At 38.0% G+C, this 72,089-nt stretch overlaps 2 pseudogenes; one reads left to right on the plus strand and one right to left on the minus strand.

Moving 5' to 3' along the window:
* The first annotated feature begins 24,550 nt into the window (after positions 1–24,550).
* On the plus strand, positions 24,551–25,072 carry LOC118856086 (annotated as a pseudogene).
* Positions 25,073–53,096: 28,024 nt separating this feature from the next.
* LOC118855834 lies at positions 53,097–53,784 on the minus strand (annotated as a pseudogene).
* Positions 53,785–72,089: the final 18,305 nt, after the last annotated feature.

Here is a 72,089-nt window from a genome sequence, read left to right on the forward strand (position 1 = left end):
TCCTGCTTCCCTGACTGAAACTACTGCTCCAACCTGATTGTTTTTTTCATTATGGTGGTGTGAAAATTACTTAGGGCAAGCAATCATTTTGAGATGGTTTCATTTTGTAAGAGAAATGATTGTGTTTGTGTGCTTCTACTGACACTAGACTGATTGAGAATATCCGACTTTGACCAGATGAAACTGTATTGGGCTGATTTCTCCACTTTTTGTTAGTTCTCTGTCTCATTGAACGCCGGATTTTGTACTCCACACACATTTTATTGCTCTCTCTGGTTAGGTTTTTAAAGCTGTGGTTTTAAAGAGTGGATATTACTCCCAGGAAATGTGCAGAGAGAGGAACCTCTTAAAAAGCACAAAAATATACAGCAGTGGCTATTGCTGTGGGGAAGTCAAGCATTTTAAGGATTGTCTGAGACCGCAGCAAAAAAGGATCAGTTGCACTCAATTTGCAAAGAAAACTGTAATCTGAAACAAACAAACAAAAACACTAGGAATTGCTAGAATGGACTGATTAATCCTAAGGGAAAAATACTTTCAGAGAGGCCTTGTAGTTGGTGGGTTAACTGAGTTCTCTACAGTGTGGCATAGTCTTCTTGAAACTGGAAGGTTATCAAGGGGACCAGTCAAGATTCAAATGCTAATCATTGCTATGAAGAAACAAAACAAAACATTCCTCATGTGCAAGATAATACAAAGACAAGATTGCAACACTGAAGATTGGGAAATATTTTTTTTTTTGCCTGATGAAACTCACTTTTTCATTCAGTTATACCAAAACCATTGTTAGAAGGCTCATGGAGTCTGTGAGATTTGGGCAACTTCATCTTCATCTTCATCCAGCCTTCCTTCCCCCAAAATGTTTGGGGATTTTTAATTTTTAATTTGCTTAGAAGTCATCTCTATTGAGAGAATGATGAACTTGCACAAATAGTTGAGACACTTAGAAGTAGAATTCTTCCAGAATTACAGCAATTCCCAAATGTATATGGATTGACCTTTTGCCATGCCACATAATCATGAGAAGTTAAGAAATTTAGCAGAAAGACAGAAATAACCATAGTCTTGGAGCTTGCCTGATTTAAACCTCATTATAAACCTATAGCCTATAATAAAGGCTCACCTTGGAAAAATGGATTCGATCAAAGATACACTTAATATCCAGTATCCAACGTGATGCAATTTTATGAGGAATTAAAGAACATGTGTCAAAGTTCTATAAATTCAATATCAAATCATATAAAACATCTGATTGCAGTAAAAGGACAAATTTCATGTTAAAAGTAAAAAAAATTAAAAGTAACTAAAAAGTTATAATATTTGTTATACATATATTATCTAAATCAATATATTATATGTTTTTTTACTTTGTCCTAAGTAATCCATGTACCACCATATCTCTAAAACTCTGTCTATAGCCCCAAAAGGGGGGAAACCCCTTAAAAATAAAAACTTTAAAATTTTTTAGAATAATTTTTTCTGTCACTTCAAAATATATGAGTTTTTAACACTAAAGATACCCACATCATCACTGTGGGTCATAAGCCAAGCTTACATTCTACTAGGGCGTACAGCAGATACACAGATAAAGAAATACAAAGTATATTATTAAACAGTTTTGTGAGTTTCTGTTCTCCCCTCCCTTTACCCCTAAGTCATCACATAGAGGGCAATCTTCTCAAAATAAGTTTTTCTGAGCCTAATTATTTTGGCCATAGGATGACACAGAAATCATTGCCAGGCCTATAAATGAAGCTTTTAGAGCTTGGTAGGATCTGACAAGACTTGGATTTTTCTAGGATAGCCCTTGAGAATCTAATGGCATCTTTGTGACATTCATGATGAACCAATGAAGAAAGATTTTAGAGGAGGAATATAATATTTAATTGAAGAATAAAGATTTTATGAGAGCCCAAAAACATATGAACAGAGAATTAAAGAAGTTGATAGTATAGGTTTGAATACCAGTTACGCCACTGAGTAGTTATATGACCTTGGGCAAGTCACTTAATCTCAGTACTCAATCAATAATTTCCTTATTTGTAAGAAGTAAGTTAGATGAGGTGGTCTCTAAAGTCACTTCCAATTCAGAGATCCTATGATTCTTTGATTTTAAAACTACAATATTGCTGAACCAAAAATGCTGGCAGTCATTTATTTCTTTAAAAGGAAAAGTATAAGCATGCTACCTAATCAAAATGCTCTGCAGGCTATTCCAATATCTGATTTATAAGCTTTTAGAAATTTGCTCAGAGCTTTGCTATTCAGGTGTTTTAAATTCATTAGTTGCTCTTGAGAGGGAAATAGTGCATTTCTAGCTTAATAGTCCACCTGGTACCTAAGTCTACACACTTATACAAGATTCAGTCAAGATGATGACATCAGCTCATGGGGTAGAAAGGAGGGTATAAGGGAATTTGAGATCAACATATGAGCCATCATCTGGGAAGTAAAAGAAGCGCAAACCAGAAAAACTATAATTTTCTCTTTCTCATGTTGCAACTATTCCTTTATTGTAAATTTGGCAAGGTTGGATTGACCTCAACTAAGCAGGAAAGGCTGCCTCTCTTATCTTTCTGCATTATTTCTGATAGAATTATCCATTTGAGCCAAGCAGGGACTAACATTCTTTTTTTTTTCTTTTTGAAGAAAAAAATGTTTTATATTCAAAAGCTAGTGTTTTACATAGCACTTTATGCCCTTACTTGATCTTTACAACTTTGTGAGGTAAGTGTGATTATTATCCCCTTTTTCACAGATTAGGAAATGGAGTGAGAGCTTGACTGACTAGAGCTGCTAAGTGCCTGAGGAAGGATGTGAATTCAAGTCTTCTTGACTCTATGACCAACATTCTATCTACTCACCTATCTGCCTATTTGAAAAACTCTATAATGAAAGAATACCAGATCAGAAGACAGAGTGTCTTAGTTCAAATCAAATTTCTTTGTATTGTTTCTATTCTGGCCAGAAACCCTCAGGGTCTTCTCCTCCCAGAATTTTTTTTTTTCTTGAGTAGGTAAAAGAGGCTGCCTTTTGCTTCATTTCTTACCTAGCCTTATCACTGAATGGGTGTTGCCTCAGACAAACTGTGACCTGGGAAAGACCTTAGCTTAAAAGGCCAAGGTCTCCTACTGCATCTGGGGCCATGTCCAGTCATCTTGATCTATGTGTTTCCACTGGACCCAGATGACTCTGGGGGAGAGAATGAGGCAGGTGACTTTGCAGCCCCACCTCAATTAAATCCAATTCATTTGCAAGTCAAAACATCACCCTCCTGATGTCATTGGTTCTTTTCCAAAATGGACAAAAAGTAATCTGTGAGTAGTAGTAGCTGCCCCATGAGGGACCCAACTGGCTGGTTCCACTACTACTTTGTTCCTTCCTTCTTTCCTTCCTTACTTCCTCCCTCCCTTTGTTCACCTGGGGAATCATGTACTTATATGTGGTTGCTCTGACCAAAGGAAAAGTGGATTTCTTGAAACAGAGCTCTGGAAAAACCAGTCTTTGGTAAGGCCCATTGGGATTCAAATGGAGCTACCTGAGCATGCTTTAAATCCAAATCACTCTGGCTCTCACTGATTAGCCAATAATAAATCCCAGCCTATGCCTCTGTTGGTCATTGTTTGGGTTTTGATGGCTCAGAGTGAGTGAAAATAACAATTGTTTCTATTCAGGCCAGAAAACATGAGGGTCTTCTCCCAGATTGATTTTTTTTTGAGTAGGTAAAAGAGACCTTCTTTTGCCTCATTTCTTACCTAATCTTAATTACTCAATGGACTTTGCTTCTGACAAACTGAGACCTGGGAAACACCTTCGCTTAAAAAGGCCAAAGTCTTCCACTGCATCTGGGGACATATCCAGTTATCCTGATCTATGTCTTGCTACTGGACTCAGTAGCTCTGGAGGAGAGAGTGAGGCTGAGACTTTGCATAGCCCTGCCTTGCTTAAAATCCAATTTGTTTGCAAGTCAAAACATCACCTGCCTGTTGTCCTTGGTCATCTTCCAGAACAAAGAAAAAGAACAACAATCTGTAACTATGAGACTGGGTGTGTCACTGTCCAGTTTCTTCCTTTATAAAATGAAAGTGGTTGGACTAGAAGGTGTCTTACCCAGGTCTAATTTTAAGATTTAAAGGGACATTTGAGGTCCTTTCTCTTCTAAAATCATGAGTCTATGCATACTAAGGTGATCTAGGGCATTCATGTACAGTCCAGCTAAAATTCTAAACTTGTAATATAAAAATATTCATGAACTGCACCTCAAAGAAAGTCCATAATTGATATTTAACCAAATAATGGAATTGTAGCTATTGTTACATCTGAAGTTGTCACTTGAGCAATTTGTCCATCTGGACAAAAACAATGACTTGCCAAAGAGTATGAATAGTACAGTCAAGTTGCTTAAACTTAAATTTTTAAGATTGATTTTTTTCCCCCTTAAGACCATGTGCCACCAAAGTCCAACTGTTGCTAGAAAATATGAAAAGAAATCATTATCTTAAAAAATATTTCCTTAAGAAAGAGAGAACCATAAATGGCCCCACTGGTATTTTTATAATAGAATCAGGATGGAATAGTGGCTAGCCTCCATGGCTTGAAGACAGGAAGACTTAGGCTCAAATACGTCCTATGATAATTACTGTGTGAACTAGGGCAAGTCATAACATCTCTGAGCATCAATTTTCTTATTTGTACAATGAAAATTATAATAGCCCCTACTTCTCATGGTTGTTGTAAGGATTACATAAGATAAATCAATCAATAAAAAAGTATTTATTAAGCATCTACCTATGTGACAGACTCTGAGGATTTATTAACTGCCAGCCTATGTGATAGGCTGTAAGGATAGAAAGAAAAAAACAAAAAGTCCCTGCCTTCAAGGACCTTAGTTTATCACATGTATATATGTCAAATGGATATGTGTATATATGCATATATGTGTCTATATAGTCATCTATACGTGCAAACATCCATACATATACATATGTAAATATACATGTGTATAAATGTATAAGCATATACAAAATAAATATATAATTTAAGGGAATAAGGTAGAAGGATCAGAAAAGATCTTATGTAGAAGGTGATGTTTAAGCTAAGTTTAAAAGGAAGACATTGGGAATAGCCTTTATAAAGGTAAAGAAATGGGAGATGGAGTGCCATGTGTGGGGAACAAGAAGGACAGCTTGGCTTGCTTGTAGAAAGTGTGAATGAGAAAAAGGCATGATGAGACTAGAAAGGTCTTTGGGGCTAGGTTTGAGACGACTTAAATCCCACAGAGAAAGTCATTCTTGACCCTCGAGATAATAAGCAAACATCAGGGTTTATTGAAGAGGAGTGTTACATGGTTAATCCATAAATAAAATCACCTTTTAGCGTGTGTGAAGGATTGATTGAAATGGGGAGAAACTTGTTGTAGGAAGACCAATTAGGAGAATTAGGGCAGTAGTCAGTATGAAATGATGAAGTCTTGACCTAGGGTGGTGTCTATGAGTGGAGTGAAGGGGACAAATAAAAGAGATATTATGGAATTAGAAATGCAAAGACTTGACAATTGACTCGATGTGTAGGATGAGGGAGAGTGAGGAATCAAGAATAGCTCTGAGATTGTGAACCTGAGCAATTGAAAAGATGGTGGTACCCTAGGCAAAAAGTTCAATTGAGTTCAGAAGAGGCATGGGTTTTAGGAGAAAGACAATGAGTTCTCTTTTTAGATATGTCAGTTTTGAATGCTGACAGGATGTTTTTTCTAAATGTCCGTTATGCAGTTTGCAATATGATACTAGGAATCAGATGAGAGACTAAGGCTGGATCTATAGATTTATGAAATATCTGAATAGGGTTGCTTTTTAAATCCACAAAAGCTGATGAAGTCACCAAGAGAAATTGTAGAGAAATAATAAAAGAGACCAATTTACTTATTCATTTACTTATTCTTTACTCATCTATCTTTTTATCTATATTAAGACTTATGATTTTATTTTTGTAGAGAGTTTCAGATGTGGAAGTTTCCTCCACTGATCCACATGCACAGCTACAGTTGTGTTTTGCTCTGGTCTGGGCAATTTTGAAAATTCAAAAAATTTGCCTGAGTGGGGGATTTAAAGGGCTTCAGACAAGTTCCTGCATTCTTCAATAGAAGAAGGTGGGCTAGAGCCTGGTGTTTGGTATGGTTAAACTCCAGTCGACAGAACCTTTGATTGGATGGTGAAAGAGGAGACAGAACAACCTCCCATTAGAGGAGTTGCTTGATTCTCCAGCTTCCCTAGGCAAACACTGTGGCTGGAAAGGGCCTAAGCTCCGGTGGTGCCACGGGCTGGGGAAAGAGGCTGGGCCAGAACTCAGTACTCCTGCTTTCTCAGCATACCTGTGGAGAAGGAAAAGGCTGGAGAACAGACAGAGTCTGTAAAAGGCTCTGTCCCTATTCATGATCTGCTTTAGGTGTGTTGGGAGGGAGCAAGATGTCAACTTTCTAGAGTAGAAGACCTCCCTGGGGATACCTGTGCATAGGAATACCTCGATTTTTAAAAACAATTATTTATTTATTTGTTATTTTTAGTTTTCAGCATTGATTTCCACAAGAGTTTGAATTACAAATTTTCTCCCCATTTCAACACTCCCCCCACTCCAAGATGGCATATATTTTGATTGCCCTGTTCCCCAGTCAGCCCTCCCTTCTGTCATGCCACTCCCCAACCCCCATCCCCTTTTCCCTTACTTTCTTATAGGGCAAGGTAGATTTCTATGCCCCATTGCCTGCATATCTTATTTCCTAGCTGCGTGCAAAAACTTTTTTTTAACATATGCTTTTAAAACTTTGAGTTCCAAACTCTCTCTGCTCTTCCCTCCCCAGCCACCCTCCCTAGGAAGGCAAGCAATTCAACATAGGCCATATGTATATCATTATGCAAAACGCTTCCACAATACTCATGTTGTGAAAGACTAACTATGTTTTGCTCCTTCCTATCCTATCCCCCTTTATTCAATTTTCTCCCTTGATCCTTCTTTCCTGTGGGATAAGATGCCCAATTGAGTGTGTATGTTATTCCCTCCTCAGGTCAAATCCAATGACAGCAAGATTCCCTCATTCCCCGTCACCTGCCTCCTCTTCCCTTCCAACGAACTGATTTTATTTGCCACTTTTATGTGAGATAATTTACCCCATTATATCTCTCCCTTTCTCCCTCTCTCAATATATTCCTCTCTCATCCCTTAATTTGATTTTTTTTAGATATCATCCCTTCACATTCAACTCACCCTGTGCCCTCTGTCTATATATGTGTGTGTGTGTGTGTGTGTGTGTGTGTGTGTGTGTGTGTGTATATATATATATATACACACACACACATATATATATATATACACATTCATGTATGTATGTATGTATGTATATTCCCTTCAGCTACCCTAATACTGAGGTCTCATGAATCATACACATCATCTTTCCATGTAGGAATGTAAACAAAATAGTTCAACTTTAGTAAATCCCTTATGATTTCTCTTTCTCCATTACCTTTTCATGCTTCTCTTGATTCCTTTGTTTGAAAGTCAAATTTTCTATTCAGCTCTGGTCTTTTCACTGAGAAAGCTTGAAAGTCCTCTATTTTATTGAAAATCCATATTTTGCCTTGGAGCATGATACTCAGTTTTGCTGGGTAGGTGATTCTTGGTTTTAACCCTAGTTTCTTTGACCTCCAGAATATCATATTCCAAGCCCTTCAATCCCTTAATGTAGAAGCTGCTAGATCTTGTGTTGTCCTATTTGTGCTTCCACAATACTCAAATTGTTTCTTTCTGGCTGCTTGCAGTATTTTCTCCTTGACCAGGGAGCTCTGGAATTTGGTGACAATATTCCTAGGAGTTTTCTTTTTGGGATCTTTTTCAGGGGGCAATCGGTGGATTCTTTCCATTTATATCTTACCCTCTGGCTCTAGAACATCAGGGCAGTCTTCCTTGCTAATTTCTTGAAAGATGATGTCTAGGTTCTTTTTTGATCATGGCTTTCATGTAGTCCAATGATTTTTAAATTATCTCTCCTGGACCTATTTTCCAGGTCAGTGGTTTTTCCAATGAGATATTTCACATTCCTTTGGTTCTGTTTTACAATGTCTTGATTTCTCATAAAGTCACTAGCTTCCACTTGCTCCAATCTAGTTTTTAAGGTAGTACTTTCTTCAGAGGTCTTTTGGACCTCCTTTTCCATTTGGCTAATTCTGCCTTTCAAGGCATTCTTCTCCTCACTGGCTTTTTGGAGCTCTTTTGCATTTGAGTTAGTCTATTTTTTGAGGTGTTATTTTCTGCAGTACTTTTTTGAGTCTCCTTTAGCAAGTCATTGACTTGTTTTTCATGGTTTTCTTGCATCATTCTCATTTCTCTTCCAAATTTTTCCTCTATTTCTTTAACTTGCTTTTCCAAATCCTTTTTGAGCTCTTCCATGGCCTGAGACAAGTTCATGTTTTTCTTGGAGGCTTTTGATGTAGGCTCTTTGACTTTGTTGACTTCTTCTGGCTGTATGTTTTGGTCTTCTTTGTCACCAAAGAAAAATTCCAAAGTCTGAGTCTGAATATGAGCCCTTTTTTGCTGCCTGGCCATGTTCCCAGCCAACTTACTTGACGCTTGAGTTTTTTGTCGGGGTATGACTGGTTGTAGAGTAGAGAGTACTTTGTCCCAAGCTTGAGGGTCTGCACTGTTGTTTTCAGAGCTATTTCTTCACAGCAAGCTCTGCTTCACCAGCGCTCCTCTTCCCCCAAGAACCGCCAACCCAGACTGAGACTCAGATCTAAGCAGGCTCTGCACTCCTGCTCTGATCTGCCACTTAATTCTTCCCACCTTTTGGGCCTGGGGCCAGAAGCAACTGCAGTTGTATCTCTGGAAGCAGCCTCAGAGCTGCACCCTCTCCATGGCCTCTGGGGAGGTGGCCAACCAAAAACTCCTTTCACTCTGTCCCTGCAGTGTTTCCCACTAACTTTCTCTGTTGTCTTCTGTGTTTGTGGGTTGATGAGTCTGGTAACTGTCACTGCTCATTGATTCAGGGTGCTATGGCCTGTGCTGCCGGCTCCTGGTCTGTTTGATCCAGGTACAGCCCACAATGGGCTCTGCTCCACTCTGCTCCCAGCATGGTGCAATAGATCTTACCCAGGGACCATCCAGTCTGTCCTGGGCTGGAGCCCTGCTTCCCCCTTCTATTTCGTGGGTTCTTCAGTTCTGGAATTTGTTCAGAGCCATTTTTGTACATGTTTGGAGGGTCCTGGGGAAGAGCTTCAGGCAAGTCCCGGCTTTCCAGCTGCCATGTTGGCTCTGCCCCCAAATACCTTGTTTATGATCCTGAAAATTTGCCTTATCTGAATTTTCAGACTTTCTTTCACCCCCAGGTTGAGCACTCAGATTTGGTAGAAAGCTTGATGGGTACTCTCTGAGGGAAGTAATTAATAAACTTTGTATTGCCTCTAGGATCAAATATGTACTTCTATATTTAGTGTTTAAAGTCCTTTACAACCTAGCCCCTACCTACCTTTTCAAAGTCATTATACATTACTGCTTCTCCTGCACTGTTAGTGAGAAACAGGCAAACTGCTCATCTCTATGTTCCTCATACAGGACACTCCATTTCTAGTCTCCATCCTCTCTGTGCCTGGAATGCACTTCCTCTTCACCTCTACCTCCTACAGTTCTTCTCTTCCTTCAGCCACTGCTTTCTTCATTTAGCCTTTCCAGCTCTCCCTCAGCTGCTAGTGCTCTTCCTCCCAAAGAAACTTGTAGTTAACTATCTTGTGTTTATTCATATGAATTCTTTATTTTTACAAAATGGGCATATAAAAGTGTCCTCTTCTACCTATTATCTTTCATTTACACTGAATATATCTCATGTAAACAATTATTTCTATTTTGTCTTCCTTGATTAGGGGAAAAGTTCTTTGAGGGCAGGGACCACACTTTTGCTTTTCTTTGTATTCCTAGCACTTAACACAGTATCTGGCACATAGTGAGCTCTTAATAAATGTTTGTTGACTAATTGCATTTCAGTTCTGGATAGAGAACAAGGTTTGAATCCAGGAAGATGTGGGTTCAGGTTCTGCCTCTGATGAATGTTATCTTTGTGACCCGGGACAGATTTCTAAACTTTTCAATGCTTTGGGCAACTTCCTACTATCAGTTGGAGAGACGCCTTTCATCTCCCTTCTTAAAGCATCCATCTGTTTGGTGTTGTGATTATCTTCCCATCTATCTCTTGCCAGCCCTCAGTAATCAGGCTCCTTGTATGCTAAATGTGAAGGAACAATTGACCTTAGTACCTACCTATCAATGATTAGTTATATAGAAAAGTACCTAATACCTTGGGGGAGGGGTGGTATCTTGAAATGTTTCCCACTACAGGGTGGCATTTATCCATCCCCCCAACTCCCAATTAAGATGCTTTTTATGCTCATTGCCCTGGGTATGATTTTCGGTGTGCAAAATGTCTTACTTAGGTCTGTCCCTACAATTTATAGTCTTAATCTGTTGCTAGGCCACTGATAGAGTATAACACTTTCCTGGGTCTTCCTAATTCTAAGCTCTCTACTCTCTATACCATGTGGCATCCCCATAAGCATATGTTTAAATGTTCTATTGTGCTGAATGCTTATACTTTAAAAATAATGATACCAGGGAGAGAATTGAAAAGTTTTATGGTTTGTCCTTGGAAGTTAACTCAAATAAAAAATCCTATGCTCTTTGTAGGGAGAGGCAGTGTGTCAAAATTGTTAAAGAGATGTCCTTAAAGCCTGGAAGACTTAGGTTTTCATCCAGCACTTGATTTATGCTGGTTGTATGAATTAAAAGCACATCTCAATACCCTTAATAATCACTTAAGATGATAAATTGTTTTCCAGTATTGACTGGTCTGTATGACTCTCAACAAGAGACCCTGTGAGATACAAACTAGCTATGTGACCCCAGGAAAGGAAATATACTTTAGACACCTTCTCAGGGCTTGTCTACCAGGTCATTGCAATTGGGTCAATGTGCTGACAAAAGAGCTTTGTGAATGACCTAAGAGTCTGCAATAATTGTTGCTGCTTCCAGGACAGATATGGATTACTGGTTGAAATGGAAGACCTTTGTTTTTCTGTATCACATAGATCACAGTGAACAAGGCTTAGGCAGAGTATTAATTGTTTGACCACGGGCAAGAAACTTGATCTCAGTTAGCCTTTTCTTCATGTATGAAAGTAGGTTACAAGTAATTGCTCTATTTACTTCAAAGAGTTTTTGTGGGGAAAGTGGTTTGTAAATCTTGAAGGGCTGTATAAACACAAGGAATAGCAGCATAAAATATACTGTCAGAAAAATGTACAGTCAGAAAAAGAAGTGGGCCAGTCACATAGCAAGACTGATGGATAGCCAATGAATGGACATCTTACCTGCTCCACTAGTACATAGGAAATATCCTTAAAGATAGAGGAAGATCACCCACTTATTGGGTGGACCCCTATAATGTATTCACAGGAGAACAAGAATCACATAGAAGAAGAAGATGTGGATGAGTTGCAATCTGTATCATTGAAGGGAGGTATCCATATGGTTGAGATCACAGATCCATTGAACCATGGTCATATTATTTTAAAGTTTGATATTTACATTTTTAAAAAGCAGCCTTATGGAAAAAATATCTTAGCCTGAGTGACTAAAGATTAGAATGTCAGGTACCATACCAAGCCGATGGAGAGAAGATATTTGAGTCTGGACCAATGTAGAACATACCATTATTCCATGCTTTAGGAAGCAAAGAAGAAAAGGGGCCCTGGAGCTCAAGAGGAGGAAATAATAAATTAAAGAACAGACCACAGGAAAGACATGATTAAATATATAAGCATGGAGACTGGATTGGAATTTCACTGGTACCAGGAATTTCTTGATGAGGAAGCTCATTTTTTCTGCAACTTTACAGACTATATTCTCTTCATTACTTGCTGATTATGTTCTAATTCATTCCTCTTGATTCATAAAAATTATTTTTAGCATGCTAACCTTGGCTATGTGGTCATTTGTTTAGTGCTAGAGGTGGGAAGGAGGTAAAGTTGGTCTGGCATGAACATAATAGATTCAATCAAGGTATAGGCTGTATGTATGAAGTAGCCAAAAGATCATTGAGCTGCCTTGCTGTAGTATCAGGGCCCATCATGTTTTAAGCCAGCCCAAGGTAACAATTGGGATAAGTAAGGGCCTGAGAGGGTCATATTTGAACCTGCATTCACTTCTCCAATTCAACACGAGCCCATCATTATAAACTCATTAAGGAGAATGGAAGAGAAGAATTCAGCAGAGAGATTGCATTCAATTGTCTGGCCTCATCCTGAGTTCTTCTACCCCTTGTAATTGACCTCTATCTGCTTAAGATTCAATGTGTGTAGAATATATGTAAGTGTATTTACATTGACTGTTATGGTAATAATGGATGTTGAGAGACCTATTTAAAGCTCACAAAATGCTTTCCATACATTATCTCATTTGAGTCTCATAAAAGCATTATGAGGTTGATACTAGAGATTTTATTAATCCCATTTTATAGATTGAACCAACGTCCAATGGAGAGTGGAGTCAGGACTTTTTAATTAGATGCCCAACATAAAATAGCAGAGAACAACTGAGTGCCATAACAAGAGGACATTAGTAATTCTGTGAATGTCAGAAATGTGAATTGCCCAACTACTTGTGAATCCTGGGCATTTATGTACCATGTAGGTATCCTTCATTTGTGTACCTTGGCTACACGAGATAATGCCGTGTGTTCCCCGTCCACAAATACCTGCAATTCCCTCCCTGGTGGTGTATTATCTTGTGGGGGGAGTGTACCCTATTTGTAAATAGGGGGATCTTTTCTCATAACTTCATTTGCTATGCTGTTTGATTAAATATTCTCCTTTTCATTGATATATGCTTTGGCAAGCTAGTAAAAGTAAGCACATCAATAGAGGTTTGTAAGCTATGGCCTTAAGTAGCTACTAATGTTGAAAATAAATAGCTTTCCAAGGACCCTTACATAAGCGGAACCCTGAGTGCTACATAGCATTAATGTAGAAAGTAGTACTACAGTAGAACACTGTGTTTGACTTTTTAAAAATTATAAATTTAAAATCAGTGACAATCCTACTTTTCTCCTTCCCACTCCAATTGAGCAAGCAAACAAGAAAAACAAAACCAAAAATCCTATTACAAATACGCAGTCAAGCAAAACAAATCCCCACATTGTCTGTTTATGCATTTATATGTGCATGTACTTATATTTGTATGTATTTATAAAATGTAATATACATGCATATGTGCATGCCCATACATATACATATATATGTCTCGCTCTGTACTTTGAGTCCATAACTTTTTATCAGAAGATGAGGAGAAAATTTCATCATAACTCCTCTGAAATTGTGGTTGTTCGCAGGATTGATCAGAGTTTCTGAGTCTTTTAAAGTTATTTGTCTTCACAATATTGTTCTTTTTGTATAAATTGTCTCATAGTTCTGCTCACATAACTCTGCCTCAGTTAGGAAAATCCAAGTCCTCCCAGGTTTATCTGAAAGTATCCCTTTCATCATTTCTTACAGTTTAATATTATTAAATCACATTCATAAACTATAACTCATTTAGTCATTCTCCGATTGATGGATATGCCCTCAGTTTCCAATTCTTTACCATTACAAAAGGAGCTTCTATAAATATTTTTGTACATCCTTAGAGTTTTTTTTTTTATTTAGGACTAATTACTCCCTTAATCTACCTCACTCTTATCTTCCCCTACTCCTGCCTTTTCCTTTTTGTTTCCCCATTGAATGAAATGTATTTCTATTCCCAGCTGTGTGTGTATGTATTCTCCTTTCCTTTGACTAGTTCGATGAGGGTGATATTGAAGAGGTCCCCTCCCCCCACTTCCTCCTAGTTTGTATAGGCTTTTACTTGCACATTCCAATTGTGTGAAATGATTTTCCCCATCCCTATTTTCCCCAAACCTCCAACCACCTATGGTATTCCTCTTCCCTTTCCATCCCATCCTTCTTTTATTGCCATCAAAATATAACAGAACCAGTCTTAATCCCTCTGTCTAATTAGACCTAATTAAACTCCCTCTATAACCCCTGATTGTGATACATTTTGAGGGCACTCATGTATCATGTTCCAATATTAGAATGTAAAAAGTTTATCCTTGTTTGGTCCCTTATGAATGTTCACTCACATTTATGGTGTTATGTTTCTTTTGACTCTTATATTCACATTTCACACTTTCCTTTCTTCCAGAATGCTCGGAAGTCTTCTACTTAATTAAAGGTCCATTTCCCTCATAAGACTATAGTCAGTGTTTCTGTCTTAGTTATTTTTGGTTGGAAGCCTATATTATTTATCTTTTGGAATATTGGGACTAAATTTTGAAATTTCTTTCAGGAGGTAACAAGTGTGTTCTAAGACATCTGAAAATTTTCTTGATAATTTCCTGGAATATGTCTAGGTTTTTATTTTTGGTCATTATTCTCAGGTAGTCCAGTTGTTCGTAAATTATTTTTCCTCATTCTGCTTTCTAGGTCAGTTATTTTTGCTATGAAATACCTCACATTTCTTTTTTAAATCTTTTGACTTTGTTTTAATATTTCCTGTCTTCTAAGGAAGTCATTAGGTTCTATTTGATCAATTATAATTTTGGGGGACTGGGTATGGTTTTGTGCTAAGCTGTTAATTCTCTTTCTAATTCTTTCTTCCATAGCTCTAGCACTCTCAATTAATTTATTTTGAAAAATTAACCTTTTAAAAACTCTTGATTCATCTCTTCTAGGAATTCCAATTGAACTACTACCTAAGACATATTTTTCTTTGAGCTTTTGCTTGTATGTGTTTTAGAGTTGTTCCTTCATTTGGGCTTATGGTTTCAGCATCATTATAAATATAAGTTCTTTGGAGGGGATTCTTTTTTTTTTTGTTCAGTCGTCCAGCCTACTCCTTGACCTTAGACTTTATATTGGCGTAGGCTCTGCACATTTCTGGAGGGAATGTCTTCACTGAATCTGTCTTGTGTAGGGGCCCATTGTTGCTTTCTTAGGGTATTGAATGTTGTATTATTCTACAACTTGGGCTGAGGTAGATTTGCCAATTAGCACTCAGTCTGGCATCTTTTCTGTATCCGAGGGGAAGAGCTGTGGGGTAGAGCTCAGCTCCTCAGCTCCCCCAACTCTGTCATCTTGTCTCTACTGCTCAAATCCCCTAGCCACCAACGCTTAAACTTTGACTATTTACTAGGTAAGTAAATTAGATGGTGAATTAAGCTAATAGTAGATATTCAGGATTAGAAATAGCCATATGGTCTCTAAATCTAAGTCTATAGAGTTTATCCATAATATACTTATCACTATTAGGTCATACAGAAAGGGTACAAAAACACATTTTCTGATCATGGAACATGATCACCTAATTTCTCTGCTGTTTGTTCTGGTCTCTCAGAGGCAAAGCATTACATGTGGAAAATAAAAATACTAAAGTATTTTTAGTCTGCAGGAATACCAGCATTGTTTTAAAAAACACACACATACACAGTAGCTTCAAACATTATCAGTGGTTAGGACAAAAGCAGGACAAAAAAGTCTTAACATTTTCAGATGCACTAAGATTGAGTAGACAGACCTTAAGCACCTTTTGAATATACCCTCAAATGACAAAGTTTGATAAGGATGCAGAAAGGGTTGGTGGAGCTTCTTTGGCCTCCTAGGGACTGTCTCATTTAAGTGGTTTCTATTTACTTGACCCTCATCCTTCCTGGGGAAAGAAGATCAGTCTGGTCAGATAGAATTCAGTGAATACATGAGATGTTCTGTCTATATCTTGGTATTATATGATTTACATTGTAAGTAGCAGGTAGTTGATTATTTTCATAAGAAATTATTTTCATATTTTCTTTAGGTTATAATACCTCTTTCACCTAAGTCTCAAATCTGTGATCTTGTAAAGTTTTATGAATTCCAAATATGACATTTTTGTCTTCCTTTCATCAAAGGAAGGATGTCTCTTTATTCTGTATGGACATGGGCTTTCAGGGTTTCTTTATGTGGACCAGGAAAATAGATTGCTTAATAAGAAATGATGTCATACTCTGAAACATAGAACTTTGGACTTCGACCTATAGGCTGAACTGTCCTTATTGGTGACCCATTAAATCTTGCTAGCCTCAGGCTATGGTTTATGTCTCAGCCTAAAAACCAGAGCCCATGTGGACATCTTGACATCTACCTTGCCACTGCTTGCCTTCCTTCTTGTCAGATATTTAGTAGCCATCCTTCTCTATTATTATTAACTCAGTTTTAGAAATTTGCCATAATGGTGAGTACAAATTCATCTAACCCACCACATCTAGTTTGCCCTAGTCTATACTTAATATTCCATTCAGGCACTTGGGCCTATTGGGATATCTTGCCATCTGTCTTGATGCCACTTCCTTTCCTCCTGGACTTTTCCCTTCCTCCTCCAGGAAGATTAGTCAAATCAATATTCTCATTGCTGCTGGAACTCCAGGTAACACTGTGCTGTGTCACTATCTCTTTGAATGCCCAAAGCAAATTTCAGTTTCTTAGCCTTTAATACCCTGTTAGACATATTGACCTCCTGGGTTGGAAGGTAAGTTCCTTGAGGACATGAACTGTCTCACTTTTGTTTTCATATCCCCAGTTCCTATCACAGTACCTGGCACATAACAGCCTTTAATAGTTTTTTTTAATTCAACTAAAATTTACTAATTCAAATGTAATCTCACTGTTTTCAAACAAACAAATGTCATTGATTTCTCAGATATATACAAAACTTGGGAAATAGAGACTGATCGTTTTATTAGGAATGATTTGGGGTAACTCTTTCCAACTATGCAAATAATTAAATGAGGATACCATCCTCAGATATCTGAAAATCCTGATAATAGGGAACAATACCATCCAGAGTCAATGTTTCTATCAAGTAGCCTCTGATTACTAAAACCACTAGGAGTGGTTTTAGAAGAAAATCTCTAAGGAAGACAAGAATCACTTGAAAAATGGAATGAGGAGAAAAGGAAAAACAAATGTCTGCCTGTAGTGGACATCTTGAAATTGTAATAATTAGATGTGACTTAAGACCTGAGCAAAAACTGAGACATCATGAACTAAGGGACAAATTACCATTTGTTCTTTAGAGGGAGTAAATCCTATTTGTAAGAATGCTAAGAAAGTGCTTTTTTTTTATAAGATTTCTGCTTGTAAGAGACACTGAAAATCATTATGGTGCTATATTAGCTTAGAGAGGCATAGCTATTAAGTTTCTTAACTGTGCTGCCGAGAAAAGTCTTTATACCTAAAGAACATTTGTAAATACCTCTAGATATAATGTTATTTCTCCCTAGGTCCCCTTTTAACAACCTGTACCTTAAATCCAGGCTTTCAAGCTAATAGGTATATTGTCTCTATTGTGGCTCAATAGATTCCTACCCATTTGTGTATTTCTCTGTAGAGTGGAGCCATGTTGGTCATGGTACATTGAATGGGGTGACAGAATTGTAGTTAGAGGCCCTGGGTTCAAATGCTAGCTTTGACACCTAGTACCTCTAAGTTGCTTAACTTCACTGAGCCTTTGTTCCCTCATCCATAAAATGAAAGGTTGAACTAGATAATTGCCTAGGACCCTTCCAGAATACAAACTATAATCTATTTAACTTTTCCTTTCTTACCACCCTGTTTATAAAGGATTATAGCCTTAATAACCCATTTATCCTGCCTTATCTTTCCAAGCATGGCTACGATGACCCTTTGTTTTCTTTTATAGCTTCAGAGAACTTTCCCCCTCACTAATGATCTTTCTAATTCTTTCATTTCATGAATCCACTATAATGCTATTTGAACTGTGAAATAACTCAATATGAAGGAAAATTGAAGAAATATATTTTCTTCAAGATAATGCTGAAAAGAAGCATAACTGTAGTATCATGAGCAGCAATATTATTATAATCTTATAATATTATAGGAGTGACAATGAGCAACATTTCAACTGATCATAGTGTAGGCCAAGGATTACATTGAAAAGACTAGAATTTCCTATCTATAGGTATAGCTTTCCAGCAATACAGATAATAAGCCTTTTACATTTGATGAACTATTGTGATGGGAAAAAGACACTCCTTTCTTTAATCTGTACTTCCTTTAATTTCTCCTTCTTCCTCTGCCCATTCCTTTCTGTTTCCCTGTTAAGTGAAATGTATTTTTGTACCGTGCTATATGTAGGTATGGATTCTTCCTTCTTTTGATCAGTTCACATGAGAATGAGGTTCAAGTGTCAGGTGCTCCTCCCAACCCTTCTCCTTGTTTGTATAGACTTCTAGTGTGCATCCTAATTATAAGAAAATTTACCCTAACCTTATCTTCTCTCCCTCCCATATATTCATCTTCCATTCCTTTAAAAAAATTTTTTTTGTTACATTTTAAGTTCTGGACTGTCTCCCTCCCTCCCTCCCCACTCCCCCACCAGAGAAGGCCACCATTTGACATAGATTTATAAATATAAACAAAAATATACTATTCTTTCTTTGGAGGTGAAGAGCATCATCCTTCATAGGTACCATGTAATTGATTTAAGCATAATACTCAGAATAAGGTCAAGACTTAACAGAACCATTTACAGGCCTTCTGTGTAATTACACTCCCTTTTATGACACCTGATTGTGACAGAGATGGCAGGGGGAGGGAGAAGGACAAAGAAGAAAAGGAGCAAGGAGGAAGAGAAGGAGGAGGAAATAGCAGCATTTCTGAACCAGAACTGCATCTGGGGCTATGACTGGTTGTCTTGACCTATGTCTTGTCACTGGATTCTAATGACCCAGAGGAGAGAGTGAGGTTGATGACTTTGCATAACTCTGTCTCACTTGTAAATCAAGACATCAACCTCCTGATGTTATTGGTCCTCTTAAAAAATGAAGAACAAAAACAATCTGTGAAAGATGGTGGCTGGAAAGCAGGGACTTGCCTAAAGCTCTCCCCCAGGACCCTCCAAACACCTATAAAAATGGCTCTGAACAAATCCTAGAACTGCAGAACCCACGAAATAGCAGAGCGAAGTAGGGCTCCAGCCCAGAACAGCCTGGATAGTTGCTAGGTAAGGTCTATCGCACCATGCTGGGAGGGGAGCAGAGCAGAGCAGAGCCAAGTGTGGGCTGCACCCGGACCAACCAGACTGGGAGCCAGGGAGCCAGGCAGAACAGGCCATAGCACCCAGAATCAATGAGCTGTGGCAGTTACCAGACTTCTCAACCCACAAACACCAAAGACAACAGAGAAGGTTAGTGGGAAAAACTGTGGGGATAGAGTGAAAGGAGTTCACAGTTGGCTACTGCCTCAGGGGGTGGTGGAGGTGGTGCAGCTCTGAGGCTGCTTCCAGAACTACAACTGCAGTTGCTTCAGGCCCCAGGCCCACCTGGTGGGACGTATTAGGTGGCAGATCAGAGCAAGAGTGCAGAGCCTGCTTAGATCTGAGTTATGGTTTTGGTTGGAGGTTCTTGGGGGAGGAGGAGCACTGGTGTGGCAGAGCTTGCTGTGTAGAAATAGCTCTGAAAACAACAGTGCAGACCCTCAAGCTTGGGACAAAGTACTCTCTACTCTACAACCAGTCATACCCCGACAAAAAGCTCAAGGGGCAAGTAGTTGGCTGGGAACATGGCCAGGCAGCGAAAATGCCCTCAGATTCAGACTCAGACTTTGGAATCTTTCTTTGGTGACAAAGAAGACCAAAAGCTACAGCCAGAAGAAGTCAACAAAGTCAAAGAGCCTACATCAAAAGCTTCCAACAAAGACATGAACTTGTCTCAGGCCATGGAAGAGCTCAAAAAGGATTTGGAAAAGCAAGTTAGAGAAGTAGAGGAAAAATTTGGAAGAGAAATGAGAGTGATGCAAGAAAACCATGAAAAACAAGTCAATGACTTGCTAAAGGAGACCCAAGACAATACTGAAGAAAATAACACTTTAAAAAATAGACTAACTCAAATGGTAAAAGAGCTCCAAAAAGCCAATGAGGAGAAGAACACTTTAAAAGGCAGAATTAGCCAAATGGAAAAGGAGATCCAAAAGACCACTGAAGAAAATACCAACTTAAAAATTAGATTGGAGCAAGTGGAAGCTAGTGACGTTATGAGAAATCAAGATATTATAAAACAGAGCCAAAGGAATGAAAAAAATGGAAGACAATGTGAAATATCTCATTGGAAAAACCATTGACCTGGAAAATAGATCCAGGAAAGATAATTTAAAAATTAGTGGACTACCAAAAACAATCTGTGGGTAGTAGTAGCTGCCCCTGGGGACCCAACTGGCCAGTTCTACTTGAGAATAACTCCAGGAGACATCAAGAAACAATAAAAGAAAGTGAAAAGAATCAAAAAAGTAGAACAAAATGTGAAATATCTCAACGGAAAAACCACTGAACTAACTGGCAAGCAGAGTGAGTAGAGGTAATTTAAGAATTACTGGACTGCCTAAAAGTCACAACCAAAGAAAGAGCCTAGACATCATATTTCAAGAAATTATCCAAGAAAACTGCCTTAATATCCTAAAACTGGTAGGTAAAATACCAAGAATCCACTAATCACTTCTTGAAAGAGATCCCAAAATGAAAACTCCCAGGAATACTGTAGCCAAATTCCAGAGCTTCCAGGTCAAAGAGAAATCATTTCAAGCATCCAAAAAGAAAACACTCAAATATTTTGGAGCTACAGTCAGGATCCCCCAAATTTAGCAGCTACCATGTTAAAGAAGCAGAAGGGTTTTAATATGGTATTCCAGATGGCAAAGGAGTTATTATTACAACCAAGAATAACCTATCCAGCAAAAGTAGTGTAATCCTTCAGAGGGAAAAAGGATCTTTAATGAAATAGAGGACTTTCAAGCATTCCTGATAAAAAGACCAGAGCTGAATAGAAAATTTAGCTTTCAAATACAAGACTTGAGAGAAACATAAAAAAGTATAAATGAAAGAGAAATCATAAGGGACTAAATAAGTTTAAACTGTTTACATTCCTGTATGGGAAGATGATATATGTAACTCCTGAAATCTTCATCATTATTAGAACAGTTAGAGGGACTCTACATAGAGGACACAGGAGTAAGTCAATCATGTTGTGATGTTATAAAAAAATAAAGGATGGGTGAGAAAGAGAAAAGAGGTGTTTAAGGATGAGCTTTTACAATGGGGCGAATGATGGCAGGGTATAGGGATGAGCAATGCTTGAACCTCACTCTCATTTAAATTGGTTTAAAGAGGGAAAAATACATATACACGCTCAATTGGGTATTTATCTTACCCAACAGAGAAGCAGAAGGGGAAAGGGATAATAAGTGAAAGGGTTGGTGATAAAGGGAAGTCAGAGGTAAGAATCAAAACAGACTTTAGAGAAGAGAAGGGATAAAAAGAGAGAGAGAAGAACAAACAGAAAAAAATAGGATGGAGAGAAAAGCATATTAATAATCATAACTACAAATGTGAATGGTATGAATTCACCCATAAAATGGAAGTGTGTAGTAGAATGGATTAGAAACCAAAATCCAATAATATCTTGATTACAAGGAACACAGTTGAAACAGAGTTCTGCACAGAGGTAAAATAAGGGGATGGAGCAGAATCTATTTTGCTTCAGCTAAAATAAAAGAGGCAGGGATAGGAATCATGATATATGACATGACTACAAAATAAATAAGAAGTTAATAATGAGATGGACAGAATCTTAGAAATGTTAGATATGATGGACCTCTGGAGAATATTGAATGGAAATAGAAAGAAATATACCTTTTTCTCGACTGTATATGGCACCTTCCTAAAAACTGACCATGTATTAGGGCACAAAATCTCACAACCAAATGCAGAAAATCAAAAACAAAATCTCACAACCAAATGCAGAAAAACAAACCCTTTTCAGACCACAATGCAATAAAAATCACATTCTATAATGTTTCAGAGAACGAATAAAAGAGCCTATCAGTAATTTCCTGAACAAGAATGACAATAATGGACAACATATCAAAATTTGTGGGATGAAGCTAAAGCATTAGTTGGGGGAAAATTTATATTTCTAAACATGTGTCAATAAAAGAAAGAGAGAGCAGATAAATAAATTGGGCCAACAACAACAACCTCAAGAAACTGGAAAAAGAATACATTTTAAATCCCCAATTAAACACCAAAATGGAAATCTTGGAAAGCAATGGAAAGATGAATAAAATCTGAAAACAAAACAACAATAAAAACAAAAATAAGAACAATTGAATTAATAAATAAAGCTAGGAGCTGTTTTATGGGAAAAACAGTAACACTTTGGTTTATTTGATTTAAAAAAGAAAGAAGAAAATCAAATAACCCAAAATGAAAAGGGTGAAGGTGCCACCAATGAAGATGAAATTAAAGTGATTATTAAAAACTTTTCTGGCAAATTATATGCCAGTAAAATTGACAACCTAACTGAAATGGTTGAATATTTACAAAAAATATATAAATTTCTCAGATTAATTGAAGAGGAAATAGAATACTTGAATAACCCTATCTTCAATAAAATAAGTTCAACAAGTCTTAAATGAGCTCCTTAAAAAACCGATCCCCTGGACCAGATTAATTTGTAACTGAATTCTAACAAACATTTAGGGAGCATTTAATCCCAATATTATAGGAACTATTTGAAAAAAATAGACAAAGAAGGAGTCCTACCAAATTCCTTTTATGACACAAATATGGTTTTGCTATCTAAGTCAGGGAGAGTAAAAGCAAACTGTGGACTAATTTCCCATGAATATCAATGCAGAAATTTAAATAAAATACTAGCAAGCTTACTACAGCAACATATCACAAAGAACATACACTATGTCTGGTTGGTTTTTATAGAAGGAATGCAATACTCGTTTAATAGAAAAATTATGAATATAATTGACCATATCAATAGCAAAAACAACAAAAATCATTATTATATCAACAGATGAAGAAAAAGCTTGGAAAGCATAGGAATCAATAGAGCCTTTAAAAAAGTAGCATCTATTTAAAACCAAGAGCAAGAATTATCTGTAATGGGGATAAACTTGAAACCTTCCCAGTAAGATCAGAGGTGAAGCAATGATGTACATTGTCACCACTATTATTCAATACCGTACTAAAAATGCTCACTATAGCAATAAGAAGAAGAAACTGAAAGAATTAAAATAGGCAATTAGGAAATGAAACTATCACTCTTTGCAGATGATAGGATGGTATATTTTGAGAACCCTACAGAATTAACTGAAAAACAAGTTGAAATGATTTGGAGGTTGTAAAATAAACCCACACAAATCAGCGGCATTTCTATATACTATGAAAAAAACCCAGCAGGAAGAGTTAGAAAGAGAAATTCCATATAAAATAACTACAGACAACATAAAACATTTGGGAGTTTACTTGCTAAGACAAACCCAGGGAGAATATGAACATAGTTACAAAACGCTTTTCACACAAAGAAATAAATATCTAAACAATTGGAAAAATATTAATTGCTCATGGGAAGGCCAAGCCAATGTAATAAAAATGACAATTCTGCCTAAATGAATGTACTTATTCAGTGCCATACCAATCAACCTAACCAACAAAGAGCTAGAAAAAGTAAAACAAAGTTCTTCTGGAACAATAAAAGTTCAGGAATATCAAGAGAATTAATGAAAAAAAAAAAGCAAAGCAAGACAGCCTATTGATATAGACTTCAAACCATATTACAAAATGTTAATCATGAAGAGAATCTGGGATAGGCTAATGAATAGAGTGGTGGGCAAGTGGAATGGTATACAATACACAATAGTAAATGACCATAGTAATCTAGTATTTGATAAATGCAAAGATCCAAGCTTTTGGGATAAGAACTCACTATTTGACAAAAATTGCTGGGAAAACTGGAAAGTAGTTTGGCAAAAACTAGGCATAGACCAACATCCCATATAATATATTTAGGTAAGGTCAAAATAGATAAATGATTTAGACATAAATGGTGAACATGGGGAACATGGAAAAAAATATACCTGTCAGAACAATGGATAAAGAGTTTATGACCAAACAAGAGATAGAGAGGATCATAGGGAGTTAAAGAAATAATTTTGATTACATGAAATTAAAAAGATTTTGCAGAATCAAAACTAGTGCAGTGAAAATCAGACGGAAAACGGGAAACTGGGAAAACTTTTAAAGCATTTTTTTTTCTAATGGACTCATTTCTTAGATATATTGGAAACTGAACCAAATTTATGAAAATAAGAACCATTTCCCAATTGATACATGGTCAAAGGATATGAATAGGCAGTATTCCGAAGAAGAAATCAAAATTATATATAAAAATGCTCCAAATCACAAATAATTAGAGAAATGTACATTCAAAAGTATAAGGTAGGAACTCTGCTCCCGCTCGGCTGCGGTCGGCCGGGCTGGCTCCCGCTCGGCTATGTTCGGCCGCGCTCGGCTGAGATAGCCCATCGGTGGGGCAGCCTCGCTCTCACGCTCGCTCTCTGGGCCTCAGCTCGGGCTTGGCGCGATGGCGTCTCGCGCGGGGCCCTGGGCGGCTGGCACCGACTGTCGGCACCGGGAGAGAGGAGTGTTACCTTCAAGACTGAGATTAAGAAACTAATCTACATTCATAGGTCTTTGGCTCCTGTTAGCAGCCCAGATGTGTGTGGGGCATCTGAAGCTCCTGTCCTATGATCAGGTCGCCATACCCTACCAGTGGGAATATCCCTACCTGCTGAGCATTGTGCCCTCTGGCTTTGGCCTGCTCTCATTGCCCCGAAACAACGTAAGCTTCTTGGTGCTCTCCATGATCAGCATGGGGCTGTTCTCCATTGCCACTCTCATCTATGGCAACATGGAGATGTTTCCTGCTGCACAGCAGCTGTACCTCCACGGCAAGGCATATTGTGTCATCTTTGGTATCTCTGCCGTCTCCATCATGTACCTGGTGCTGGTAGTGGCCGTCCAGGTTCATGCCTGGCAGCTCTACTATGGTAAGAAACTACTGGACTCTTGGTTCACCAGTACACGGGAGAAGAAGTGTAAATGAAGCTTGATACGTGGACTGTGGGCTGTAATTAGGGGTGGGCATGGGGTTGAGGGAGGGGGGAGGGGAGGCTGGGCCTCAAATTGAAAAGAGTTGGAGGGCAGAGGGACTAGTCCTGAAATATTCTTTAAACCTCTGGCCTAATAAGGTTGGCAGCAGGTGCACATGAAGCTGTGATTCTGGACTCCTCTTCCTACCTCCCTCACCTGCGCATTTGAAAGGCTGTGTTGATAGGGGGCCCTTGGAGTTGGATGAGGCTCCCTTTGGCCAGGATTGGATGGTCTTTTTCTGTGGCTTGAGCTAGTGAGGTTTTGGGCCTTCAGGATTCCCCATAGGGATGGATTATCCTCTTCATCTCCTATTTATCATCTTTTACTTCTTCCTTCCATCCCTTCCACTCCTTTACTGCAGCCATGAAGACAAGCAGAGACCAAGCAGAAGCTAGTAATAAATCAGGTTCCATCCTTTCTAGGAAGGATTGTGGTTTCTGATGCCAAGAATCATGACTCAAAAAGGAACTCAATAAAATTCAACTGTGCCCTGAAAAAAAAAGTATAAGGTATCACCTTATACTTATCAGATTGACTAAGATGAGAGAAATAGGAAATGACAAATGCTAGAGGGGATGTGGAAAAAAGGTATACTAATGCACTATTGGTAGAATTGTGAACTAGTCCAGCCATTCTGAAGGATAATTTGTAACTATGCCCAAAGGGCTATCAAAATATGCATACACTTTGACCCAGAAATATCACTAGTAGGTCTTCAGCCCAAAGAGATCAAAGGAAAAGGAAAAGGGCCTATTTGTACAAAAAATATTTATAGCAGCTCTTTTTGTGGTTTTTGTTTGGAATTTGAAGAATGCTTATCAATGGGAGAATGGCTGAACAAGATGTGGACTATGGTTGTCATGGAATACTATTTAGCTATAAGAAATAATGAGAGAGACGGTTTTAGAAAAACCTGGGAAGACATATATAAACTCATGGAAGTGAGCAGAACTACGAGAATATTGTTCACACTAACACTACTATTGTAATGATGATCAACTGTGAAAGAATTGTCTACTCTGCTCGAGGCAATAATCCAAGACAATTCCAAAGGATCCATGATGGAAAATGCTATTGACCTTCAGAGAGACAACTGATGAACTGTGAGTACAGATTAAAGTGTACCTTTTAAATGTTTTTTTTTTAAATTTTTCTTGTTTTGCATGTCTTTTACAACATGGCTTATATGAAAATGTTTTGCATGACTTCACGTGTATTCTCAATGTCATATTGCTTGCCTTCTCAAGTGATAGGATAGGGACTGGAAGGAGGGAAAGAACTTGGAACTCAAAGATTGAAAAATAAATGTTAAAAATTAATGTAATTAAGAAATGTTCAATTAATTAAATACAAATAGATAAAAAAAAATTCTTATTGCCTCACAGAATCATTGGCTTCTATTTGGGAGTTTGTTAGTTTGGCAAGATTTTAAACTTCTTATGCCAAGTTGTTAATTCCCTTTCCAATTTTTTCTTCCATAGTGCTCATTTCTTTTCTATTTTTTTCCTGTAATATTCTCATTTCAATCATTAAAAATAAAATAAAAAAAACACTTTGACCTCTTGTGGGAATTCTAGTGGAATTTTGGCCTAATCTGTGTTTTACTTTTGGGTTTTCTTTGAAGATGTTTTAGAGTCACTCTCTTCTTCTGGTTTTATGTTTTGAGTATCTCTGTCACCAGAATAGCTTTTGTTTGGTGAGTTTTTTTGTTTGATTCTTCATCCTTCCAGCCTACTTCCTTACCACAGATTTGATTTTAGGCCTAGTTTTTGTGGACCTGTTGCTGTTTTCTTGGGCATATTGTTATATTATTTCAGGACCACAGTGATAGTTCCTGCTGGGTGCCTGCAGGCTTTCATTATGCCCAAGGTGGTCTGATAACTTGGCAAAGTCCACTACCTTCTTGGATTTGAGCTTTGCAAACCTGGACTGGGTCTAGGTCTGACCAAAAGTAGATTACCGCTGACCCTACTCCTGTCAGCCAACTGTGAAACTCTGCTGATTCATAGAAACAGAACTGTAGTCTCCCTCTTGGTCTGGGATTCCTGCTTTGGTTATTCTTTTGAAGGTTTCCAATTGGGCTAGAAGCTAGGACTAACACTCTGCTCGGTTCCTAGGTTCAGAGCCACATTGCTAGTGATCAATTCTAAACTTCTTCCTTAATGTTACACAGGGCTTATGACTGCTCCTTACCCCAAAATCTCACACTTGGTTTTAGGTCTCTTCTGCAATCTACCCTGGATCTGTGACCCAGAAGTGGGCATTTTGTATCAAAACTGCCAATTGGAAACTGTTCCCATAGAACCTGCATGATGACACTCCAATATATGGCTGGGAACTCATCTTGCCTTTGGTCACAGTTTTGAGTGCCACTTGGCACCTGGTATCCACAGACCTTTCCACCTTTCTATATTGACCTGTGCTAGAAAAGTGATACAGTGTTTTTTTTTTTTCTTGGATTTCCTGATCAGAATTCCATCTGGTATATCTTCTATATTGGTTTGAAAAAGTTTTGGAGGGGAAGTTCACTGTACTTCTTGCTGCTACTCTGCTATGTTACCTCTACCTCACCTTGTATTCCTGACACATGCACCTTCGCATGTGTTTTCTGATTGTAGTGTTCTATGCATAGGCCTCTTCATTTGTGTTTCTTGCTCATTTAAGTTTTCTGCATATCTGCACTTCCAGTCCTGAAAATATGGTAAATTGTGAAACAGTGTAACCCTGTGAGAGTGGGCAGATCTTTTCCTATTATATAGTTGGGTTATGCTATTTTATGCTCATATGCGTTTCCTGGTTGTCTTAAGAAAAGAGAACACATTGATGAAGGGTCATGAGTTATAGATTTTAATAAGCATTTATTCACAAAGTACTTCTAGTTTGGGGTAGCTTTCTTGGCGCCCATGTGTGAGGGAAATCTTGGGCACTACATAGCACTGAGGGAAAAGTATGCCTGCAGGTTTAAAAATGTGCTTAAGTCAAGACTAGGATGGGTGGGTCAGAACTATATATACATGGGTCAAGGGAAGAACAGTCCAAAAAGACATTTGTTTTTACAATTTGGCCCAAGGGTAAAAACAGTCAGATTCTTTTCTGACCAAGAAGCTCTTTCTACTTGTTCTGTTTTACTTCAGAGCATGAGTACCCCTGAGAACTTGGAGCCCTTATAGGTAATCAAAGGAAGATCTTTCAGCTGGGGAGGCTAAAATCCTTCAGTGTATCCTGAGGAGGGAAAATCATCCTTGCACAGGGGAAGAAGGTCTATTAGGAGCCTGCTGAAAGTTTGTCCCTTAAAAGATGAAATTATAGCTCATGTTAAAGATTTTCAATTTTCCTCTTGAACCTTTGAAATGTGAACTCAGAACACTGGCTTTTAACTCCTCCCAGGGTTTAAAAAAGATGGAGAAGTATTCAATCATTATTAGTCTTATACATGCACATTTTATTGGTAGTTCTCTTCTTACACAAATGTCATGGGGAGAATAGGGGAGAAGTATAATAAGAATATTTTCTAGGATTCACATCGCCTGAGCTACATGAACTCACTGAAAAATTTCAATGGATTTTTTAAAAACTAAAGCTGCATTAGAAAGAGTTATAAAGTTTTGAGAGGACAAGAAGATTGAACAAATCAAAATTGAATGACATTTCTTTCCTTCCTTCCTTCCTTCCTTCCTTCCTTCCTATAAACATGCTGTGTTGTAATGATATGATATGTTTCAAACAAATATCTAAAGTATTAAGAAGGTTTCCAACAACAGCAAGACAGATGACATTTGAAATTATGTGAGTGGCCCTCTAATTCAAGCTGGCCTATAAGACTAGGTTATATTATCAAAATTATGAGAGTATCTTCATATTCTGCCCCCTGTCCTCTTACCACCCCTCCACCCTTTTTAAGGAAATTAAAATGCATCAGTTTTATTTTTATTCATTTCTTCCTCATGGAAGAATGTATCTTCAATTACACAATGTTTCCAATTCAAGCAAATTAATGAGTTTGAGGAATCCTCCTTTTTAATTTAGACAAGAGTTACCTACCCAACAATTGGAGCTGACAGAAAATGGAAAAGTCTGCCTCACAAAGAAATAAACTTCCTGTCAGTGAAAGTATTCAAGAAACATCTGGATATTTGTTATGCTGGAGATACTGGAAAGGATTTTTTTTGTGTATAGATAAAAGGTTGAACTAGATTTATTTGTTGTTATTGTTGTTTCTTAATTAAACTTTTAATTAACAAACTTTTCTTTTCATTTATTCCCCCTAAAAAAAGAGAAAACAAATATTACAAATATGCATAGACAAAGAAAACAAATCCCCAGATTGGCCATGTCCAATAATTTATGTTTCATTCTGTGGATTTAATCCAGCTCTTCTCTTTCAGAAGGTGGATAGTATTTGTAATCATTGGGCTCTGGAATTGTGGTTAGTCATTGAATCGAAGAAAGTTCTTAAGTCTTTGAAAGTCATTCATTTTTATAATGTCGTTATGGTATAAGTTGTTCTGCTTCTGCTCACTTCACTAACGCAACAGTTTTTATAAATATGTACAAACACATATATACATGTAGTATACATACATACATACACACAAATAGATAATTTGTATCTATAGGTAATTTTCTTTTTTCTTTGATCTCTATGGATTATGGTCCTAGTAGTGATATGACGTGAGATAATATTTGTAAAGTGCTTAGCATAATGACATATAGTAGACACTATATCAATGCTAGGTGTTATGATTATTATTATTTTAAAGGCATCTAGGTGGCACAGTAGATAGAGAGCTGGGCCTGGAGTCAGAAAGACCTGAGTTCAAATAGAATGTTAGACACTTACTAGCTATATGACCTTAGGCAAGTCACTTAAACCTCTTTGCCTCAGTTTCCTCAACTACAAAATGGGGATAATAATATCTTCCAAGCTTGTTGTGAGGATCAAATGAAATAATACTTGTAAAATGCTTTGCACCATACTTGGCACATAACAGGTACTGTATAAATGCTAACTACAATAATAATATTTACTATTATTATTATTAATCACTGAGCTCTTTGCAATTTTAACATTGTAGAATCAAACAGTGTTACAACTGCAAAGAACCTTAGAGATTATCCAGTCTAGTCTTCTTATTTCATAGATGCAGAAAAGGGATTATAGCAGTGAAATGATTTGCCTAAGGTCACATAGCCTGTAAGTGACAAAACAGGCTCCAACCCAGGTATTCTTGTTCAAAGACCTCTATTCTTCCAACTATATTACATTGAAATCATATTTGAAATGATTAGCAGTGTTGTGTTCAATGATCCTTTTGTGATTCAAAAAAAATCATCCTTAAATCTATTTTTGGAACTTTCATATATTGGATTATTTTTAAAGTGAGGCCTACTAATATAAAATAAAAGAATAAAAGAAGACCATATGCATTAAGGCTATGATGTCTTTGAAAACTGAATACGGAAATGAACAAAGTATAACATTGGGGTTGCTACTACATCCCCTTTAAAAGAGATATTATGATATAAAAGTTTAGGGATTGTAAACCAAACCTAGGAGTGGCAGACTAATTCCATTATGGTCTTATTTTTGCTATATGCTGCCAGGTAAACAGTGAGTTCTGTTTATGGATATGTTCAGTTTTTTTCTATTGCTATTGATAACTGAGAAAGATATGTTTATAAACATACAACCTACTCATTGATGCTTATATAGCAAAAAGTAAATTTCTTGGATTTTTATATTTTTGAATATATAAACATGATATTTGAGGCAGTATTCAATTTGACCATATCAAAATTAGCAAAACCTTGTTGAGCTCTTATGGTGTATAATAAGAACTTTTTTCTAGCTACCATATAAAAAGAAAATTAATACTTTGCTCCTAAAACTAAGAATCTTACAAGGGCAACATGATCTATACATCTATGAAAAGATAACTATGTAATCAAGGCAACATATAGTAAGTGGTAGTAGATGATATGCAAGATAGGAATTTTGAGATAGAAGTGATGACCACGTACAGGAAGTATAAGGATATGGAGAGATCAAGGAAGGGCACAGGTAAGTTGATACTTGAGCTAGACTTTGAAAGATAATTAGGATTCACAAAGCAGATGAAAGGAATGACATTGCAGAAGCAAATCACAAATGAAGGAATGTTCAATGTCTTTGAGGAATGGTTAATTTCCCAGTCCAGTTAGATCAGAGAGTTTTTGAAAAGAAGTTATAGAAAGGCTTGTTTTTTTTTGGTGGGGTGAAGGCAGCACAGTTGGGGTTAAATGACTTGTCTAAAGTCACACAGCTAGTAAGTGTGTCAAGTGTCTGAGGCTGGATTTGAACTCAGGTCCTCCTGACTCCAGGGCTGGTACTCTACTCACTGTGCCACCTAGCTGCTCCCTGTAGAAAGGTTTTTAAAGGTATTTGGGGGCAAGATACAAGGAAAATATGGAAAGAGCAAGTAGGCAATTTTTCTTCTAAAAATAAACAAAACTGTCTGACTTTGAGAGTTGGAAGTGCCTAGACATCTCAGTGGAGCTGACTGGCAGCAGGAGGAGTTTCTACATCAAAGAGGATGACCACCAAAGGTATTAGGAGTTGGCTAGAATTCCTTGGAACTGTCCAAAAACATCCTACATGACCTCTGCTGACCTCATCAACGTTGTGGACCAACTTGGGCTTGTGGTGCTCTGGCCTATAGTTCACGATGGCAGTAATGTGATTTTGGCATAGAGGTCAATGACAGTACACAGTCCTCAGAAAAGAGACCAATGCTTGGGAAGCAGGGGTGGCATTATAGGCTAGCCCATCATTCCCTTGTTCTTATTATAATCTGAAACAGATCCCAAGATCCCTTGGAAGACTTTTAGTCATCCACCTTATGTAGGCTCAATTAGTATTAAATATTTTCCCCCTTTCACATTGCTATCACTATGTTACCCCATGGTCAACGGACAACTCTTTCCTAGGAAGGGCTGGAGGGACTCTCAGGGAGGAATTGTTGGGAAAGTGTTTTGCTTTGTGGATTGTTTAGAGATCATTTGCTTTCTAATAGCAGAATTAGATATAGCAGCATTTCTTATCTTTATTTTTATTTTCTACTATATTCAGGCATGCATTCATAATGCCAGTTCATGACTCATTGCTTGTTTTCCTTTTTGCTGTCTTTCTATGTTTTCCTTTTACCTTCCCTAAGTTTCTCGCCCAGTGTTGCCTACAATATATATAATTTTTTTATCCTCAAGTTCAGATCTGTCTAATGACAGCCCTAAGGCCATTTATCTGGTCAAAGATCTTTAACAAGTATTTTAGGCATCTACAAACCACATTAGTTTTTTTTTTTTCCCTAAAAAGCAATAAAACCATCTTTGAGGCTTATTAGGCCTAGGAGAACAAAACTGAAACCATTGGCAAAACCATGTACAAAAGGGAATGGAAGGAAGAGACACATCTGAAAGCAATTTTAAAGAACTGAGAAAACTCAATAACTCCTGCCCTTACATCTCTCTGGGAGTGCTTAACTAAACAATTATTGAACTTCTAGGCCTGTCTCTATACTTAGTAACAATTCCTGGAAGCCTCACATCCATCTTTCTTGGATAATTCTCAGCTTCTTATTAGAGTATAAATGTGAACTGGTTCTTTAGTAATTCCTGTTCTAACTTTCCATATCAGGGAGAGACTGCTAAATTTTTCTCCTTACTGGGGACTCCTTATACTGATGAAATTATAGGTCCAGTTTTTTTTTCCTCTCAAGACTTTTAATGAACTTTCTTATAACTTGTTTGTAACTGTTGCTACATAAAGAGAGAAACCCAATTGATTTCTTTTGCCTCCATTCTCTCTCTTTCCAATCTCTACTGCTGCATAGCTGGCAAGTGACATTCCCAAAGCACAACTTGGACCATGTCGCCTACTGCTCAAGAAGCTTGAGAAGCCCCCTATTGCCTCTGGCACAGAGTGCAAATTCTTCTGTTTGGTATTTCAAATGCTTCATAATCTGGCTCCGATTTATCTCTCCAAGCTGGTAAAATACACTGCTCCTTCTGTATATTGTTGTTTCACCTTCTCAGCATTTGGTATTTTGCCTCTGACCATTCTGCACTCAGTTTATTCCCTATTTTTGGCATCATCTCTCTCCTTACCCCTTCATCTTAGAATCCTTACCTCACTTCAAAACTGAATTCAATCTCTACATTCTAAGAGAGGGCTTTCCCAAATGCCTTAGTTGTTAGTTTCCCATCCATCCCCAAAATTACCTAATTAATTTTGTGTACATTTTTCATTTGTTAATCTGTGAACATATCATATTCTCCCCTGTTCCCTCCCTCATCCCATGTAAGTTGTTGACGACAAGAAATCTTTTTTTTGTCTTTGCATCTGTAGTTTCTAGCACACTGATAAATACTTAACAAATACTTATTGAAATGAAAATAGGTACAGAATTGTGTGAGCTCTCATGCCAGAGCTCACGATCAGGAATGTTTTACCTTATCTTGTTATGTTAGATGATGATTCAAGAGTTGTGGCAGGGTCCACATGGGCAATCCAGAAAATTAATTTTAGTGATAAATCTAAGGCCTTCTCTGAATCATGATAACTTTCAGCTTTGGCTGAGATTGGAGCTTAAGTGGGGAAGAAACTAATGGGTAGGACACAATATAGGATACATTTTCTCCTCTCTGTCAGGGCAGCGAACCATTAGATAAACACCCTTGGGAAAACTGCAGTGAAGTTCTCAATGTTCAATTTTGAAAAAGAGGGAAAAATGAAAGAAAAATAGAAGGTGGGAGGGAGGAAGGCAGGAAGGATGGAAAGAGGGAAGGGAGGAAGGAAGGAAGGAAGGAAGAAAGAGAAAGAAGAAAGGTAGGAGGAAAGGAAGGAAGGAAGGAGCAAAGAAGGCAATCAGTCAGTAGTAAGAAAGGCAAGAAGGAAGAAAGAAAAGGAAGGAAGGGAAGAAGGAAAAGAGGAAGGAATGAAGTATGGCCTCTCTTATACAAATCTCCTATAAGGGAAAGATCCCTTGGGAATGTTTATCCCCAAACCATCCACTCACCACAACAGCCTAACCCTGCCAAAGCTACATCATGAAATAAAATTGCAGACACTCTCTGACTCTTTTTTCTCTCATGTTGATGTTTCTGGAAGATCTTTCTGTCACTCTCCTCTTCCAAGAGAGAAGGCGAATAGGCCATATCCTTGGAGAAGGCAAATCATAAACCTGCTGCCCTACTTAACCATTTTGGAATAATTAAAATTAAGATTAACTTGTGCCCTTGAAGTCTGAGAATGAAGCAGATGTTATTGTAAATGACCATGTTCTTAAATATATATCCCTGCCATTTGGACATCAGTGAAGAGGAATAGGATCACATTTTTTTGTGACTCCTACTTAAACTTCTGCTATTCTACCCTGCACAGTACTCAGTTGATAAGAGTTTATTGAGTATTTATTTGGTGCAGAAAACTGTATTATGAGGTGTCAGGAGAGACATTTAAAAGAAGCTGGAGAGACAGTTTCTGCCCTAGAAGGGTTTAAAATTTACTTAAGGGGAAAAAATGTATGTACATAAAACAGGACAAATTATTGTGGAAGTCTGTGGTTTTGCCATCTTCCTCTATATGATCATAAGTTCTATTCTACATTGCTATTTAAATTCATGTAATGCAATATATATCTTTAGGAATTCCTTTATTTAGGGTCAAAACAGGAGGGAGTGGGGAGAGTTAACCTATGGGATGGTGCAGAGGAGTGAATGGGCTAGTAGTGTGTGGCAACTGCAATAAGGAAGACAGCTTGATAGAAGGGGAGAAGTCAGTGGCAGCCTGTAATGGCAAGCAAAGTGGGACTTTTCACTGTTTTTTCTTTTGGAGTGCTTCTCAGCACTAAGTCAATCAAGTGCCTTTGATTGAGTCCTGCCTTTGTTTTAATCAAGTCTTTGATGACCTTCTTAAGTCACAAGAAAGCCTCAGTCACATGGGTTTGAGTCACAGGGTTGTGATGCCCTCTGTGGACTGACCCTGAAGAAGTGTATATATACTCTGAGGTTAGCTTTTAGCTTTGGGGGATCACTCATTGGAAGAGTGTCCCTGTGGATTTTGCCAGATGAGACTCTGGGTAGACATTAAAGAGCTCCCTGGCTTTGAAAACCCAGATGTTGGTGCTTCTCTCACTGGTAACTAAGTATGTATTGCTATGGATAGTTAGAAGCCATATCTGCTGATTTGTTATTTGCTCTGATTATATAATTTCTGCTTGTAATTTCTGTTTGTGTTTTCTCTGAAGTTTAGGGTACTGACTTTTTCCCCTGAACTAAATGAACGATATATGTATGTTTAATTAAAGTGAGATTGTAAACCCCTTAAGGTTGCTTTCCTTAGAAAAGCAGATCAAAGAACCTGTGCTAGCAGCCCTCCTATGTGCTGGTGTTATTGGCCTTACACCTGCACAGTAGCTGCAAGTAACATTGTTGTTACATACCCTAGAAAAGAATTATGCCAGGGCCTATCCCCTGAGAGTTGGCCTGTCCCCCTGTAGGCTTTTGGGGAAGGGAGGGCAACATGTTGATGGCATCCTGGGTGTGGTAGCATGGGATATGGTAAGGGACTACCATCATACCACATAGTAGTGACTGGGGAAGCACTGACTAAGGACATAGACAAAGCTCTTTGCAACTTCGTGGGAAGAGAGCACTCCATTGATGGTAGTTTTTCAGTACAACTTCTCCAAAAGAGCTAATTTTTTAAAACATTTTTATTATTTATTTAATATTTTTAGTTTTCAGCACTGATTTCCACAAGATTTTGAATTACAAATTTTCTCCCCATTTCAACCCACCTCCCCGCTCCAAGATGGCAAATATTCTGATTGCCCCATTCCCCAGTCAGCCATCCCTTCAGTCAGCCATCCCTTCTTTCACCCCACTCCCTCCATACATTTTCCCCTTACTTTCTTGTAGGTCAAGATAGATTTCTATGCCCCATTGCCTGTATATCTTATTGCCCGTTGCATGCAAAAACAAGGTTTTTTTGACATCTGCTTTTAAAACTTTGAGTTCCAAATTCTCTCTCCTCTTCACTCCCCACCCACCCTCCCTAAGAAGGCAAGCAATTCAACATAGGTCACACATGTATCATTATGTAAAACCCTTCCACAATTCTCATGTTGTAAAAGACTAACTATATTTTGCTCCCTCCTATCCAGTCCCCCTTTATTCAATTTTTTCCCTTGACCCTGTCCCTTTTCAAAAGTGTTTGCTTTTGATTACCTCCTCCCCCTATATGCCCTCCCTTATATCATCCCCCTTTTTATCTCCTTCTTTCTTCTTTCCTGTGGGGTAAGATACTCAATTGAGTGTGTATGTTATTCCCTCCTCAAGTCAAATCTGATGAGAACAAGATTCACTCATTCCCCCTCACCTGCCCCCTCTTCCCTTCCTACAGAACTGCTTTCTCTTGTCACTTTTATGTGAGATAATTTGCACCATTCTATCTCTCCATTTCTCCCTCTCTCAATATATTCCTCTCTTATCCCTTAATTTGATTTTGCTTTTTTTAAATATCATCCCATCATATTCAACTCATATTGTGCCCTCTGTCCATATATACGTATATGTGTGTGTGTGTATATCTATCTATCTATCTATCTATCTATCTATCTATATATGTATGTATATTCTGTACCGTAATACTGAGGTCGCATGAATTACACACATCATCTTTCCATGTAGGAATGTAAGCAAAACAGTTCAACTTTAGTAAGTCCCTTATGATTTCTCTTTCTTGTTTACCTTTTTATGCATCTCTTCATTCTTGTGTTTAAAAGTCAAATTTTCTATTCAGCTCTGGTCTTTTCACTGATAAAGCTTGAAAGTCCTCTATTTTATTGAAAATTCATATTTTGCCTTGGAGCATGATACTCAGTTTTGCTGGGTAGGTGATTCTTGGTTTTAACCCTAACTTCTTTGACCTCCAGAATATCATATTCCAAGCCCTTCAATCTCTTAATGTAGAAGCTGCTAGATCTTGGATTATCCTGATTGTGTTTCCACAATATTCAAGTTGTTTCTTTCTGGCTGCTTGAAGTATTTTCTCCTTGACCTGGGAGCTCTGGAATTTGGCAACAATATTCCTAGGAGTTTTCTTTTGGGGATCTTTTTCAGGAGGTGATTGGTGGATTCTTTCAATTTCTATTTTACCCTCTGGCTCTAGAATATCAGGGCAGTTCTCCTTGATAATTTCTTGAAAGATGATATCTAGTCTCTTTTTTTGATCATGGCTTTCAGGTAGTCCAATAATTTTAAAATTATCTCTCCTGAATCTATTTTCCATGTCAGTGGTTTTTCCAATGAGATATTTCACGTTGTCTTCCATTTTTTCATTCCTTTAGTTCTGTTTTATAATTTCTTGATTTCTCCTAAAGTCACTAACATCCACTTGCTCCAATCTAATTTTTAAGGTGGTATTTTCTTCAGTGGTCTTTTGGACCTCGTTTTCCATTTGGCTAATTCTGCCTTCAAGGCATTCATCACCTCATTGGCTTTTTGGAGCTCTTTTGCCATTTGAGTTAGTCCATTTTTTAAGGTGTTATTTTCTTCAGTATTTTTTGTGTCTCCTTTAGCACATCATTGACTTGTTTTTCATGGTTTTCTTGCATCACTCTCATTTCTCTTCCCAATCCTGTACTTCTCTAACTTGCTTTTCTAAATCCTTTTTGAGCTCTTCCTTGGCCTGAGACCAGTTCATATTTTTCTTGGAGGCTTTTGATGTAGGCTCTTTGACTTTGTTGACTTCTGGCTGTATGTTTCAGTCTTCTTTGTCACCAAAAAAAGATTCCAAAGTCTGAGTCTGAATCTGAGTCTGTTTTTGCTGCCTGTTCATGTTCCCAGCCAACTACTTGACCCTTGAGCTTTTTGTCAGGATACAACTGCTTGTAGAGTAGAGAGTAATTTGTCCCAAGCTTGAGGGGCGCACTGCTATTTTCAGAGCTACTTCTACACAGCAAACTCTGCCACACCAGCGCTCCTTCTCCCTGAAAAACTGTCAACCAGGATTTGAGCCCAGATCCAGGCAGGGCAAAGCAAGCTGTGTGCTCCAGCTCTAATCTGCCACTTAATTCCTCCCACCAGGTTGGCCTGGGCTGAAGCAACTGCAGCTGTAGCTCTGTAAGCAGCCTCAGAGTTGCATCACCTCCACTGCCTCAGGGTGGTAGCCAACCACAGACTCCTTTCACTCTGTCCCAGCAGCATTTCCCACTAACCTTCTCTGTTGTCTTTGGCGTTTGTGGGTTGAGAAATCTGGTAACTGCCACAGCTCACTGATTCAGGGTGGTACACCTGTTCAACCCGGCTCCTGGTGTGGTTGGTCCTGGAATGGCCCATGCTGGGCTCTGCTCCACTCTGCTCCCAGCTCCATGTGATAGACCCTTCCCTGTGATCATCTAGGCTGTCCTGGGCTGGAGCCCTGCTTCCCTTTGCCATTTTGTGGGTTCTTCAGCTCTAGAATTTGTTCAGAGTCATTTTTATAGGTGTTCGGAGGGACCTGGGGTGGGGGGAGCTTACACAAGTCCCTGCTTTCCAGCCACCATCTTGGCTCCGCCCCATGAGCTAAAATTCTTACCAAAGATTGTGGAAATGAGAAATTTTGGAGAAAGCTTAGTTGGCTTTTCCCACTTTTCCCACTTTTCTTCATATATGTAGTAACAATAGCCATATCTTTGACATTATGGTAGCACTTAAAAATATCTCCGCTTTTTACTCAAATTTTTTAGCAAATAGTCCACTTTTAAAAAATTTTTTGCTGATGGAGATACTTAGGGAGATGGGGGGAGTGGGAAGGGGAGGAGGTAGCTTTCCTGATCTTCATGGCTTTGACTCACCATTTACTTGTATAAGAGATAAAATGCATTTCATATTATTTTCTTGGCAAGTTGTTCATATTGCCTCATCAGAGTATATAATAGATACTGCTGACACTGTTATACAATGGCTTCCTGCAATATTTACATAGTTGTGTCAGATTGGAAACTATACTGCTGCACCAGTCATGAATAACTACCACCCTTGAAGTAATCTATATTTAATCTGAAGGCATGAAGCCTTTGTCATTGTTGGAGAACAAAATTATTGTTCCATTATAAATGGTGAAAACCTCAGAGTCATGCCAATGATATCAATAAGAAAATGGCCATAGCTATACACTGTAATCAGCTCACAATGTATCTGCATTTAATGTTATACACACATTCTTAGATTACATTGCCTGCTAGCCAACTAATGCCAGTGTAAGTTTGTTCACATCCAGCTTGCTTATCTTTAAAAATTTCTTGTCACTGAGTCAGTCCTGTAGGCCTCATCATTTTCCCCACAATTTGGGAGCTGTTTTTCCTATTAATATCTATTTGATGGAAGGCAACAATATTTCTGAGACAGGGCTCAAGTTTTAGTTATCTAAACATTTTCTTATCACTTTAGCATCCTTTAGTGGTCCCACGCTTAGGGCATTCCAGTCAAATACACAGAATTCTCTGACCTACCCTCTCATCCCCTTTTAGTATGCAGAGACATCTGCCTACTTCTGGCAATGTGTAGCTTTTTTCTGAGCTGAGTACCCTCATTTAGTTTCTGAGCTGCAGAAGCTGATTATGTGGGCTGCCAGGATAGGGACTGGTACAAGTCATTAGTCCATGTGGCCTCAGCCTAGATGTGCCTCATTAGCCAAGGTGCTAGATCGCTAGTCCTGAGAATTAATTTTTCCTTTCTTGTGTTTAAATCACAGTTGTGACTGGATAATATATGATTAATGAAAGTTTTTAGGTGTTAGGAGCCTGCCTGATTAGTTATTCTTGGTAATAGTGTAATTAAAACTGACACCGTTACCTTTTAGCTGTTTGGAAAGGAGAGCACACTAAATCAAACCTTCCCTACTTGACTTAAGCCAGAAGAATGTTCTAACAAATCATGGGAATAGATTAAGTCAGTCGCTTTCTGTTGGTGAAAGAGCAGGATTTCAGTGCTTCAAAATTAGCTTCCCCTTGAGAAGCGGGGTGGTGTTGGGTGGGGGGTTAGCCATACACTGACTACCTTCAGAGCTTGAAATGTATAGAAGGCATTTCCAGCCAGCAAGAGATCTTCCTTAGAAGGATGATCTAAAGAATTTGATTTGAGGCATATGAACTATTTGGGTATAAAAAAGGTTCTTTTTTTCTTTCTCCTGCACTTCCCCCCCGCCCCCACCCACTTCCTGGTAGACAAAGAAAGTAGTGAGTGAACTTGTACTTCTTAGTTTTCCTTACTTTTTCTCCTGAAGGGCAAAGAAACAGTTCTCCTGGTCTCTTCTCCTTTTTCCTTGTCAGAGAAAGCAAGGATAGAGAAGCAGTGTTCACAACAGCTCTGCTCTTCTACAGGAAGCCTTTAGAGGTACCCCAAACATGGGTACAAGCTTTGCTTTTCATACCTGGTAGAGAGAGAAACAACTATCCGTCTGTCAGCTCTCAGTCTCTGCAAATAGTAAGTAAATAATTTTGTAGGCTTTATTGAATTCAAGAGAAGTAAGGAGTAACACAGTACCCTTATTTATTCATGAATATTTGCTATATATCTTTAGGTTTACTTTTAATACTTATATTCACAATTTATAGAGTTATTTTGTTAGACTTGTATATTTGCTACTGAGCTAGAAATATTCCTGTTCTCTCTCTCTCTCTCTCTCTCTCTCTCTCTCTCTCTCTCTCTCTCTCTCTCGGCCTTGCTCCCTCCCTCCTTCCCCATCTCTCTGTCTGTCTCTGTCTCTCCCCCCCCCCATTTCAGTTTCTGTCTCTGTCTCTCTCTCTCTGCTCTCTATCTCTTTTTTATGTCATTGATATAGGGATTTCCTGGTTAGTAAATTCCCTCTACAAATACACACAGGCATCTGTTGTACAATTTAGAATCTTGCAATTATCTGAGACAATGAAATTAGGTGAAGTGACTTGCTCAGCGTCAGCATGTGTTAAAGGCAGATTGTGAACTTAGTTCTTCCTGAATCCAAGGCCAGCTATCTGTCCATTATGTCACGTTATTATTCTTGGCCTTGCTAATCCTTACTAAATACCTCCCTTTCTTTCTTACTCTTGTCAGTTCAACCCACCAAGCATATTTGTTGCTTAAAATAAAAAAAAAATTCCAAGGCAGAGAAAGTTCTGGCTTATTACAGAAATAGTGTGCCCTAATATCTATAACAGTTCTCAGTGAGGAAAGCAGGAGGTTACTAATAATTTCCTGTGGAAATTAGACTTTTTGCACTGGGAGACTCAAAGTATTTTGATTTGCTTACTACTTCCTACTCATATCACCTTAGGAAAGTCATTTAATTTCTCTGGGATTCATTTTTTCTCATCTGTAACACAGAGGGCAGTGTGAGGACAGATGACTTCTGAGCTCTGCATCAAGGATCTTATTATCCTATTACTTATAAAGAACAATGCATGACATCTTGTTTTTAAGGAACTATATCGCTCAATTGAAATACTAAAGTGTCTGTCAAGGGCATAACTGGAGTAAGCGCATGGCTTCTGAAAGCTGGAGTCAAGGGCTGCAACCTGATAAAATAATATTTGCTCAGAGTATCTACCTGTTAATACAAATCACTTTCTCTCCATCTGACAATTTGTTCCAAACTGTTGGCATCATGAAATGTCACATTATTGATGTGACATTATCAAGTTTCATCGTGATTGACCCGATGCCACATTGTTTAGTAAGACAACTGGCTGCTTTCATTCAAAAGCATTACGAAAAAATATTTGAAGCATAAAGAACAATTTGTCCTTTGTAAATTGTCTGGGACAAGTCCCACTTTAAAAGAGAGGCCTGGAATTATTTAATATACACAACAAAATAGCTATAGTTTTAACATGACTTCTAGGTGTGTTAAATCTTTAGATATCTGATTCCAGGACCACTCATCATTTTAATGATTCCCAGCATGTAATAATAGTTCTTCCATGCTTTGAATGTTTCCTCAATAAACTTCATTAGCTCCTTTCCTTTTAGGCCAAGTTATAACCATAACAAGCTAGTAGGTACTTTGGCTGTGATCAGAAAATTTAGAAGGCTCTGACAGTCTTTGTATTACTCTAAGGAAGAAATTAAAGTGGCTTGAGTAAGCCTGGTGACAGCCGCATGACATGCTAGTGTAGGTGATCAGGTGCTTGCCAGAAGAGCTTTACAGCTCCACCTTTGGAGAGAAGGAGAAAGTAGAGACAGGGCTGGTAGGAATGGGATGGGGTTTTAGGGGAAGGAGGTGGTTCTCATTCCTATAATTTCTCCTACTCAGGGAAGCTGGTGGATCTTTTGAGTCTGGGAGGGCTGAGCTGCGGTAGACCTCAAGCTGATGGGGTATCCACACTATTTCTCACAAAAATAAGTGAACTCTCATGAGCAGAACACCACTGTGCCCAAGGAGGAGGGAATATTGCTCCATTCATATTAAAAAAAATGGGCAGATTAAACCTTCCATGATAATTGGTATTAGGATCTGCCCTTGGATAGATAGAGATATCCACTCTGAAAAGAAAAAAGGAAAAAATAAAGAATAGAGGAGAGGATAGTTCATCCAGTTCACCCTTAGCCATAGGCTGGTACATTTGGAAACCTCTACTTCTCTCCAATAAGTTTGCCCTTAACAGGATGGGTGACTTCCTGACCAGAGTATACCCGAAGAGAACCAAAGGGACTCTGCTTCCTGTTCTGATGTTCAAACTGACTCTCTTGATCAAGAGCCAGTGCTTGGTGAAGTACCCTAAGCAAACCCTGGTCATATAGAAATTAAAATTCAGCAACTTTGCTGAAAGTACACTACACTGGACTACAGAAAACCAAAGTTCTAGTCCTAGCTCTGACACTAGCCCTGGGTATCTGTTTCTTCTTCTGTAAAATGAACTTGTTGGATAAGATAATCTTTAAGATTCCTTCTAGCTTTAATACTGTATTGGTATATCATTTGGACTGCATTGGACTCCACTGTTGATCAGCCTCAATTTCAATAAATGCTAAATGAGCTTCTTTTTCTGCAGCTAGTCACTTCCTCTCTCTGGTGCCTCAGTTTCCTTCTCTTTAAAATGAGGGAGCCGAATTGTACGATTCTCTCCAGCTCATATGTTGTCTTAATAATTTGAGTTTTTTAAGAAGAGGGGGAAAGATTGACTTAAAAGCTTTTTTTCAGCCCCCTCCCCAAAGATATCTAACTATTTTCTATAAAGGTTATAATACCATATTTACTCTCAATTAATTGGGCTTGTTGGATACCAAATAAGAAGGAAAAAAAAACCACCTGACCTTAGCACTCAATTAGCAAGAATATGCACAGTACTCAAATAGGGCTTTAATCTCCTACATACCTTCCATGTTTTTCTAGCATGTACATTTTCTCCCATGAATTACCCATAGGGAGTGAGCCTAATGTGGTAAATGCCTTCTTCAGTTTTTTCAGACATTGGAAGGGTAAAAGTGTAGTATTTTGCCTACATGTCATCCTTTCTTCTTTCTACATGGCCAGCCCATCTTCTTGTTATTCAATTATTTTATCACATATTTTAAGAATCTTATTTAAAATTCCTTGTTGATTTCATTTTGCAGCCTTCTCACACTCATTTTCCCCTCCATTGACCTCTGACTGATACTTATCATAGTCCAGTCAACATCTTGCTGCCAGATAGCAACACCAGTAGAATGTTAATACTACAAAGTTGAACCTTTGCTTTTATAGAAAATGGGGGTCAGTAGAGGAGTGTGGCAATTTGGGGAAGGCAATGCAATCTCATCTCCAATTCTTGTTCAACTCTGGGCTTAACTTGTGGCCCATTTTTACTGTTTGTCATGGAATGTACAAACTGACAAGCTCCTCCAAATAAGTGTTGAAATCTGGGCAATCAATGTTTTTCACTCACTTGGTTATTTTTATGATTGATTCAGTGATTAGCTCTATGGTATCATTTGACTAATGAAAGACATATTTATTAAGGTGGTACAGCAAAAACATTTGGCAAAAATTTCCTCCCAAAACTCTATGCCAGTTTCTCATACAAGTATATAAAGTCTCCAGGGAAATATGAACTTAAGCTTAGAGAGCACAGGTGGCAAAAGGGGTAACTAACAACTTCTGGAAGTTCCACTGCTGGAGTCCTTGAGATGTGCTCCACAGGTATGATATAACACCATTTGTCTATTTCTAGAACTGTGAATTTTTATCCAGTCTGTCCTTGGGTCCAGAAGCAGATACCGTTACCTGTCTGCCATGGCTGAGAAGGTGATGGAAAGATGGGAAAACATCCAGACCTCTGAAGTTCATAAGACCTTTCTCTGGCTAAGGGATAAGTGGCAAAGAATTGATTGAGATTATTAAAAGAAGTGTGAGAGAAAGGAACAGAGATAGCAGGCAGTATGGTCTGTAGTACATGAGGGAAAGCCTGAAATGCCTCACTCTCATTTCACTCAGTCGAAGCAGGACTCAGAAAGATAGTTCTGCTGCTGCTGCTGCTGCTAACTATTTTTCTGTAATCGTAGGAAAATAAATCCTACATATCACTAATTTCTTCATCCTAAAGGTGAATTCTTTTCCAGGTTGCACTAATGAATTTCCAGATTTTCTCTGCCATGACATAGAAACTTCTTCATCATGGAAGTTCATTACTGTAACAACAATGCTACTTGCCACTACTGTGGCTGTGTAAGGCCAATAACACCAGCACAAGGAAGGCTGCTAGCACAGGTTCTTTGGTCTACTTTTCTAAGGAAAGAAACTTTAAGGAGTTTACAATCTCACTTTAATTAAACACACATATATAATTCACTTAGTTCAGGGGAAAAAAGTCAGCACCCTGAACTTCAGAGCAAATACAAACAGAAATTATAAACAGAGCAAAATAACACAAATCAACAGATAGGCTTCAATCTGTCTGACCAAAGCAATACATACACAGTTACCAGAGACAGAAGCACCAACATCTGGGTTTTCAAAGCCGGGGGAGTGGGGGGCTCCTTAATGTCTACCCAGAGTCTCCACACCCACACTCTTCCAATGAGTGTGCCCCAAACAAAATGCTAACCTCAGGGTATATATACACTTCTTCAAGGGCAGAGCACTTTACACCTCTCAAGCATTTCACATCTCTCATAACCTAATTAGCAAAAGGCTATGGGCCTTTCTACAAACAAAGACAAGACTCAATCAAAGGCATTCAATTGCCTTAGTGCTTCAGCACTCCAAAACAAAAGACAACAAAAAGTCCCCCTTTGCTTGCCCTTACAACTACATCCCTGAAATTCACATATTGGAAGTACTCAGAAGTACTTCCTGCCCTATGGACGACTCTTCCTCTGGATTTTATGAATAGTTCAGAGGTCCATTGGTATCCATGTAATATCAAGAGATGTAGAGGATGGCCCTCAGCAGTTTGAGTGGATACCCTGTGGAGGATTTATGGAATGGCATATACTTGAGTCACACAGGAAGGGCAAGCATAAATGAGTTATTATCTGCATCGCTGGAAGGAATACCCACTTCAGTGAGATCATAGATCTGTTGAAGTAGCAAAGTATTTTGAAGAAATAAAGGTATATTAGTATATTTATATGATGGCTAATGCATATGATAAAACATAGCTTAATTATTTGTTTTGAGTTCAGTTTAGCATTTTTCCTTTCATGTTTAGGACTCTTCACTTTTGATAATGTCTCTCTACTCAAAAACTTTCAAATAGATCCTTTTTGCTTATGGAATAAAGTATAAATTCCTGATCCTGGAATTTCAGGATCCTACAAAGCAATTAAAAAGCATTTACTTAATACCTGCAATGTATCAAGCATGTTGTCACTAGGAATACAAGGTAAAAATGAAGCACTTCCTGACCTTACATACATTCTCTCACCTTATTTCATGCTACTCTTCATGTACTATATATATAATAGCCAAACTGGACTCCTCCCACTGCCCAGTGCTCATCTTACTCTTTATCATCCTCCCATGCTTTCATTCATGTAATTCCCTTCCTTGCAATGTACTTTTGCTTTCCTCCCCGCAAATGTGTTTGTGGAATTCTATTCCTTTCTCAGATGCCATCTCCATTCAATTTTATAAGCTTTGATTGAGCATTTGCCACGGGTCAGGTACTGGGGATACAAAACTAAAAACTAAATAATCCTACATGAAGCATTATTTGACCTTTGTCCTCCCCCTTCCTCAAAATTCTTATAGCACTTTGAGGAAGTGTTAGATGTTTACTTTGAACTTATTCCACTATCCTTTGTATCATAATTATTTGTATTCAGTTAGTTTACCACCTATTAAATTTGAAGTGCCTTGATGGCAAGTTCTCTGTCATATCTATTTTTGTATCCTCAGCAGATAGGAAGTACTTATAAATGACTTTAGAATCTGAGAAATCATGGAATCACTTTATATTTAAAAAAAATACTTTCTAAATGCAGGTTGGAGTCACTGGCATTAAGTATTTTCTGTGGATTGTAGAGGGCTGTTGAGATAACATATTTTTAGAGTTAAATTTCATATTTTCAAAACATTTGTTTGAATGCTATAAGAATGTTCAAATTAATTTCTTCATTTTGATTTTTATCAGGTTTTTCAAAATATTTTTAAATAGCACTTGATTGACATAGTGCCGTCATCTACCCTCTGCCAGAGCTGTAGGGAATAATGAGAAAGAATAATAAAAGTATTTTGTTTTGGGGCAGCTAGGTGGCTCAGTGAGTAAAGCACTGGCCCTGGAGTCAGGAGGACCTGAGTTCAAACCTGGCCTCAGACACTTGACACACACTCACTAGCTGTGTGACCTTGGGCAAGTTACTTAACCCTGATTGCCCTGCCGAAAAGCAAAAGAAAAAAAAAGTATTTTGTTTTTCACAGTTTTAAAATTTTATACCTTTAAAAATGCTTTCACATAATCTACTCAAAGCCTTTACCCTTTCTCTTCTCATTTCCACCATACAACTCTAGGTAGGTGGGGTGGAGTCTTAGGGCTTGGACCTGTAATTTCATTGATAACAGGATCCCTAATGAAGAAACTCCCCCCTTCCAATGCCAGTTGGCACCTTCTCTGAAATGTATATTCTTTGAGAATTTCCTATAGCACCAAGAAGTTAAGTGTGGCCTAGTGCCACACAACCAGTATGTGTCAGAGATTGTACCTGAATATAGGTCTTCCTGTTTCCAAAGCAAGCTCTCTATTCGCTATACCATGATAATGCTCATTGGACTATGATGAGAGGATAAAATGAAAGAAACAATTCATAGCCATTTTTGCCCATCCAGAAATGAAAGGCATAGATTTAAAGGTGGGAACATGTTTTTCATTTCTTCCTTGCTTTAAAGCATCATCTTCATCTCACACATATTTAAAAGTTTTATAAAAGCTGGATGCTAATTGTTACATTTGATGCTTCTTGCTTTAGCTGTACATGTATGTTTAAAATCTGTGGTTACAAGTAGAGGAAAAATTGGGAAGAGAAATGAGAAGGATGTGAGAAAACCATGAAAAACAAGTCAATGACTTGCTAAAGGAGACCCCCCAAAATACTGAAAAATACACTGAAGAAAACAACACCTTAAAAAACAGACTAACTCAAATGGCAAAAGAGCTCCAAAAAGCCAATGAGGAGAAGAATGCCTTGAAAGGCAGAGTCAGCCAAATGGAAAAGGAGGTCCAAAAGACCACTGAAGAAAATACTACTTTAAAAATTAGATTGGAGCAAGTGGAAGCTAGTGACTTTATGAGAAATCAGGATATTATAAAACAGAACCAAAGGAATGAAAAAATGGAAGACAATGTGAAATATCTCCTTGGAAAAACCACTGACCTGGAAAATAGATCCAGGAGAGATAATTTAAAAATTATTGGACTACCTGAAAGCCATGATCAAAAAAAGAGCCTAGATACCATCTTTCAAGGAATTATCAAGGAGAACTGCCCTGCTATTCTAGGGCCACAGGGCAAAATAGAAATTGCAAGAATCCATCGATCACCTCCTCAAATAGATCCCAAAAAGAAATCTCCTAGGAATATTGTCGCTAAATTCCAGAGCTCCCAGATCAAGGAGAAAATACTGCAAGCAGCCAGAAAGAAACAATTTGAGTATTGTGGAAACCCAATCAGAATAACCCAAGATCTGGCAGCTTCTACATTAAGAGATCGAAGGGCTTGGAATGCGATATTCCGGAGGTCAATGGAGCTAGGATTAAAACCTAGAATCACCTACCCAGCAAAACTGAGCATCATGTTCCAAGGCAAAATATGGATTTTCAATAAAATAGAGGACTTTCAAGCTTTCTCAGTGAAAAGACCAGAACTGAATAGAAAATTTGACTTTCAAACACAAGAATCAAGAGAAGCATGAAAAGGTAATCAAGAAACGGAAATTGCAAGGGACTTACTAAAGTTGAACTGTTTTGTTGACATTCCTACATGGAAAGATGATGTGTATGATTCATGAGACCTCAGTATTAGGGCAGTTGAAGGGAATATGTATATATATATATGTATATATATGTGTGTGTGTGTGTGTGTGTATAGATATATATGTTTACGTATATATATAGGTGAATGTGTATGTATGTATGTATCTATGTGTATATGAATGTATGTGTATGTATGTGTATATATATGTGTGTGTTTTTATATATATATATGTGTTTATATGTATGTGTATATATATATGTGTATGAATATATATATATATGTAAAAGAGAGAGAGCAGACACAGGGTGAGTTGAAGATGAAGGGAAGATATCTAAAAGAAATAAAATGAAATTAAGGGATGAGAGAGCAACATAGTGAGAGAGGGAGATAGGGAGAGATAGAATGGGGTGGATTATCTTGCATAAAGGTGGCAAGAGGAAGCAGTTCTGTGGGAGGAGGGGAAAGGGCAGGTAAGGGGGGAATGAGTGAACCTTGCTCTCATCAGATTTGGCCTGAGGGGGAATACCATACATACTCAGTTGGGTATCTTACCCCACAGGAAAGAAGAGGGAGGAAGATAAAAAAAAATAAAAGGGGGGGGGTGATGGAGGGGAGGGCAGATGGGGGTGGAGGTAATCAAAACAAACACTTTGGAAAGGGGACAGGGTTAAGGGAGAAAATTCAATAAAGCGGGATGGGTTGGGAAGGAGCAAAATGTAGTTAGCCTTTCACAACATGAGTATTGTGGAAGGCTTATACATAAAGATACATGTGTAGCCTAGGTTGAATTGCTCGACTTCTTAGGGAGGGTGGGTGGGAAGGGAAGAGGGGAGAGAATTTGGAGCTCAAAGTTTTAAAATCAGATGTTCAAAAACAAAAAATGTTTTTGCATGCAACTAAAAAATAAGATACACAGGCAATGGGGCGTAGAAATTTATCTTGCCCTACAAGAAAGGAAGGGAAAAGGGGATGAGAGGGGAGGGGGGGTGATACAAGGGAGGGGTGACTGGGGAACAAGGCAACCAGAATATAAGCCATCTTGGAGTGGGGGGGGAGGGTAGAAATGGGGAGAAAATTTGTAATTCAAACTGTTGTGAAAATCAATGCTGAAAACCAAATATGTTAAATAAATAAATTTAAATTAAAAAAAAATCTGTGGTTACTATTTTATTTTATATGAGGTTATTGTTGAATTTGTTCCATAGTGCCTTTGGAAATTACTTTTATCTGTTCATTGCATTTTGTAATAAATTATTTTAGCACTCTGTGATGGATGTTATCTGGAGAATATCTTAAGACATGATACAGAAGCATAGACGAGACAAAATATCTGATCTTTCAACTAAGATGAAAGAATAGATAGTACATGATGCAAAGTCACTGGTATTTGGTTGTTGTTGTTGTTCAGTCATGTATTACTCTTCATGACCCCATGACCCATAGTATGACAGGCCCTTCTATCCTCCACTATCTCCCAAAGCCTGTCCAGACTCATTCATGTTCGTTGCTTCCATGATGCTATTTATCCTTCTCATTCTCTGCTGTCCTCTTTTCCTTTTGCCTTCGATACTTCCCAAGAACAAGATCTCTTTCAATGAATCCTATCTTCTCATGATATGGCCAAAATATTTAAGCTTTGGCTTTAGTATTTGACCTTCCAGTGAATAATCTGAGTTAATTTCATGGAGTATTGACTGATTTTATCTCTTTGCTATCCAAGGGACTCTCAAAAGTCTGTATCAGTACAATTTGAAAGCATCAATTCTGCCACACTCACCTTTCCTTATAGTCCAACTCTCACAGACATACATTGACACTGGAAAAATCATAGCTTTTACAATATAGACCTTTGTTGGCAAGGTGATGTCTCTGCTTTTTAGTATGCTGACCATATTTGCCATAGCTTTCCCTCCAGGGAGCAAGCATCTTTTAACTTCGTGGCTGCAGTTGTTATCTGCAGTGATCTTTGAAACCACAAATATAAAATCTGACATTGTTTCCACTTATTCTCCCTCTATTTTCCAGGAAGTGATGAGACCAAGATCTTAGGGTTTTTTATGTTAAGCTTCAAGCCAGCCTTTACACTCTCCTCTTTCAGCCTCATCAAGAAACTTCTTAATTCCTTTTCACTTTCTGCCATAAAAATGGCATCATTTGCATATCTGAAATCATTGGTATTTCTCCTGGCAACCTTAATTCCTGCTTTTGATTCATCCAGCCTGGAATTTCTCATAATGCATTCTGCATATAAGCTAAATGAATAAGGTGACAACTTACAGTCTTGTTGTCCTCCTTTTCCAATCTTAAACCAATCAATTGTTCCATGTTCAGTTCTAACTGTTACTTCTTGGTTTCCATACAGATTCCTTGGGAGACAAGTTACATCTCTTTGAGGACTTACTATATTTTGTTGTAATTTACACAGTCAGAAGCTTTAGTGTGGTCAATGAGGCAGAAGTAGATGTTTTCCCCTTGCTTTCTCCATAATCCAGCAAATGTTGGCAATTTGGTCCCTAGCTCCTTTGCCTCATCAAAAACCAGTCTGCACTTCTGGCAATTCTTGGTTCACATATCACTGAAGCCTAGTTTGCAGAATCTTAAACATAACCTTGTTGGTATGGGAAATTAATGCAATTGTTCAGTAATTTGAACATTCTTTGGCATTGCCCTTCTTTTGGATTGGGATGTAAACCGATCTTTTCCAATTCAGTGACCACTGTTGAGTTTTCCAAATTTGCTGGAATGCTGAGCACAGCACATTAGCAGCATCACTTTAAATAGCTCAGCTGGAACTCCATCACCTCAGCTGACCTCGTTGTTAGCGTTGTTCCTAAGATTCTCTTGACTTCATTCTCTAGAATGTCTGGCTCTAGAACAGTAAGCACACCATCACAGTTATCAGTGATATTAAGATCTTTCTTCGGTATATTCTTGCCACCTCTTCTTAATCTCTTCTAATTCTAAGTCCCTACCAATTTTCCTTTATTATGTCCATTTTTTGCATGAAGAGTTCTCCTGATATCTCTAATTTTCTTGAAGAGACCTTTTATCTTTCCCAATCTATTGTTTTCTTCTGTTTCTTTGCATTGCTTATTAAAGAAAGCCTCCTCATCTCTCCTCACTATTCTCTGAAACACTACATTCAGTTAGGTATATCTTTCCCTTTCTCCTTTCCCTTTGACTTTCTTTCTTTCCTTAGCTATTTGTAAAGTCTCATCAGACAGTCATTTTGCTTTCTTACTCTTCTTTTTCTTTGGAAGGTTTTTTGTTGCTGTCTCCTGTACAATATTGCGATTCTTTGTCCATAGTTCTTCAGGCATTCTATCTCCCAGATCTAATTCCTTAAATCTATTCATCATTTCCACTTCATACTCATAAAGAATTTTTATTAGGTCATACCTATGTGGTTTGATGGTTTTCTCTACTTTGTTCAATTTGAGTCTGAATTTTGTGATAAGAAGATCAAGATATGTGCCAGAGTCAGCTCCAGGTCTTGTCTTAACTGACTATATAGAGCTTCTCCACCTTTGGTTGCCAAGTACATAATTAATCTGATTTAATATTGACCATCTGGTGATGTCCATGTTTAGTCTCCTTTTGGGTTGCAGAAAAAGAGTGTTTGCTATGACCAGCAAGTTATTTTTTTTTTGTATCTCTTCTTTCTTTTTATTGAAAAAATTCATTTAGAAAATGGCAGTTAATTAGGGACACAGAACAGAAACTGGAAAGTTGTGGGGCAAGGGTAGGGGGGAAGCCATAGAGAACATAAAGCAAACTGAAAATGCCATTGACTGATTTGATTGGTCAAGAGCATAAAACCTGATATCCAAAAGGAGGATGTCTCCTTCCCCTGGTATGTATTAAACAAATTAAAGCAATGGGTATTGTGTACTATTACTTTTTTAAAATCACACCCCCCCAATTCAGTCAAATAAATACAAAACTCAAAAGTAGGGCTGTGATTGAAGCTGTTATATCCCAAAACATTTTGTCCTAAATCCCTGAAAGAGGCAGGGCCTGGCATAAAATAATAATAATAGATAGGTACAACAGTCAGCATTATGGGGACCAGGTTAAAATACTTAAAAGGAAGGGGCAGGCATGGCAGGAAGCTGCTGTGTGGTATGAGCACTGCCAGATACAAAGGAGGAAGTCTATGGAGCTTCAAGCAAAAACTCCTTCCAAAAGTCCTTGATAAGACAAGAGTTTTTCAATCCAATCAATCCCAAAGGTCAGAGAGCAATTTATAATGACAAGTTAGAGCAAGGCAGCCATACCAACTGGTTCTGACCCCTATATCCCTTGCTCAACACTAGCTCCTAGCTCCTGATTCCGCTTTAGAAAATCCTATTTATCCAGAAGGGACTAGGATTTCATGACGAAACATGAGATATTTTAAACATTTTTTTTACTCTATCTGTTTTAGTTTCTGGCTTGTAGGGTGTTTGTTTATGTTTTGTTTTTGTTGTTTGTTTTGTGTATATGTGGTCAGTATGATCCTAGCAGAAAAAAAGACTGCTCCTGGAAGGGCTATTTCATTTTCCTCTCCATGGCAAGGCTATCATGGAGCTTGGAGATCTCAGGCTCATAGGCCTCCATGACCAGCACCCCACTGTTGTCGAAAAACTTAGCGATGGATTTAGTGAACTCTGCTTCCTTCTGCTGCTTGGTTTTCCTGCTAATGAAGGTCAGCTTCAGAGTGTACTTGTCATCAAACCATTTAAGACTGGAAGAGAGCTGCAAAACATCATCAGGATCCATTCCAGATGGATCTTTTCTGTATGCTACAAGGAAAATGCTTTTCTCCTTATATGAAGCATATATGGTCAGGATCCCCATCATGATGAAATAGGATATGACACATAAGGCAAGGACTGGCTTGGATGCTGAAAAGGTGGTCCCAGACCAAAGCCACAATGGCAAAGAAATAGGAGATTATACAGATGATGAGGTGGCCTTCAATCAAACCAAAATTCTCCATGTACTTGTACTTTTCTAGAAGTACATTTTAGGCACAATCATCCAAAGAATTTTTGACCACATATCCATCCCACTTAGGAATTTTTACAGGTTTATCATCAATCTTCTATTTCTTCAACAACCCGTTCTTGTTGCTGCCGACTCACCCGTGGGGCTGAGGCAGTGGGGCTGATATCCCAGTCGCAGCCACTGCCACCACGGGCAGCAGAGTAGCCCTAGCAGCAGCTGCCACAGCCATCTTGTCCTTCTCTACCAGCAAGTTATCTTAATAAAACTCTGTTAGCATCTGCCCTGCTTCATTTTGTACTCAAAGGCCTAGGTTGCCTGTTTTAATTATCTTTTGATTTCCTACTTGATTTCTAAAATATATTGTAGGTCTTCATACAACTGATCAGATTGGACCTCCTTGGCATCAGTAGTTGGAGGATAGATATATATTATTGTGATGCTGGACAGTTTGACTTAGATTCAAACAGATATTATTCTGTCATTTTTGAGATTATGCCCCAGTACTGCTTTTCTCATCCTTTTACTGACTATGAGGGCTACTCAATTTCTCCTAAAAGATTCTTGTCCACAGTAGTATATATAATGATCACTTGGATTAAATTCATCCATTCCCATCCATTTGAGTTCACTGACATCCAAGACGTTGATGTTTATTCTTTCCGTCTTTTGTATGACCACATCCAGCTTACCTTGGTTCCTAGATCTTACATTTCAGATTCCTATGCAATATTGGAGATGAGGAACTGAGGCAAACTGGGTTAAGTGACTTGCCTAGGGTCAAATGGCTAGTAAGGGTCAGAGGATGGATTAGAACTCAGGAAGATGAATCTTTCTGAATTTGGGTATGATACTCTCCATCCACCATGCCACCTAGCTGCCCAAAACTAGAAGCTGTTGCTGTTGTTGTTCAGTTGTGTCTGTCTGATTCTTTGTGACCCCACTTGGAGTTTTCTTGGCAAAGATACTGGAGTGCTTTGCCATTTCCTTCTCCAGCTCATTTTATAGATGAAGAAGTGAGCCAAACAGGGTTAAGTGACTTGCCCAGGGTCACAGGACCAGTAAGTGTCTAAAGCTAGATTTGAACTCGGGAAGATGAGTCTTCCTGACTCCAGACCTGGCACTCTATCCACTGTGCCACCTAGCTGCCCTTGGGAATGTGGAGGAAAATATAACACACAGATGCAGGGACACATCCCTGGGTGTTTGCAGCTATGTAGTTGATGTGATACTTTTCCCTAGAGGGAAGTGTTAGAGCCTCTGAGGAGGAGGAGGTGCTTCCTCTGTTCCAAGGAATCATTATATGGGCCCATGCCACCAAGGGAAAGATCAACTATTACTGGTCAAAGGAAGAAGAGATGAGCATTATTGGTTAATGCCTTCTTAATGAATCATACTGAGGCAGTCCTGAGAGTGATCAAATCTGAGGACCCCCTAACCATTTCTGGTGATTCGAAAGGTGATGACACTCTATGAAGGAACAGAAAAATCATTGTTAGTATATTTGAAGTACTGGACAATAAACCAAATGCCCTAAGGACACAGATAGTCTTTAGTCACTGCTGTAGAATGAAAGTAAGGGTTTCAGAAGAGAAAGGAAATTCAGAAGCTGAAGAGCTACTTATAACATTTTCTGAGAACAGGATTTAGATTTCTGGATCACTTTGAGACCTAAGAACAATGAGGTCTTGAAAAGAAATGAAGCATACCTAATATATTTTCAGAGAGTCATGTGAATCTGATGAAGAGGGCCTTAAACTGAAAATAAAGGGAGAAGAATACAACTTTATTTTTTTTTTGTTTTTGTTTTTCAGTCGTTTCAGTTGTGCCTGACTCTTCATGACTCCATTTGGGGTTTTCTTGACAAAGATACTGGAGTGGTTTCCCATTTTACAGATAAGGAAGCAAGGTAAACAAGGTTAAGTGACTTGCGCAGGGTCACACAGCTAGTGACTGTCTGAGGCCAGATTTGAACTCAGAATGAATCTTCCTGACTCTAGGCCTGGAACTTTATCCACTGTGGCACCTAGCTGCCCTAGGTACAAACTTTATGCATATATAATATATATGTATATGTGTATATATAGATATAGATAGATAGTTACACACACACAGACACAATCAGTCAAATGTTATATGTGAGAGACAGCATGACTTTAATGGATAGAGTTGGCCTCAAAGCCAGGAAGACACAGGATCAAAACCTGTCCATGAGACTTATATATATACTATATGACATTGAGGAAATTTAACCTCTCAGTGCTCTAAATAACACTCTAACATTGTAGAGAGGGTGCTGACTTATAATGGTAGATTGATTTTCATCATCTAGGAGTTATGTCAGTGAAATCATAGGTCCAGACCAGTCCCTATCATTCTTCTATGTATGCGTGAATGTGTATATTTCCATGTGCCAGAAAGAGTAGAAGGAATGTTAATGAAAAAATATCAGTAGAGAGGACTGGTAATTCACAGAAGACAATATCCAAGAATAGAATCAGAACTTTTGATGCTGATATGCACAGTATGGCTAATAAATAAGATAAACTAGAAATGCTCGGTAGCAGAGTATATAGGGGACTAATAAATGCAAGTTGACTGATTGGAGTAGGAAGACATAGTTTGAATCTTGCCAGTAATATGTTGGGTAAGCCACTAAACCTCTTTGAGGACAGTTTCCTTACCTGTAAAAAGGGATAATAATGGGTTGTTGTGAGGATCAAATAAAATAAAATCTCTAAAGTGCTTATAAGTTTTAAAGTGATTTATAAATGATAGCTATTATTTTCGTATTCCATCAACCAAAAATAATTTGTTTAGAGCCTGCTATGTGCCAGGCATTATACATAGGGACTAGAGTTACAAATAAAAAGATGATAATAATCCTTACTCACAAAGGGCTTAAATTCTAATGGAGTAGACAAGAAGCATATATATATATATATATATATATACATATATATATATATATATATACACACATATATAATATGTATATATGTATGTATGTATATACAGAATAAATATTAAGAAAATAAATGTAAGACCCTTTCCCATTCCCCAAGTGATAAATGGTCAAAGATATGAACAGCAAGTTTTCAGAGGAAGAAATCAAAGCTTTCAATAGTCATATAAAAAATGCTCCAAAGCATTAATAACTAGAGAAATTAATATTAAAACAACTCTGAGTTACAACTTCACACCTATTGGATTGGCTAAAATGACCAAAAAGGACTAATGTTGGAGGGGATAACAAACCCATTTTGTTAAACTGATCCAACTATTCTGGGGAAGAATTTGGAACTGTGACCAAAGAGCTATAAAGCCATGCATATACTTTGACCTAGAAATACCACTACTAGGTCTGTATCCCAAAGAGATCAAAGAAAATATTTACATATATTTATAGCAGCTCTTTTGGTGGTGCCAAAAACTGGAAATTGAGGGGATGCCCATCAGTTGCGGACTGGATGACCAAGTTGTGTTGTTATATGATTGTGATGGAATACTATCATGCTATAAGAAATGATGAGGTAGATGGTTTCAGAAAACTCAGGAAGATTTGCATAAATTCATGCAAAGTGAAGTGAGCAGAACCAGGAGAATATTATATACAGTAACAACAATACCATAATAATGATTGACAGTGAAAGACAGCTACTCTACCAATGCAATGGTTTAAGACAATTCTGAAGGACTTATGATGAAAAATGTTATCCACTCCCAGAGAGAGAACTGCTGAACTCTTAGCACAGATTGAAGCATATTGTTTTTCACCTTCTTTATTTTTTTCTTTCTTTATTTTATTTTGCAACAGGGCTAATATGGAAATATTCTTTGCACAGAGCGGTGATGAGGGAGGGAGAGAATTTGGAACTCAAAACTTTAAAAAATATCAAAAATAAATACATTTTAAAAAGAAGCAAATACAAATAAGTAGTTTTGTACAAGATATTTCAGACAAAAAGCTTCATGTACAATGTGGTTCTTAAACTTTGTCTCGAGAGAAGATAAAGATTCCAAGAGAGAAATGATGAGAGAGTGCATTTAAAACTGCAGGACAATTTGTGCAAAGACATGGAAATGGAAGATGAAGTGGTCTGTCTGAGGAACAGAAAGAAGGCAAATTTTGCTGGATTACAGAGTGAGGGAAGGAGAGTGATGCTCAGTGAGGCTGCAAAGAAAGGCTGGGGTTAGGTTTTCAAAAGCTTTAAAAGATAAAGAGGTCTAATATTCTTCCTACAGTACCATATTGCCTCCTTTTAAGTTGGAAGGACACATTTGCTGACAGGCAGGATTCAAAGGTTCTGAAAAAGCTAGAATAATGAGTCAAATCTAATAAGAAAAATAGAAATAAATGTATAAACACAGTTCAAAGATGAACTTCGCAAGTACAGGATGTGGGATGCATGGATAGGCAACAATTCATGTGGAAAAGATTTGAGGATTTTAGTTGGCAATGAACTCACTATAAATCAACATTGTTGCATGGCTCCCAGAAGTACCCTAATTCTATTCTGGGCTACATTAAGCAAAGCATAGAGTACAGGACTAGGGAGGTAATTAGCTCACTATTCTTTATTTTGAACATATTATATAAGGAATACTGTGTTGAGTTTTGATCACCATATTTTCGGGAAGGCTAGAGGAGATCAGTCAAGGAGGTGAGAGGTTGGAAATCATGAGTATTTGACAAATGAATTGAGGATGTTGGTGGAGCCAAGATGGGGCTGGAAAGCAGGGACTTGCGTGAACTCCCCACCAGGTCCCTCCAAAAACCTATAAAAATGGCTCTGAACAAATTCTAGAACTGCAGAACCCACAAAATATCAGAGGGAAGCAGGGATCCAGCCCAGGACAGCCTGGATGGTCACTGGATAAGGTCTATCGCGCATGGAACGGAGGGGAGCACAGCTCAGCATGGGTGGCAGCAGCACCAACCAGACAGGGAGCTGGGTGGAACAGGCCCTAGCGCCCTGAATCAGTGAGCTGCAGCAGTTACCAGACTTCTCAACCCACAGAAACCAAAGACAACAGAGAAGGTTAGTGGGAACAGCTGCAGGGGACAGAGTGAAAAGAGTTCCCAGTTTCAGCCACCACCCCAGGGGCAGCGGGGGAGGGGCAGCTACAGAACTACAGCTGCAGTTACTTCTGGCCTCAGGCCCACCTGGTGGGAGGAATTAAGTAGCAGATCAGAGCAGGAGTGCAGAGCCTGGTTAAGATTTGCATCAGGTCCAGGTTGGTGGTTCTTGGGGAAGGAGGAGAGCTGGTGTGGCAGAGCTGGCTGTATAGAAATAGCTCTGAAATCAACAGCACATCCCCTCAAGCTTGGAACAAAGTACTCTTTGCTCTACAAGCAGTCATACCTCGACAAAAAACTCAAGGGTCAAGCAAGTTGGCTAGGAACATGGGCAGGTAGCGAAAACCCACTCAGATTCAGTCTCAGACTTTGGAATCTTTCTTTGGTGACAAAGAAGACCAAAACATACAGCCTGAAGAAGTCAACAAAGTCAAAGAGCCTACACCAAAAGCCTCAAAGAAAAACATGAACTGGTCTCAGGCCATGGAATAGCTCAAAAAGGATTTGGAAAAGCAAATTAGAGAAGCAGAGGAAAACTTGGGACGAGAAATGAGAATGATGCAAGAAAACCATGAAAAACAAGTCAATGACTTGCTAAAGGAGACCCAAAAAATACTGAAGAAAATAACACCTTAAAAAATACACTAACTCAAATGGCAAAAGAGCTCCAAAAAGCTAATGAGGAGAAGAATGTCTTGAAAGGCAGAATTACCCAAATGGAAAAGGAGGTCCAAAAGACCACTGAAGAAAATACTAACTTAAAAATTAGATTGGAGCAAGTGGAAGCTAGTGACTTTAGGAGAAATCAAGATATTATAAAACAGAACCAAATGAATGAAAAAGTGGAAGACAATGTAAAATATTTCATTGGAAAAACCACTGACCTGAAAAATAGATTCAGGAGAGATAATTTTAAAATTATTGGACTACCTGAAAGCCATGATCCAAAAAAGAGCCTAGATATCATCTTTCAAGAAATTATCAAGGAAAACTGCCCTGATATTCTAGAGCCAGAGGGTAAAATAGAAATTGAAAGAATCCACCGATCACCTCCTCAAAAAGATCACAAAAAGAAAACTCCTAGGAATATTGTCGCCAAATTCCAGAGCTCCCAGATCAAGGAGAAAATACTGCAAGCAGCCAGAAAGAAACAATTTGAGTATTGTGGAAAAACAATCAGGATAACACAGGATCTAGCAGCTTCCACATTAAGGGACCAAAGGTCTTGGAATACGATATTCTGGAGGTCAGTGGAGCTAGGATTAAAACCAAGAATCACCTGCCCAGCAAAACTGAGTATCATGCTGCAAGGCAAAATATGGATTTTCAACAAAATAGAGGACTTTCAAGCTTTCTCAGTGAAAAGACCAGAGCTGAATAGAAAATTTGACTTTCAAACACAAGAATCAAGAGAAGCATGAAAAGGTAAACAAGAAAGAGATATCATAAGGGACTTACTAAAGTTGAACTGTTTTGTTTACATTCCTTCATGGAAAGATGATGTGTATGAGTCATGAGACCTCAGTATTAGGGTAGATGAAGGGAATATGCATATATATATATATATGTGTGTGTGTGTGTGTGTGTGTGTGTGTGTGGTGCATATATATACATATGTGTGTGTTTATGTATGTATATATGTAAGTGTGTATACACACACACACACACACACAGAGGGTACAGGGTGAGTTGAATATGAAAGGATGATATCTAAAAAAATAAAATCAAATTAAGGGATTAGAGAGGAATATATTGAGAGAGGGAGAAAGGGAGAGACAATGGGGTAAATTATCTCACTTAAAAGTGGCAAGAAAAAGTGGTTCTCTAGGAAGGGAAGAGGGGGCAGGTGAGGAGGAATGAGTAAATCTTGCTCTCATTGGATTTGACCTGAGGAGGGAATACCATACACACTCAATTGGGTGTCTTACCCCACAGGAAAGAAGGAGGAAGAAGATAAAAAGGGGGGACGATAGAAGGGAGGGCAGGCAGGGGGAGGAGGTAATCAAAAACAAACACTTTCGAAAAGGGACAGGGTCAAGGGAGAAAATTCAATAAAGGGGGATAGGTTAGGAAGGAGCAAAACATAGTTAGTCTTTCACAACATGAGGATTGTGGAAGGGTTATACATAATGATATGCATGTGGCCTATGTTGAATTGCTTGCCTCTTTAGGGAGGGTGGGTGGGGAGGGAAGAGGGGAGAGAATTTGGAACTCAAAGTTTTAAAAACAGATGTTCAAAAACAACAACAAAAAAGGTTTTTGCATGCAACTAGGAAATAAGATACACAGGCAATGGGACGTAGAAATTTATCTTGCCCTACAAGCAAGAATGGAAAGGGGGATGGGAGGGGAGTGGGGTGACAGATGGGAGGGCTGACTGGGGAACGGGGCAACCAGAATATACACCATCTTGGAGTGGGCGGGAGGGTAGAAATGGGGAAAAAATTTGTAATTCAAGCTCTTGTGAAAATCAATGCTGAAAACTAAATATATTAAATAAATTAAATTAAAAAAAGAAAAAAACAAAACAAACAAAAAAAAAGAATTGAGGATGTTTAGGCTGATGGCAAAAGGAGGAGATGATTGCTGTCTTTGTGAACTTGAAGGTTGGACATATGGAAGACAGATTTGTTCTCCTTGACCTATTATAGCAGAACTAGGGACAATGGGTAGAAGTTGGCCTAGTTTTCTGGTTGATGCAAAGATAAACGTTCTAACAAAGTTCAAGCTGAGGAAAAGGTGGAATGGATTGCCTTGTGAGGTACCTAAGCATAGGACTTAACTGGTCATCAGAGAATTCACACTGGAGAGAAGTATTAATGTAAAGGTTATGGGAAGACTTTTCTCTAGAGCCAATACTTTAATCAGCTTATAAGGGATAAGGAGTTAGGAAAAGGCCTTGATTGGTATTTAACAGGTATCAAGGAAACTCCCTCCACCAAAGAAAGTCAGCACCCTATGCACAACTCAGATTATAGCAGAGAAACATTTTGAAAATATAATTGTTTTTTCTATTTATAAAATTGCCTCAGTATGTCGTGATGAATTGCACAGAGACATCACTATTTTTATATCTTTCAGTTAATCTAGTATGATTTTTATATATGCATGGGATTAGGAATGGGGGCAAATCATGTTGGAAGAGAAACTTAAGAGTCATTTTGCTCAGCTGAATCAAAATAATTTTTAACAAACAACCAACACAGTGGAATCTTATGGTCCCTATACTCTTAAGTCAGTGTGATTATAATAATGCAGTTTACTGTGGAATATGACTTGTGAAAGTCTGTTTGTTCTTTTCTGATATCTTCATCAAGTGTACTACCTTTGGTAAGTGTGTAGATTATTCTCAGGGGTATATGTGGTGTTCAGGGAGGACTAGCACCTTTGGTGTGAGGGCTTGCCAAGTCCTTTTAAGGCTTTCTCTTCTACCTGTGGTCCTGACACCCAACTCTAACCTGCAGTTCTAAGAAGCTGTAGCATGTGCAGCATCCACACTGTCTCAGCAGACAGGCTAAACTGGGTCAAGAGTAACTGATGGGCCTCGTGCCCCTCAGTGAGTTAGGGTGGTGTCTACCCCAAGCATGTGAAGACAGATTAGTAATACATGTAGTAAATTATGAGCTTTTTAGTCCTTCAGTGTCCTTTCCTTTTTCATATATTTTAAGAACCAATCCCTCAACATCTTCAGAATTGTGTGACTTCTAGCAGAAGACCTTCTCTTGGATATGCTTGGTCTGGTTTAGCTGCTTTTCTCATTTTTGTTTCTTGGATTGTTATTTCCACCTCCTCAAGAAGTACATCAAGGAGTGTCATATTTTAATTCTAAATATAGTGCCTTCCTTGTATTAAGAAATAAGTTTGTTCACCATTTCTCATCTATGTCCCTTTCACTATTATTCTCTCCCTATCCAATGTTTATTGTGCCCATCTACCTTAATTCCACCATTCTATAAAGTCATACTTCAGCTCTGCTTGCCCCTTCTACTGAGTCTCCTGGAATTCCCACTCTATAATTTACAAACTTCTCTTTCTCTTAGAAATCTTTCTTTCATGCTTCTGGCTTCTCACTCTAGGTTCTCACAGAGACCTGAATCATCCCTTCTCCCCCACCCCAGATGACACTGTTTCTTTGGTGGATTTTTCCAGTATTGATTACATCCTCTTTCATTATTCCCCTCCTCTCCCAATTGGTCCTGTAAGGAGAGCAAACATATTCTTTGTTCCACACAATCATTTCTCTCAGTCTCATCCAGATTTGGGTGGCTATTATCCATTGGTTCCCAGTTCATTTTCCTTGTTTTCTCACTCAATTAATTAAGCACCTATTGTGTTCCATACACTGTGCTAGGCACTGGGGATCCAAAGACAAAAAATGAAACAATCTGTGCTCTCAAGAAACTTACATTCTGTTAGGGGAGATAACATGGACGTAATATATTAGTACATGCAGAGCAGAAAGAAGGTGGCCTTTAATGAGCAAGTATTAGCAGCTTAGAGTAGGGCTGTCCAACCTTAGGTTATCTTAGGGCTGCATTAAAATAAAATAGTTATTCCAGGGCTACACCCAGAATAAAAAAATACAGTACACCGATAAAAAGTGGGGGAACGCGCATCGCATCATCAATGTCAGGCAAAGGCACGAAATGCGAAAGCAAACACAAAACAGCAAAGCGACGACACAGCAGTATAAAGGTAGGTGCATACCGCATCGCACAGACCCAATGCATCCCACAGATCAATTGAAAATTCCATGCAATATGCTCCGTCTGTAATACTGCTTAAAAACACCAAAGAAAATTAACATCGGGTTTATTTATTAGTGATGGAATTTAAAAATCTAATACACATTCCATGCAAATTGTTATTTTATTTTTTCTCTCTTGAAAATTAAAACCCACAGACGGGCCACATAAAATCACACTGTGGGCCGCATGCAGCTGGTGGGCCATATTTTGGACAGCTCTAGCTTACAGGAATAGGAAAAGTCTTCTGGACAAAGTCTCACCGAAGTTGAATCTTGAAGGAAGCCAGGCAATTCGAGAAGTCAACAGGAGGAGAGAATGAAGGAATTCCAGGAATGAGGATTTAATGCTGTGTCACTGTGTTTTTCATTCTTGCAATGGGGAACACAGTGCATGGCAAAAAGATACAAGAGTATTGTATATAGCAAGCAGGATAACATGAGTGGATTGCAGAGTGTGTGGAGGGGAGTAACCTTTAGGGGAATTGGAAAGGCAGAAAGGGACCAGGTTGTGAAGAGGGGTTTTTTTGTTTGTTTGTTTTGCTTTATTTTATGCCAGAGACATTTATATGTGTCCTAGAGGCAACCAGGGAACAACCTATTCAATTCTACATTGTCCTCTACTCTCATCCTATTTCCACTCATACATTGTCAAATCTTAAACCTGGATTGTTCCCATCAGCTTTTTCCACCACTACTCACATGCTGCTAAGTGGAGTTGAGTCCATTATAAATTTATACCATCTAATCCCATGTAGACTCTCACTGAAGCAAGGCAATCCTTTTATTCCTACATAATTGATTCACTATGCTATACACCACAGCAACTGTCCCAAACCATCTCTCAAGCCTCCTATATCATTTACCCTTCACAGTTTAAGACCTTGCCTCGTCCCTTACTGAAAAAAATCAAAAGTATTTGCTATTAGATCTTCGCACTCCTCATCTCACAATCCTTTGGCATAATCCTATATTTTTTTCTCCTTTACTCCAGCCACTAATAAAGAAGTGGTCTTTCCTCCACCAGGGCCAGTCCCACTCAATGTACCCTTGATTCCACACCTTCCTTTCTTCTCTTGCAAATTGCCCCAACAGCCATCCTCTATTTTATCTTAATCTTTAATCTAATTCACTACTTAGTTCCTTTACTATTGTCTAAAAACACTCCAGGGTCTCTTCCTAAAAAACACCCTCAAAATACCTACTAAACCTGAATGCTATCATCTCATATTTATCTTCCCTTTCTCCATCAAACAATTTGAAAAAGCTGTCTGGAATCATTCTCTTCTTGTCCTTTTGTCTCATTCTCTTCTTAATCTCCTACAATCTGGCTTCTGTGTGCATCAATGAAACTCCCTTTTCCAAACTCACCAATGATCTAAAAATTGCTAAATCCAATGGTCTGTTCTCAGTGCTAATCCTCCTAGATGTCTCTTCAATGTTTAACACTGTTGACCACCATTTCCTGCTGGATGCTCTCTTCTCTCTCATTACTCTGCTGTCTAGCTTCTACTCTCTATCTCAGCACTCTTTCTCAGTCTCAGAGAAGATATTCATCCATGTCACTACAACTAACTCTAGGTGTAACCCCATGGCTCTCCACCGGGCCTTCTCATGTCTCTCTCTCTCTCTGCTCTTTTACTTAGTGACCTCACCAGTTTTCAAGAGTTCAATTTTTATTTTCAAGTACATGATTCTCATATCCATAATTCTATTCTCTCTCTTGAGCTCCAGTCTCATATCACCAAAGGCCTCCTGGATGTTTTAAACTGTAAGGCCCATCTTAAATTCAGCATGTACAATATTCAATTATTTTTCCCAAAGGACTCTTCTAAACCTTCCTATTTCTTTCAAGGGCACTGCTGTCTGTCCAATCACCCAGGTTTACAGACTTTATATCATTATATCAGAGACTATTCTGCTCACAAAAGGAATCTTCATTATAACACACCTGACAAGTGGTCACCCAGATGATGCTCAAAGACTTCCACGGAAGAGAATATACCACTTTTCTAAGAAACACATCCCATACTTCGCTTGTTAGGGTTTTTCCCCCTGACACAAGCCCAACTTGACTTCCTTAAATTTACACATATTGTTTCTGGTTCTGCCCTTTCAGACCAAATATAAAAAGTCTAATGCCTCTTCCACTTGACAGTTCTTCAAACACTTGAAGACATTAATCTTGTCCTTGCTAAATCTTCTCACACCTAAGCTAAACATGTCCAAATCCTTAAATTGATCCTCTTATGAAATGAGCTCAATACCATTCCCCATCCTAGTTACCCTTCTCTGAATGTTTTCCAAGCTATCAATATCCTTTTTAATGTACCCAGAAGTGAATATAATACTTCAAATGAGATGTGATGAGGAGAGAGTACAGTTGGAATCCTACTTCCCTTTTCTTCCAAACTACGTTTGACTGCTAAACTCTTTTCATCTGTCATGTTAAATGTAACATCACAATGATTCATATTGACTTTGTAGTCCACCAAAACCCTGAGATCTTTTCCAGAAAAAAAAAAAAACAAAAGCAAAAACTTCTGTCGCCATGCTTTTCCCAATATGTATTTGTGATGACTTTTTTTCTCTCCCCAAATGTAAGATTTTACATTTATCCCCATTGTATTTCTTTTCATTAGATTCAACCCACTGCTCTAGCCTTTCAAATTCCTTTGGATCCTGACTCTGTCATCTAGTGTGTTATTTATCTATCCTAACTTTATGTCATTGGCAAATAGATGAGCGTGACATTTCTGCTTTTATCCAAGCAGTCGATAAAAATGTTAACACAAGGCCAAATACAGATTCCTAGGTTTCCACTTGAGACTTCCAGCCACATTAACACTGAATCATTCACAACTTGAGCCTAGACATTTGATTGGTTCTGAACCCATCTAATTATATTGTTTAATTCATACTTTTCCATCTTTTCCACACACATGATATGAAAATACTTTATCAAAAGCTTTGTTAAAATCTAGGTCAACTTTATCCATAGCACTTCCCTTATATACTAATTTAATAATCCTCTAATGAAGGGAAATAAAGTTAGTTGAGCATGACTTGTGCTTGATGAAACTGTATAATCATTGCTTCCCTTCCTAAATGTTGCCAATGGTTCTTTTAATTATCTAGTCAAGAATTTTACCAAGATTCAGAGTCAAGCTTACTAGTTTATGGTTTGCAGATATTTTGCATATTTTATTCTCTTCCCTTTTTTTTTTGAAACTTGGGACATTTGTCCTTTAACGTTCAGCTCCTGCCACCTTCTACATGAGACATTTCCTGATTTTCCCCAGATGCTAGGGCCTTCCTCCCCAGATCAAATATATGCTTTGTAATCTATTTTAATTTATCTGTACATCAAATGTTCTTAATCTGAGGTCTGTGAATTTGTTTTTAAAATATTTTGATAACTGTATTTCAATATAATTGATTTCCTTTGTAATCCTAGATATTTCATTTTACGTATTTAATATATTCTCATTAGTCTATGAAAGGGTGGGTCCATAAGATTTATCAGACTGACAAGGGAATCCATGACACAGAAAAAGATTAAGAAATCCTACAGTAGATGTACATACTGTCTCCTTCTGCAAGGCTGTGAGTTCCTGGAGGGCAAGGACTGTTTTTACTTTTGTCTTTGTATCCTTATTACCTCATACAGTGCCTGGCACATAGGCATTTAATAAAAGCTTTTTTTATCGAGTCCCATTTTTTTTCTTTAAATGCTCCTGTGATGATTTTACTTGAGTATTTTCCTGAGATTTCTTTAAATTCATTTGCAATGTTTCTCAAGGTTTAATGAGTTGATACTGCTCATCATCTTTCACCATTCTCTATAAAATCTTACACATTAGCCTAGATTCTAAACTGGTATTGCTCTTGGCTCTTATATATAGTAGTTTGGAGATTAAGTGCTTTTTGGTTGAAATAGTTTTTAGGCTCTTATTGTCTAAAAATATGGGCAATTGATTTGTATTAGTTAAACTTATCTATAAAATTGTTATAGTAATCCTCATTTTTTCATGTTTTGGGAACTTCAAGAACTCATTTACATGGGTCAGTTTGGAGTTATTTTAATTACATACCATATCTTTCTTATTTCTTATTCTTTATTATTACCTTGAATTGATTTGACTTTTGCTTTAGTAATTCGGCAATCTGACTGTGCACAAACAGCTGATTCAGAAATGATTCCCACATGAGGAATAGGTTGTTTTGTATCTATTAAAATAGAACAAATTTTATTTATGTGATGTTATTTAGTATATGTGAATCTCACATATAATCCATCCAATCTCTTTTCCTCTGTCACTACAATTACCCAAGTTCAGATCTCTGTTTTCTCTTGCATAGACCACTGTAATAACCCTTTTAGTGTTTTTCCCAGTATTAATATAACCCATTTCCAATTCATCCTTTACCCTGCTTCTGAGCTAATACCATTAAACACTGGTCCATTCTTCTACTTTAAGCCTTCTATGATTTCCCATTCCTTGCTTAATACAACTTAATACAATAATGATCCTATCAGTAAAGGCAATTTAAGAACTTTCCAGACTTACCTCATATAACTTGAATTTTGTACAATGTGTTCACCCTGTGTCCTCATTCCATCTTCTTCCCTTTCTGTGTCTTTGACATCTCCCATTTGTCGAATGAACTTTCCTTTGCCTTTTCCACCTTTGTTAAAATTTCTCCTTTCCTTTAAGCCCAAAACAACTGTTATGTCTTTCATCTGGCCTTCCCCAAATACCTTCCCTCCTCCCCCAACTGCTAGCTGAAAATGATTTTTCCCTCACAAATTTATCATAGTGCTTTGTGAATCACTCCTTTGATTCTTATTAACTGTGTGACCATGGGCAAGTCACTTGACATCTCTGAGACTCATTTCCACATCTGTAAAATTGTGATAATGATACCCTTACTTACCTATCTTGAAGAGTTGTTGTGAGGAATGAATGAGAAAATACAGATAAAGAATTTTGTATACATTGTCAGTTATTATAGCAGGATTTTGCTCAGTAGCCATATTGTACTGCTTGCAGTCATTATAGGGCAACATGTTCTCAGCTAACTTATTGGGATATTGCTTCCCTTCCATTTTTATGGAGCCTTAGAGTTCCAAATAATGGTACTGAAAATCAGAGAGGAGAGGATAGAAGCTATGAGTAATGGTGTTTGGAAAACAGATGGCATCTCTAGAGGTGGCTGGATACAAATTTGTGGGAAAATGTCCTCATTCATATTTCAGATGGGAAGAGTAACTACTAGGAGGTAACATGACAGCCTGGCACACATTATCACTAATGATTCAGACTGTTCTCTGAGGGAGACTTGTACACTCTTGATCATATTAAAATGAGAATATCTGAGGAAGGAGAAATTTACATGCATGCTCTTGTTTTATTAGATATGTCACTGAGTCATTGTATCCTTCATTGAATGCTCTGTATATCCAGCATGAATTCTATTTTATTTTGATATCAGAAAAAACTTGGCAGGTAATATGAAGCATAATGAGAATAGAAGGCATAGTTTCAAGTCATCCTTAACTTTGACCTAAGCAATTATTATAATGATAGCAATAATAAACATGAAACCAAATGATCTGGTAGGAAAACTATTCATTTGATATTACCGAATGGATCAATTATTCAGCTTATTATATACCAACTATACATAAGGCCAAGCATAAATGGGTGGCAAACTGCATCAATGGAATGAACCCACAAATCAGTGATTCCTTAGATCCATTGCTCATAGTTTCTGAGCAGAAAGGGACCTGAGAGGTTAACTAGTTCAAATCCCTCATTTTAAAAATGAGATCGCGATCAAGAGGAGTTGAGTAGTAATCATTAGACACAGAATATGAACCAAGGACCTGGACACCAGAGCTAGATTATTGAGTATGAATATGGCATTATGCTACGAGATAGAGATGAAGATATGACTTCTTTCATCTAAAAATATGATCTCAAAGAGGAAAGCAATTTTTTTATTTATTATAGGTTATTTATTCTAAGTTAGCATCTTTTTTATTGTGAATAAAGCAAAATATTTGATGGTATAACTTTACCCCCACCCTGTCGACAGAAATTGCAGCTTGGGCCCTAAACAAAACACAGTGCGTCTCTGTGTTCAGGGAGCCTCTCTGTGTATTACAAAAAAAGTAGATACAAATCTGTGTCCATGTTTAACAAGAATATAGTTGATTGTTCATGTTCTTTCCATTTTTAAAAGCAGAGCTAGCAAACAATCCTTTGTACCTCCAGGGCTATTTTCAAGCTTCAGATCAATAGAATAAGGTCAATGTGTGACTGACATCATTCTGGAGTTGGACACCTTTGCTCCATATAAAGAGGATAAAGGCCTTCCATGATTCTGACTTGAGGCCTCTTAGTAAATCTAGAGTTAAAGAGAACAACAGCATCTGAACTACACAAAGATAGCCAACTTGTTTGTTTTTCACTCTCTCTGAGAGCTCATTTCTTCCTGGTACTATCCTAACATTCGCAGAATCACAGATTTTCAGAGTTGGAACGAACTTCAGAGGACCTCTAGTTCAACCTTCAGATGAACAAAAATTCCCTCTGCATCATAGCTGACAAGTGATCATCTAACTTCACTTAAAAGCTTCTAGGGAGAGGAAACCAGAGGCACCCCATTTTACTTCTGGACAACTCTAATTCCTAGAATCTTTATCCTTAGGTGTGTGACATTAAACCTTTCTCTCTGCATTTTCACTAATTAATCCTAATTCTACCATATCAGGTAAAGCAGAAGAATTCGTCTTCCACATGACAGCCCTTCAAGTATTTGGAGAGAGAAATCATGTGCTCTCTATGTCTTCTCTTCTAAACCCCTAGTCCCTCCAATCAATTCTTGGATCATATGGTTTCCAGCTCTCTCATTATCCTGACAGTCCTTCTCTCTCTTGATTCACCATAGCATGTCATTGTCTTTCCTAATATGTGGTACCCAAAACTGAACAGTCCTCTCCGCCCCACTAAACAAACAAACAACGTATTCCCTTTTCTCCCTGGATACTTCACTTCCATCCCTTGTATACCTGTTGGTGTTTTCTTATTTAAATTGGTCACTTTTATTCTTGAGATGTTTTTAGATCAGGGTAAAGAATATGGTAAAATGTTCAGATTCTCTATCATGGCCACTATTCATCTATTGATGCAACTCAAGATTATATTAGATTTTTATTAAGCATTTATACATCTTTGCTCAACTTATTACTCCCTGAAACTCCCATTTGTGGATGTCATTGTGTTGATTGCATCAAACCCTAAGATACTTCAGAGCTTCTGAGAAGAGAATCTGTAATCATTTAATGGAGTTTTACTTGTCCATCCCCATGGGAAAGACAAGGTATGTAGGGAAACTCTATTACCCAGATTTCAACATGTATTTAGATGGGCACACCATACAGCTTGTCCAAAACTCTGCCTTTCTGGGATGGATGGTAGAGATGAGCAATAATCTGGACCCAGAAGAGAAAAGGAGAAAACTTGGCTGGGTTGCTTTCTGGGAAATGCAAAGCTTTCTATGAAAACAAAAGTCTGTCTTTTCAATAGTAACATTTTAATGGTCTTTCTATATGGATGGAAAGTATAAAATACCACTGCCTTTGAACAACTAAATATAAGCATTACACAAAGGTAAATGGAAAGGCTTATGGTGAATGTGAGCAGGCTACAACAATATAATCACCAAGGAACTCTGAAGAACAGTAGGGAAGAATGAAGAATAACAGGAAAGAATGTTATCAGGGAATTATATGATTGGAAGATATGGGCTGGTCATATGGCAAGAGTAAAGGATAATAGGTGGAGACCCCAAATGCTCCAATAATGCCCTCTGATCTCAGGAGACAGCACATTGAGTGGAACCCCAGAGGTGAGGTTTTGGGAAAACATGACAAGAGTCACATAAGATGTACAGACATGTTCGGTTTGTGATCTGCATCACTGGAGGGAAACCCCAAATAGGACCATCTTGCCTCTCTTTGTATCCCCTGAACTTAGCATAATGCCTGGCAAATAGTAGACACTTAATGAAATGTTTATCAACTGATTGATTGAGCTGTCTGAGTACTGAGTAGTTTTACTCCCTGACTTCTGTTCTTTCTTTCTCTCTTTTTCCGTTATTATACTCTAGGTTTTAGACTTATTAGTGGTACCCATAGGTATTGTTTAGCCAGGCTGGAAGTTTTCAAGGCAAAATTTTGTATGAAGAATATTATTTATCAACCCCATAGTACCAAATCAAAGTACTAATCAGATATTCCTAAATATGTACATAGATTGTTGAGATTTGGGATTACTCATGCATATTTCAATGGCTCAGAAACAAAAATAACAACAACAAAAAGTATATAAATTACTTTTATATGCTCTTTTTTCCAGGTAAAAAACCTTTACCATGTACTTGTCCTGTGGCTTTTCTTTTATGCTACCTGAATTTTGATCTATTGAAGGAAAACATCTTTCCTGGTATTTATTCTGAAACCAGGAAAATATATTCAACTTCTGTCTGCTTTCATTTTACTTGCCTCTTTGCTCTCGTTTAGTCTCTTTATTGCCAGAGCATCTCTAGGTTTCTTTGTATCCCTTTAGGTTTTGCCTTGTTTATTTTTCTACGTGGGTTTTTGTGTGTTTGATCCCTTTATCCATTAATAATACACACACTTTTG

The sequence above is a fragment of the Trichosurus vulpecula genome, chromosome 7 (genome assembly GCF_011100635.1).
Source record: "Trichosurus vulpecula isolate mTriVul1 chromosome 7, mTriVul1.pri, whole genome shotgun sequence".
In the NCBI taxonomy this organism is placed as follows: domain Eukaryota; kingdom Metazoa; phylum Chordata; class Mammalia; order Diprotodontia; family Phalangeridae; genus Trichosurus; species Trichosurus vulpecula.